The sequence below is a fragment of the Myxocyprinus asiaticus genome, chromosome 19, assembly GCF_019703515.2.
Source record: "Myxocyprinus asiaticus isolate MX2 ecotype Aquarium Trade chromosome 19, UBuf_Myxa_2, whole genome shotgun sequence".
NCBI classification, from domain to species: Eukaryota; Metazoa; Chordata; class Actinopteri; order Cypriniformes; family Catostomidae; genus Myxocyprinus; species Myxocyprinus asiaticus.
This window is the reverse complement of record NC_059362.1, coordinates 6,318,899-6,390,987: the sequence shown is the minus strand read 5'-3', so window position 1 is coordinate 6,390,987 and position 72,089 is coordinate 6,318,899. Positions and strand designations below refer to the sequence as shown.

Below are 72,089 nucleotides of genomic sequence, written 5' to 3'. Positions count from 1 at the left end.
CATGCCAATTTGCTAATTTGGTACTAGAAAATCACTTACCATTATATTAAACACAGCTGAAAGTTATTTGGTTCATTAAATGAAGCTTAACATTGTGTTTGTTTTTGAGTTGCCACAGTATGCAATAGACTGGCATGTCTTAAGGTAATATTAGGTCAAAAATGGCAAAAAAAGAAACAGCTTTCTCTAGAAACTCGTCAGTCAATTATTGTTTCGAGGAATGAAGGCTATACAATGTTTGAAATTGCCCCCCAAAAAACTGAAGATTTCATACAAAGGTGTACACTACAGTCTTCAGAGACAAAGGACAACAGGCTCTAACAAGGACAGAAAGAGGTGTGGAAGGCCAGATGTACACCTAAACAAGAGGATAAGTACATCAGAGTCTGTAGTTTGAGAAATAGACACCTCACATGTCCTCAGCTGACAGCTTCATTGAATTCTACCCACTCAACATCAGTTTCATGTACAACAATAAAGAGAAGACTCAGGGGTGCAGGCCTTATGGGAAGAATTGCAAAGAAAAAGCCACTTTTGAAACAGAAAAACAAAAAGAAAAGGTTAGAGTGGGCAAAGAAACACAGACATTGGACAACAGATAATTGTAAAAGAGTGTTATGGATATTAACTCCATTGAGCTTTTGTGGGATCAGCTAGACTGTAAGGTGCGTGAGAAGTGCCCGACAAGCCACATCTATGGCAAGTGCTACAGGAAGAGTGTTGTGAAATGTCACCTGAGTATCTGGACAAACTGACAACTAGAATGCCAAGGATCTGCAAAGCTGTCATTGCTGCATGTGGAGGATTATTTGATGAGAACTCTTTGAAGTATTTTAAGTTCTGAACATTTTTTTCAAATTCTGATAGTAAGTTTTCACATTATTAATGTCCTGACTATACATTGTGATCAGCTGAATGACACTTTGGTGAATAAAAGTACCAATTTCTTTCCATAAGAGCAAAATCTGTACAGTAAAAGCTTGAAGATCTGTTCAGTAATTCAACTCAAACTGTGAAACTCGTGTATTAAATAAATTCAATGCACACAGATTGAAGTAGTTTAAGTCTTTGGTTCTTTTAATTGTGATGATTTTGGCTCACATTTAACAAAAACCCACCAATTCACTATCTCAAAAAATTAGAATATGGTGACATGCCAATCAGCTAATCAACTCAAAACACCTGCAAAGGTTTCCTGAGCCTTCAAAATGGTCTCTCAGTTTGGTTCACTAGGCTACACAATCATGGGGAAGACTGCTGATCTGACAGTTGTCCAGAAGACAATCATTGACACCCTTCACAAGGAGGGTAAGCCACAAACATTCATTGCCAAAGAAGCTGGCTGTTCACAGAGTGCTGTATCCAAGCATGTTAACAGAAAGTTGAGTGGAAGGAAAAAGTGTGGAAGAAAAAGATGCAAAACCAACCGAGAGAACCGCAGCCTTATGATTGTCCAGCAAAATCGATTCAAGAATTTGGGTGAACTTCACAAGGAATGGACTGAGGCTGGGGTCAAGGCATCAAACACACACAGACGTGTCAAGGAATTTGGCTACAGTTGTCGTATTCCTCTTGTTAAGCCACTCCTGAATCACAGACAACGTCAGAGGCGTCTTACCTGGGCTAAGGAGAAGAAGAACTGGACTGTTGCCCAGTGGTCCAAAGTCCTCTTTTCAGATGAGAGCAAGTTTTGTATTTCATTTGGAAACCAAGGTCCTAGAGTCGGGAGGAAGGGTGGAGAAGCTCATAGCCCAAGTTGCTTGAAGTCCAGTGTTACGTTTCCACAGTCTGTGATGATTTGGGGTGCAATGTCATCTGCTGGTGTTGGTCCATTGTGTTTTTTGAAAACCAAAGTCACTGCACCCGTTTACCAAGAAATGTTGGAGCACTTCATGCTTCCTTCTGCTGACCAGCTTTTTAAAGATGCTGATTTCATTTTCCAGCAGGATTTGGCACCTGCCCACACTGCCAAAAGCACCAAAAGTTGGTTAAATGACCATGGTGTTGGTGTGCTTGACTGGCCAGCAAACTCACCAGACCTGAACCACATAGAGAATCTATGGGGTATTGTCAAGAGGAAAATGAGAAACAAGAGACCAAAAAATGCAGATGAGCTGAAAGCCACTGTCAAAGAAACCTGGGCTTCCACACCACCTCAGCAGTGCCACAAACTGATCACCTCCATGCCACGCCGAATTGAGGCAGTAATTAAAGCAAAAGGAGCCCCTACCAAGTATTAAGTACATATACAGTAAATGAACATACTTTCCAGAAGGCCAACAATTCACTAAAAATGTTTTTTTTATTGGTCTTATGATGTATTCTAATTTTTTGAGATAGTGAATTGGTGGGTTTTTGTTAAATGTGAGCCAAAATCATCACAATTAAAAGAACCAAAGACTTAAACTACTTCAGTCTGTGTGCATTGAATTTATTTAATACACGAGTTTCACAGTTTGAGTTGAATTACTGAAATAAATGAACTTTTCCACGACATTCTAATTTATTGAGATGCACCTGTATATATATATATATACACACATAGTGTTGGGAAGTAACTGAAAGCATGTAATGGGATTACGTATTTGAAATACAAACTATTAGTAACTATATTCCACTACAGTTACAATTTAAGTCATTGGTAATTAGAATACAGTTACATTCAAAAAGTATTTTGATTACTGAAGAGATTACTTTGCATTTTATTGTTATTTGTTTCATGTAGTATTTAGTGTATTCAGTTGGAGAACATTTATATAAACGATGGGATCAGAAGAGATGTCCTTGTGTACAATGTGGGGGTTTGAAGCAAGTTTGGAGCAGCAGAAATAGTTAACCTTGTGTAAATTGTCATGTGAACATTTAGCTTTATGCTGAGCTAAAATGCTGTTTCTAGCCATTTTACATGCACCTGTTGCCAGGCACGATTATATTTTTATATTAAAAAAATCCACGTAAAATGTACTGTAAAAATCTTATTCTTGATAAGAATTCTTGTATTGTTTTCCTGTAAAAATTTTTTGAAAATTCTTTAAAAATAAAAAGATACTTTTGCTTTGTCTTGTTTTAGAAGCAACACTGCATAAGATATTTAGGCTTTTTTCAGTGAATGTATTTTTAATAAGTCTTACTGTACTGGCAGATTCTTGTTATTAACTTATTTATAATCAAAACAAGTAAATACATCTGCCAGTGCTGATGAAGTAATCCAAAGTATTTAGATTACGCTACTGACCTTGAGTAATCTAACAGAATACATTACAAATTACATTTTCCAGCAATTTTACATTCTGCAATCTGTAGTGGAATACATTTTAAAAGTAACCCTCCCAACCCTGTATATACTGTAGATAGTATATTTAATGTGCACAGGTGAAGCAATGACAGAAGTTCTTATTTAAAGGTGACATATTTTTTCAATGTTAAAGGGGTCATGACATGAATCAAAATTTCCTTGATCTTTTGACATATAAGAGGTCATTTTACTATAAAAACTTACTGTAAGTTTCAGAACTGAAAACTTCCTCCTTAATATAAAAAGAGCATTTATAACGGTTATAACTCTAAAAAGGATCTCCCATTGTGTTTCATTCAGCTGCACTGTCTTGCTGATGTGCTGTTTTGAAGGCATCGTGGACTGTTTTTGCACCCATCTGTGCTATATTTAATTGTTGGTCTTTTGTAATTATGGACGTCTTTGATCGTTTTGATGCGTTCCCGGCGATGTGCGCCACGTTTTAAGAGCGGTACAAGCGCAACTTTTAAAAACGCGTCTCATTCTGCTGCTGCCACTGACTGGGAGAAACACATGCATTCCTGTGTGTAAACAAACATGGAAGATGTTTAATCTGTCTGTTAACCTACAGACAGTAACTAAAATCTGCTAAGCCTGTAGTAAGGACTGTAAAAAGATGGACCAATGAAGCAGAGCTGGAAATACAAACCTGCTTTGACTGCATTGATTGGAGTGTTTTTGAGGCTGCAGCCACCGACCTGAACGAACTCACAGATACTGTGACATCATATATCAGTTTCTGTGAGGATATATGCATTCCTACTAGGACTTATTTAATGTTCAACAATGACAAATCATGGTTTACAGCAGAACTCAGGCAGCTTCGTCAGGCCAAAGAGGATGCTTACAGAAGTGGGGATAAAGTCTTGTACAATCAAGCCAGGAACACACTGAACCAGGAAATCCGAGTGGTTAAAAAAGATACTCTGAGAAGCTGAAAAACAAGTTTTCAGCTAACGACCCTGCATCAGTGTGGAGTGGCATTAAACAACTTACGAATTACAGGACTCCTGCCCCCAACCCTGTGGTGGACCAACAATTGGCTGACGACTAGAGGTGGGGGAAAAAATCGTTTCAGTGATGCATCGCGATTCATACTCAAACAATTCTGAATCGATTCTCAAAAGAATCAGAATCGATTCTGAGTACAGTTTAAATCACGGCAGTGGCGCGTGCCAAAGACAGATGTAGAAACAAAGGTGCGAGTTAAGTGCAGACCAGCTGTATCAAACACAAGACCATTTGTGCCCGATTGAAACTACAATCCTGAAATTCTTTCACAAACCCACGCAAATAGCAACGGGAGAGTTTATTCGTGATAAGCCAACAATCAACATGAAAGACGAGCTCGCAACCATTATTGCACTGATTTGCACACAACAGGGGAAAACACAGAAGAAAGTTCGGGGATGTTGGTGATGTTTTCATTTAATTCTCCCCCATCCCCCCCCCCCCCCCCGCCGATGCCTTTCTCTTCTCTTGTGTGCTCTCCATCTCATTGGCTTTTGCTTATTGCCGGTCACTCGCTTGTCAGGACAGTGCGCACACCTGATGATAAAAGTTTGAAATCCATCGTGCGATCTTCTACTCGCAGAGCAAACAGATGGAACAGTGCATACGAGACACTTGATACATTTCTTAAGCAACAACTGCGCTATTTAAACCGCTTTACTATCACCTGTGCAGCTGAGGAGAGGAGAAGCTGACAGCTGCACTCTCACAGAAGCAGATATATCTCTCATCCTGGACCAGCAACTTCCAGTTGTGGTTAAAAATGAAAATGAATATATAAATACTAAATGAATAATTAAATACTATTAAATGATTTACAATGCTGAAACAAAAAAAAACAAACAAACAAAAAAAAAAATAATATAATCAGTTGAAGTAATGGTATTCAGTGTGTTTTGATGGAGAACCAATATTTTTTTCTTGTGCTTTTAAGAGATTTTTTATAAGGTTCTAAAGAAAGAAACTGAAAAACTGAGATACACTTTTAAACTACAGAATCATTTATTTCATCCTGTGGATTTTCCATGTTTTGTTCACAGCTCATACTGAATGTAAAAGGCCAGTTTATGTAATGTGACTCATTCTGATTTTTTAAAACAGCTGTTAAATAAAAAGCTGAAAGGGAAAAAATAGAGAGTAAAAAATTAATTTTGAAGAAACTGAAAAAATAAAGAAATTGAAGGACAAGATGCATCTTGATCGAGAATCGTTTTATAATCGAATCGTTACCCTTTGAATCGTAATTGAATCGTGAGGCCAGTGAAGATTCACACATCTACTGACGACCTGAATGTGTTCTAATGTAGATTTGAAAGGCCCAATCTCACACCCCACACCCACTCTGACCTTCACTTCACACAAACACCAACATCTCCTGCAACTCCCCTCCTGTTACTCAACCTGCACTTAAGATCTGTGAAGAGGAAGTGTCCCATGTCTTCCTAAAACAAAGGACAAGGAAAGCACAGGGCCCAGATGGCGTTTCACCTGCGTGTCTTAGATCCTGTGCTAACCAGCTGGCCCCCAACATCACACTGATTTTCAATATGCTTTTTCAGTTCTGCCCACAAATTTTCTATCAGATTAAGGTCAGGGCTTTGTGATGGCCACTCCAATACCATGACTTTGTTGTCCTTAAGCCATTTTGCCACAACTTTGGAGGTATGCTTGGGGCCATTGTCAATTTGGAAGACCCATTTGTGACCGAGCTTTAACTTCCTGGCTGATGTCATGCAATGTTGCTTCAATATATCCACATCATTTTCCTTCCTCATGATGCCATATATTTTGTGAAGTGCACCAGTCCCTCCTGCAGCAAAGCACCTCCACAACATGATGCTGCCACCCCCATGCTTCACATTTGGGATGGTGTTCTTCGGCTTGCAAGCCTCACCCTTTTTCCTCCAAACATAATGATGGTCATTATGGCCAAACAGTTCAATTTTTGTTTCATTAGACCAGAGGAAATTTCTCCAAAAAGTAAGATCTTTGTCCCCATGTGCACTTGCAAACTGTAGTCTGGCTTTTTTATGGCTGTTTTGGAGCAGTGGCTTCTTCCTTGCTGAGCAGCCTTTCAGGTTATATCGATATAAGACTCGTTTTACTGTGGATATATATACTTGTCTACCCATTTCCTCCAGCATCTTCACAAGGTCCTTTGCTGTTGTTCTGGGATTGATTTGGGATTGATGCACTTTTTGCACCAAACTACGTTCATCTCTAGGAGACAGAATGCGTCTCCTTCCTGAGTGATATGATGGCTGCGTGGTCCCATAATGTTTATACTTGCGTACTATTGTTTGTACAGATGAATGTGGTACCTTAAGGCATTTGGAAATTCCTCCCAAGGATGAACCTGTCACGCCTCCCTTGAGCTCTCCACCTCCCTCAGTGTTCCGCTCCTCTCCCAATTTCTAATTCGCCACACCTGCACACAATCAGCTTACTGATCAAGGTATGCTTATATAAGTCACTTTCACTTCAGTTCACTGTCAAGTCTCACTAAGGACTATAGTTTGACTGTGCTGCTCCCATGCAGTGTTCATTTATCTAAATTAATCTAAGCCTGAAGATTTACCTTGTCGTTTTTTTATTGTAACCAAGTTTCTCTACCTGATTCTTCCTCTTAAATTCTGTGGACAATATTACCTGGATACTCACCTTGCTGTTCCTTCATCATCCTGAGAAGTCTACTTACTGTAACTTACCTGTTTACTTACCTGTGTCATCTCATCTGTGTTTTGATCTCACCGTGCATACTGTAAATCCTGTGTATTCTCATTAAACACTCTCGCGCCTGTTTTCAAAAACTAAGCTTGTGTAGATTGAGTCCGTAACAGAACCTGTGCAGGTCCACAATTTTTTTTCTGAAGTCTTGGCTGATTTCTTTAGATTTTCCCCTGATGCCAAGCAAAGCAGCACTGAGTTTGAAGGTAGGCCTTAAAATACATCCACAGGTACACCTCCAATTCAGTACACCTCCTATCAGAAGCTAATTGGCTAATTGTCTAAAGGCTGACATCATTTTCTGGAATTTTCCAAGCTGCTTAAAGGCACAGATAACTTAGTGTATGTAAACTTCCGACTCGAATTGCGATGTAGTCAGTTAAAAGTGAAACAGTCTGTCTGTAAACAATTGTTAAAAATTACTCGTGTCATGAACAAAGTATATGTCCTAAACGACTTGCCAAAACTTTAGTTTGCTAATATTAAATCTGTGGAGTGATTAAAAAAAGAATTTTAATGACTTCAACCTAAGTGTATGTAAACTTCTGACTTCAACTGTATTTGACAAAATTATGACTTTTTGGTGCAAAAACAATAATAATAATAATTTACTAAAATTATAAGTGGAGCTCAGGGAAGATAATAAAATTATATATATATAAAAAAGTATGTCATTACCCCCTTTAAAATGATTTCTCCTTTCCTAGTTTAAAGGAATATTCTGGGTTCAATACAAGTTAAGCTCAATCAACAGCATTTGTGGCATAATGTTGATTACCACAAAAATGTATTTTGAGTTTTTTTCTTAAAAAAAAAAAGTGAGGCACTTACAATGGATGTGAATGGGGCCAATTTTTGGAGGGTTTAAAGACAGAAATGTGAAGCTTTTAATTTTATAAAAGCATTTACATGAATTCTGTTAAAACTCATGGATTATTTGAGCTGTAAAGTTGTTTAAAGGGGTCATGACATACTCATATATATATACTTTTAATATTTTCCCTAAAGTCCACTTATAGTTTTTTTTGTTTTTTTTTTTGGCAGCAAAATGTCATAATTTAGTCATATATAATAATTTTCCACCTTGTCTCTGGCCCACTGTCTGAAACGCTCAATTTTAAACTTTCTGGCCCTTTGTAAACTTCAGTGTAAACACCCGCTGTTGTGATTGGCTTACATTGTGCAGCCCTTCCAATACAGCCATATGTGAAACTCAATCCGAAGAAAATGAACAAACTCCACAGAATTTATACAACTACATCTCAGGTTTAACACATAACATACACCCAGCACATTTCATCTGAATGTATCAAACTGTTCACTCAAGCATAAAATATCAAACAGTCATGACATTTGAAAGATTAATTTAACATTAATTAATTTACAGTTTAATTGCATCAGACTCTATTGTTTTTTTTTTTTTTAATTATTTATTTAATTGACAAAGATTACTAACATGTCATAGATGTTGAAGTAAATGTCAAAGCTTTAGGCTAAACATTTTCTGCCATGTGCTTTTTGTCTGTTGTTGGCATTGCGGTTACCAGCTCCCTTCCTGGACATGTACCACTGTGCACGCTCGAGGAGGGCAGCTCTCAGCATTTAACTGCAGCGGCAACAAGTGACCATTAACTTCAGACACGCCTTTTTTTTTTTTTTTGACCGGCCGTCTTACATCTACTTCGAGTGGGGGGGGTCTTAAAACTGAGTTGAAAATTCATTGGTTGCTCCCACATGTCAACTGTCCAATGGCGTTTTTAAACTCGATTGTCAAATGGATAAAGGAAAGCAACAGAGCGCAACAGTCTGGTTCCTGAAGTAAAAATCCCATTAATTTATCCTATAGACTAATTGATTTTCAACTATATCTTATAAACCTTTAAAGACAGACCTACCATGAGCTCCGGGGTAGTTCATCGATGGTATATGCTTCTGTTGAAGCCATCCGTCTGCGTTATCTCAACTTCATTGTTCAAAAATCGTGTTTGATAGTGGAATTCGTGGTAAACAACTATATTACCCATGGTACAGCAGAGAAAGATTGACCAAATCAGAGAACCACATCCAACAAAACCCGTGAAATGTGGCTCAGAGCGACCGCACGCTCCCATGACGCACTGTGAATGACGTAATCGAATATGTCTCCCTTCACCCATAAACTACTTATATATTTGTACATATCGGGATATTTTGCAATAAACTTAAAATATATTGTTTCTACTTATAATCAACAACCTAAAATCAATAGTTTTATATATTCCCATTGTTTTTTAATTAAATTATATCATTCACAATGCTTCATGGGATTGTAGTCCGTGCACTCATGAAACACAACAAGTACACATCTTTGTCCCTTTGTCTTTGTCAGATTTTCAAATAATTTTTTGCCTTAAAACAAAGTTCGTGATGTTGTGATTCACCTCAGAGCAGGTTGGTTTAGTTCATGGCTCACAACACTTTAATGAAGTCTATGGAAGAAATGAATGGGGAAAATACCCAGATGGCTGAAAAGCAACTGGCAAATGAATGAAGAAAAGCAATTGCCAAATGCTTTTTTAAAACACAATTTAAAAGGTGCATTTAAAAATGACTTATTAATGTGCTATTTTATTGTTACATTTGATTGCATTTTAAACAAATTAAATACATGATTTATTAATGCACAATTTTATTGTTAAATATAATTACATTTTTCAACGTGAATTAAATAAACACATTTAAATGTTTATAAATTGGTTTATTTATCCAATTTATTGCATTGCATATAAAAAACTTTACCGGCCTAATGTGCGCAAGTGTTATGCACATGCCTGTTAACGTTTTGATGTCAAAAGCAGAGACTTATCATGTAAATGTGTTTTCTTGGATTTTCTTGCAAACTTAAGTGAATACAACACCTCACAAATGCAATTTCAAACATCACAGTAGAAACATACAACAAAATCGTATTTCAAGCAACAAAACGACCTACTGCATGCACTTCTATAAATATTTAAATTGAACATTTTTTCTAACAGACATGTACTGAGTACCCGGATGATGCACTTCTTGTATCTTCTATAACACAATTAGTGAACATTACACTGCATACAAATCCAAACAAAGAGAACATGTAATCCAAGGCCTAATTGGATCTGTGCTCACAATTCCCAAAAACGAAAGACTCCAAAGATAGGAACTAAAAATATAAACTGATACAATGTATGAAATGGAAACGGAAACCATCCTGAATGGAAATGCACTGTTTAAACATTTCTCAATAAAATGGCTCATAGTAATGCATAACTATAGCACACGTGTAGCTACAATAAAGAATATTATGAAACAAATAAAAAAGGGGCTTGGTAAATTAGTATTAGAAAGCATGACAACAGCCATTCAAATGACTTACAACAAGATGTCCAATCTACACAAAGTAATTTGCCTGTAAACAATTACTAATTATTCTGTAGTGTTACAAAATCCAAAGCAATACATCACTTTTACATTGTGTTTTTTTGACAAAATGCACAATAGTTTTTTTTAAATGTGTGTTTTTTTTTTATTTTTTTTTTTTTTTTTTTGCACTGGCTATTTACAGTAATGGAGTAATAATATAAAAAGGACATCATTTGAAAACAGTGTGCTAAGCTGTCAAATTAAAAACAAACTATTAATTAAAACTCATTATCCCCTGAAAAAATAAACAACATTACAAAAATGATATGCAGAATCCATAATAACATTATTCATAAAACCATCCACAATAAATAAACATATCAATATAATCTCTCCTTCCATATACTGTAGATATATGGAAGTTCTGAGGATATTTCAAAAGCTACCCATGTCAAACTCTTTACAGTTTTGGTAATGGCGAATAAACAAACACTGAGTTTCTGTGCTTGGTTATGGATATAGATTTTGCCCTTTTACCATGGTAACCATAGTTTCCACCAAAATGACAGTTAATTTTGTTTCTAAAATAATACTTTAATACAACTAGATTAAATAAAATAAAAAAAGTAAAAAATACAAAGTTTCTAAAAATCTTCTTACATTGAGATATTTTCAAATTAGTCATATTAATTGATTATGGTTTTACAATGTTAACACTAACTGTAGTAAATATGGTATTTAGGTGTAAATTTCCATAGTAAATTTTAATAAGTGCATGGTGAAAGAAAGAAATGCTTAAATAAATGAGGGAACTATCTGTAATATTAAACGCGTTTACATTTTAGCGAAGAAATAACAGTCATTTATGTCCTACCTTTGATCCAATCCACAACCTGAGCCGGTGTCCACTTTGTTATGGGCTCCATTATTTTGTTTAGATTTTCATAAAGTTTCTAGCAAGATCTCGATCTCTTAAACATTTCCAACACTATACATAGGCTTGCTTTCTCATGTCTAACAGCTGATCACTAATGGTCAGATCTTAGGAACAGCACATCTACCCACAGACCGAAACTACACAACACGTTCACGTTCGGGGTGTGTGGATCATGTTACACACAGGTCAAATGTTTGTCACTGCCAGAACCGCTATATGTAATCAACATTTCTTGAAGAGAAGTAAACTGTTACCTGCCAAGTATTTCCTTTACTTTATATTACCTTTATTTTCTAATAAGTACTGCCCTCCATTGGTCAGTATTAAAAAGTGGTTAGAAAACCTGTCACTGATGCTTCATCTGACCAAAGGGGTAATCTTATTTATTTGCCTGTTTATTTGTTCGTTTATGTTGTGTTTTCCTCCATGTGTATGGTTGACACTTTAGTTCATTACTGCATATCTAAAATCATCCTGTACGATGAAGCAATTTAATGTTGCTGGTTCCCTCTCCTTTTGTTTGATTGGGTAAAACTATTCGCCCATTAAATTCACGCTTCTTAGCTGGTAACATTTTACTGTACTTCTAGAAATGCGTTCCAGACATGCAGTGACCCATTAGACATACCCTTGGCTTAGAATTTATTTTAAATATATTTATGAGCTAGCCCATTCTCAATGACATTCACAGTTCAACTGCAAGTATTTGGGGTATCCATTAAAAAAAATGAGAAACTGAAAACTAGTCGTGTGTGATTTATTAAAAATATATGCAGCAACCAGTGATGGGCAGTAGCTTCGCTACGAATAGCGAAGCTATTAGCTTAACTACATTTCTGAGTAACGAGGTTGTAGCTGCACTAGTTTTTAAATAAAGTAGCTTTTCAGTAGCAAAGCTATTTTTTGATTTGGTAGCGCGTAGCTACACTGCTACATCATACATCATACCGGTGTTTACTATCGCCAGTTTTGAATCAGAATTAAAGATGTAAGACTCGCAGTATATTTTAAAATACGGAAAATAAGGATAACGCTGGTTGCAGTGAATCTACAATCAATGGAAAGCATATGTGTATGGGTTTTTAGAGGTAGTAGCATAAATATATATATATATATATATAAAAAAAAAAAATAGTGATTTTTCATAATGAACACATGGATTTGTAGAGGTAGTAGTATTGTGGCGAGGAGGAGGGCGGGGCTGGGCCGTGATGATGCACGCCCAGCCCCTAATCAGGCTAATCAAGCCGACGAGAGGGATAAAGGTGCAGCTACCCTGCATGTGTAGCTGCACCTTTTGTCTTTATCATTAATTTATCATGTGTAGCTGCACCTTTTGTCTTTATCATTAAATAATTATTTGTCAAGCCGTTTCTCGCCGCCTCCTTTCCCAACGTTTATCCTTTGTTACACTGGTGCCGAAACCCGGGAAGGAGGAGGGATGCGCTGTAGTTGAGTCCTCACCACTACCGCCCACCAAAATTGGAGCAGCCGCGGCCATCTGCCGGGGGACGGAGGAGCCCGGCCGCCAACCGCGAGGGTAGGAGGGGCTCCTGGAGTGGTCAGGGCCGCTGCCAGGGGTGGAGGAGACTCCTACCGGCCGCTAAAACACGGTGTGGTCAAGAGAGGACCGCCAACTGCGAGCGGGGAGGGGCTCCTGGCCAACCGCTTGGAGCAGGAGAACCGCTGCCATGGGCATGGGCACGTATCTCTTTCCAATGAGAGACGAGGGACTGCTGCATTATCTGCCTAACGGAAACTTGGATGTCTGCTGAGATTCCAGATTCAGCCATCGAAGCCGCTGGGTTCTCCGTGGTAAGAGCAAAAGACCTCTCAGGTAAAAGCAGAGGTGTTGGTGTATGTTTTATGATCAACAAATCCTGGTGTGATCAGAAGAACGTACATTCTATCAAGTCTTCCTGCTCTCCTGATCTGGAATTTCTCATGCTTCTGTGTCGACCATTCTGGCTACCGAGGGAATTCACAGCGGTCATTATCACAGCTGTGTACATCCTGCCACAAGCCGACACAGACCAGGCACTCAAGGAACTGTATGGGAGTATAAGTGAGCAGGAAACCACGCACCCTGAGGCCACGTTCATTGTGACATGGGACTTTAACAGAGCCAATTTCAAATCAGTCGCACCAAAATACCACCAACACATTAGTTTCAACACACGAGGGGACCTGGTTTTGGACCACTGCTACTCTCCGTGATGGCTACAAATCACTCCCCCGCCAACCATTTGGCAAATCGGACCACTCTTCCATTCTGCTTCTGCCCGTTTACAGGCAGAAACTGAAACAGGAAGCACCCACCCTCAGAACGATCCAGTGCTGGTCAGACCATTCAGATTCTACGCTACAAGACTGTTTGGATCACACAGACTGGGAGATGTTCCAGTTCGCCCTTTGATGACGACATCGAGGTTTACGTTGATAGCGTAACGTGTTTCATCAGAAAGTGTGTAGAGGATGTTGTTCCGACCAAAACAATACGGATCTACCCCAACCAGAAGCCATGGATAAATAGCGATGTTCACGCGGCACTTGATGCGCGGACCTCCGCTTTTAATTCTGGGAACGCGGAGGAGCATAAACAAGCCAGTTATGCACTCCGCAATCTATCAGAGCAGCCAAACGCCAGTACAGGGACAAGATTGAAGGACAGTTTAACACCACCAACTCTAGAAGCATGTGGCAGGGAATTAATATCATCACGGATTACAAAGGGAATAAAAACTCCGCCGTGAACATCGCTGCCTCTCTCCCGGATGAGCTAAATACTTTTTATACACATTTCGAGGGAAATAACACCGCCCTTGCGGAGAGAGCTCTCACAGCCGAAGCTACAGAGGTTAGTTCACTCTCTGTCTCTGTAGCGGATGTAACCCAATCCTTCCGACGGGTGAATATCCATAAAGCCGCAGGTCCAGACGGCATTCCTGGCCACATCATCAGAGCGTGCGTGAACCAATTGGCTGTGTTTTTATGGACATTTTCAACCTTTCCCTCTCTTTGTCTGTGGTCCCCACATGCTTTAAAACATCCACCATTGTGCCTGTACCAAAGCAATCCAAAATCACTTGCTTAAATGACTGGCGTCCTGTTGCCCTGACCCCATCATCAGCAAATGCTTTGATAGACTAATCAGAGATTACATCTGCTTTGTGCTGCCTCCCTCACTGGACCCATTGCAGTTTGCTTACCGCAGCAACTGCTCCACTGATGATGCTATTGCATCTACACTACACACTGCTCTCTCCAACCTGGAAAAAAGGAACACATATGTGAGAATGCTGTTTGTAGACTACAGCTCAGCATTCAACACCATAGTGCCCTGCAAGCTTGATGTGAAACTCCGGGCTCTGGGCTTAAACAGCTCACTGTACAGCTGGATCCTGGACTTCCTGTCAAGCAGATGCCAGGTGGTTAGAATGGGCAGCAACATGTCCTCATCACTGACCCTGAACACTAGAGCCCCACAGGGCTGTGTTCTCAGCCCACTCCTTTATTCCCTGTACACACATGACCGTGTGGCAACACATAGCTCCAATGCCATCATTAAGTTTGCTGATGATAAGATGGTGGTAGGTCTGATCACTGACAATGATGAAACAGCCTATAGAGAGGAGGTGCACACTCTGACACGCTGATGTCAGGAGCACAACCTCTCCCTCAGCGTCAGCAAGACAAAGGAGCTTGTGGTGGACATCAGGAGAAAAGACAGCGAACACAGTCCCATCACCATCAATGGAGCACCGGTGGAGAGAGTCAGCAGCTTCAGGTTCCTCGGTGTCCACATCACTGAGGAACTCACATGGTCCATCCACACTGAGGCCGTTGTGAAGAAGGCTCATCAGCGCCTCTTCTTCCTGAGACGGCTGAGGAAGTTTGGAATGAGCCGCCACATCCTCACAAGGTTCTACACCAGCACTGTAGAGAGCATCCTGACTGGCTGCATCACTGCCTGGTACGGCAATAGCACCTCCCACAACCACAAAGCCCTGCAAAGGGTGGTGCGAACTGCCAGACACATCATCGGAGGTGAGCTTCCCTCCCTCCAGGACATATATACCAGGCGGTGTGTGAAAAAAGCCACCCGAGCCATGGGCTGCTCTCACTGCTACCATCAGTCAGGCGGTATCGCAGCATCAGGACCCGCACCAGTCGACTTCATGACAGCTTCTTCCCCCAAGCAATCAGACTTTTGAACTCTTGATCTCTCACGATCAATATACATCAGCACTACAATTTATTAATCTTATTATCTCACACTGGACTGTCATAAATTATATTTTCTCTAACACCACACTTTGTTTTTATACATCATTTTGGTATAGGGTTGCCACCTTGGCCCTGTAAAATTCCTTGACACCTGATAAATGACTGAAAATGTATTCCTGACCATCATACAAGAAATAAAACATTTTTTTATTTAGTTAAAGATTACTCAATTTGATTGAATTTTATTCAATTGAAATGTGAAAAAAAAAAAAAATCGTTTTGTGTGTGTGTACAGAAGGTTTAACATATTTACTTATTCTGGCCCTAAGCAGTTTTTTTTTAGTTATGGTTCACACTGAACTTTTAAAATGTATAAATATGTATGTATAAAGTTTAAAAAACATTTGTCCATTTAAACTAAAGGAAATCAAATAAATGTACGTAAACATTTACTCAATTTTTTTTTCAAGATTTACAGTAAGCATTTAAAGATTAAACAACAAATTTCCATAAAATGAATTGAGTAAACTTTAACAAAATTAAATAAAAATCCTTATTGTTCCCTTTCAAGCTGGTCATTTTAATGCTTCATCTTCTTTTAGCAGATGTAGAGGAATGTATGCCATCATGCCGTGCAACTGATTTGCACGTGCAATGATGCCTACTAGCCAATAGGGTAGTTAAAGACACCTACAGAATCTCCACAGCAAAATGATGAACAGATGGATATACATGGCGATGACACTAGACGATTTGTTTAAATTGTTTTTGGCACCATTTGGAGTAAACTCTAGAGACTGTTGTGCATGAAAATTCCAGTAGATCAGCAGTTACAGAAATACTGAAACCAGCATGTCTAGCACCAACAATCATGCCACGGTCGAAATCCCTAAGATCGCATTTTTTCCCCATTCTGATGGTTGATGTGAACATTAACTGAAGCTCCTGACCGTATCTGCATGATTTTTTGCATTGCACTTCTGCCACACAGTTGGCTGATTAGATAATCGCATGAATAAGTTGAGTACAGGTGTTCTTAATAAAGTGTTCAGTGAATGTATGTGAAGGCACTAATAGAATGGGTAGTGAAAATGGCTGCTGGCTGAAGTTTCACACAATTCGGGTTGTGGATGTCAAATCGTGCCTCCCTCCTGTGTGAGCAGATCCCTGCTCAGTGGAATCCTCCATGGAGGGGCTTTCAAGAACTCTATTAACTCTGGAAACCATGGGCAGTTGGGCCATTCCGGCACAACTAGCAGTACAGTTTCCTCATCCTCCCGAATTTTGCACAATACTTGAAGTGGACAGGAGGGAATGTATACTTGTGTCCTGCTGGGTATTCGTGGGCTAGAGTGTCCAAGCCCAGCAGAGCATCAGTCAGGTAAAACCACAGACTTTTCTCCAGGAATGCAAATAAATCTATTTCTGCATTCCAGAACCGATCCCATATCCTCAAAACTGTTTGAGGACGAAGTCTTCATTCTCCTTGTATAACGTCCAGTCGCGAGTGCAAGTCTGCGCCGTGGTTCAGGTGACCCGGAACGTCTCGCGAATCAATAGGAGTTGTTTCTCGCACCATATGAGAAGCTGATGCACCAAGTCCATCATTAAGTGTGATCGAACTCCCCCTTGCCGATTTATGTAGAGGTGCACTGATCGATCTAAATCTAAAGTGTGGCCTCTGGAGGGGGAATTATTGGCAATTCTAAGTATTCATGAATTTAAACTTTCAGACATGCTGTTATTCAGATGAATCTGCAGGTTTGTTTTTAAAAATATGTGTAAGAATTAGACGTGTGTGAATATTAAGTTGCCCATTTTCTAAAGTCATTACGGTAGTAATTCTGACTCGCTTTGTTTACATGGACACTTTTTGTTTTAATCGGAATTAAATCATTCAGATTGATGATTCTGAACATACTGTTTACATGAACGCTACATAAAGTAATCGTATTGATGTGAGCGTTTATATGTATCAAGCATCAGATCAGAACTGCTATTGTGTCGCGTGTACACTGCATGATTATACAGTATTCCCTCACCGTTTGAAGGGGTGTACACACTTGAATTTGAGGACACAAATTATTTCTGACTTCTCTACAAATGAGTATGTGATGTTATGCACGACAGCTTGTAGTTTTAATAATCACTACATCATAAATAACAAAAATATTAAATTCAAAAAATACCATCTACTCATTTTCCAGAAACAATAAAAACATCCAGCTTTGAAATATACAGCCTTTGAATTGAGCCAAGAGGTCAGTTCTATTTACCTGTTTCATGTGATATCATATGACCTCGCTGCCATATATCGTACAGTATATGACCAAAACTCCACATACCTTCTGTGTGCTGCACTGTGGGATGTGACAAAAATCAGCAAAACTTTTGTTTCCATTTATAAAGCTTAATAAAGTGATACTGCTGTTTACCAGAGCCAAAATCACAAAGTCAACCAGTAATGAAGGGGGAGAACACTTAAATTTATTATATCATGGCCATGTAAGATGTGTGACGATTGTAACATATTGTATAAAAGGCACTATAACGTCACTATACAGTATATATTTAATTGTAGGCTATACAGTATACTAACGTTAGTCATTAAACATAAGATTTTGAAGCACAGAATTTATTCACGCCACCAGATATAGAAAATACTGGATATTTTTTAATTAACTACATTAACTATGCTACAAAAGAGACATGTGCATGACAACATAAAACACAAAAGTAATCATTCATAATTTGCATAGGTTTGTTTGCCTCGGTTGCTTTCTGTGTTCTCTTTGAGCTAAAAGCAGATCTTACTTTCATATAGGCGGGATCATCACAGACGTTTAGTAATATAGTAACCGAATCAGACCGGAAAATAACAAACATTTGTTACTCCATGAAGTTCGCTGAACGACCTCAGGGTTTCAGGTTGACAAATTCAAACCAATCCAGTCAGGCTTAATTGGTACCATGATGCAGCTCATTAACTTTCTAGGCTGTCTCTGGTTTGGAAGGTTGCATGCTGGCGCACTTCATGTGGACTTGCGGTCTTGTGGCCTTCAGTTGCACGTGCTTGTGAAGTCCACGAGTCCGTAGTGTGTTCCATTTGTGACTTTAGCGCTTGCGAGTGTTCTCGCGAACGCCCCCTTTGCACCCTCGACGCGGTCTTCGTTGAAGCCCGCACTGCTCTGGGCTCATGGCAGTCTGCTACGCAACAGTCCTTGCGACAGACCAATCAGACCTATTTTAATAATCGCTTTTTCCTGATTGTTAACAGCGGATCACTTGCTTATCATGGGTATATAGAATCACTTTTAAGTCTGATGTGTAGAACTTGTTCAAAACTTTGTTTTATTTAATTTTCCAGAGATATGGAATCACTCCTATTTAATTTATTGTTATTGTTGTTTCAAAGAGGATTTCAGAATTATTGTGAGTCTCTAAAATATCAAGACAGGAAAGAATAATTTAATGCACATGGCTATAGCTTGTAAGGTTGCTTATTTATTGATATAGCAACATTCGGTCTAACAGTTCAGAGTGCTCAAGAGTTCAGCATGAAATCAGGAAGACTTAAAACACATGATTTACACCTTACAAGGGATAACTTTAAAATGATGAAGCAATTAAAGACATTGACATTTAAGAAGAAACAGCGGCTGCTACGAGAGCTCAAGAGGACCTCTGCAAACAAATTCTTAATGTGATAAAAAAAAAAAAAACAGCTGGTATATCCTAAATGAATTCATATAGGCCCACAACAAGAAGACACAGGCTTATTAATTTTAAAAGCTTACATTTATTTAAAATATAAAAGCTTGTATATTTATTTAATTTATATATCTTTCAAAACTATACAAATAAATATAGGCTACTACTGATTACCAAACAAATAGAGACTATAAAGATGAATATTCTCCCTAAGTTTATTTTCCATTTTCAAAAAAAGGTGTTTTTAGCTACTTTGTAAATATATATATGGGATAATAGGAAACCTAGAATTAGTCTTAAAATTCTTAAGTTGTCAAAAAGGCTTGGAGGACTAGATTTCCCAAATATAATAAATTATTATAAAGCTGCCCAAATTCAACCTATATTGATTAGGATGAACGAAGAATCTAAAGTGAAATGGAGGAAGATGGAAATGTATCAAATGGGGGAACCTATTAGTATATCCCTGTTAAAGCAAAAAAAATTTAATTAATAGATAATATTTGTATTAATAGTACTTAAAGAGTTTGATTAGAAAAAAATTAAAATAGTACAATTAAGAAATATATAGTTAATTTACAAGAAATTGCTAAAGATCCTGATTTCCTGCCAAATAGATTAGATAATACATTTAAGTTTTGGGCAGATAGAGCTCTGAAAATATATCACCAACTGTTCACTGATAAAGGAATGGATACCTTTTCAAACCTAGCAAAAAAGTGAGCTTCCAAATTCATTTTTTTTATTTTTTATTTACAGGTAAGATATTTATTAACAGAAGTTAAAGTAAAATAAATAAAGGAAATGCATCCATTAATAAATTATATAATTGATACAACTAATCCAGTAATTGTTTTTTTTAGGAATTTTAAAGAGTGCTCTTGAGAGAGATATACAGGACCTTCTGAATATAATTATATGTAGGTGGGAGTATGAATTAAAAATAAAAATTAGTCAGCAAGACTTAAGAAATATCATATAATACATTCCATACAAAATCCAGTGTTTGGAGGGAATATGCTTGGAAGATACAAATGAGATTTTTTTTTATAACACCTGTTATTCAAAGTAAATACAATAGAATTATAAAAGGGGATTGTTGGAGAAATTGTGGCTCATTACAGTCAAATTCTATAGGAGTACTCTAAATTGACAAATTATTGGAATGAAGTGATTTGACTAATATTTAATAGTTAATTTAATATTTAAGTGCATAATAGAAATACATCCAGAAAACCTTATTTTTGGTAAAATGCCATTATCCTTAAGAAATAAAACTGAACAAAATATATTTAGGGTAATCAAAATAGCAGCTTTGAAACAGTTTACAAAAAATTGGCTTAAACCAGAACCTCCACAATTTCAAAGATGGAGAAAAACGATTTAGGAAATATGCCAAATGGAGAAAGTAACATTTATAATTAATAATAAAAGTGAATGTGAACATAAATGGGATTTGCTTTAAAAGCTTTGAGGGGTAGCTTAAGTTCAGGGAGTAAATTAACCCTCTGGGGTCTGAGGGTGTTTTGGGCCCTGGAGAAGTTTTGACATGCCTTGACATTTGTTCTTTTTTCAGTTGTTTAAAAACATATTAAAGTCTAATAACACTGTATTCAGCACAAACTGGGCTACAATAATATGTGAGCAACATGTATGTACATGTTTGTATTTTTGAGAAAAAAAAAAAACTTTATGCATGGTTTTTGAAAAAACACAAAAGTCACTGAAATAAGGCCATATAACACACTAAACATTTGTTCACAAGACTTTTGATAACTGAATCTTGTAGCCTAGAGTTTTTGCTACAAAATGATGTGAAAACCATCCCGATCACTCATTCATACAAAACAATACAGGTGCATCTCAATAAATTAGAATGTCGTGGAAAAGTTCATTTATTTCAGTAATTCAACTCAAATTGTGAAACTCATGTATTAAATAAATTCAGTGCACACAGACTGAAGTAGTTTAAGTCTTTGGTTCTTTTAATTGTGATGATTTTGGCTCACATTTAACAAAAACCCACCAATTCACTATCTCAAAAAATTAGAATATTTTGACATGCCAATCAGCTAATCAACTCAAAACACCTGCAAAGGTTTCCTGAGCCTTCAAAATGGTCTCTCAGTTTGGTTCACTAGGCTACACAATCATGGGGAAGACTGCTGATCTGACAGTTGTCCAGAAGACAATCATTGACACCCTTCACATGGAGGGTAAGCCACAAACATTCATTGCCAAAGAAGCTGGCTGTTCACAGAGTGCTGTATCCAAGCATGTTAACAGAAAGTTGAGTGGAAGGAAAAAGTGTGGAAGAAAAAGATGCACAACCAACCGAGAGAACCGCAGCCTTATGATTGTCCAGCAAAATCGATTCAAGAATTTGGGTGAACTTCACAAGGAATGGACTGAGGCTGGGGTCAAGGCATCAAGAGCCACCACACACAGACATGTCAAGGAATTTGGCTACAGTTGTCGTATCCCTCTTGTTGAGCCACTCCTGAACCACAGACAACGTCAGAGGCGTCTTACCTGGGCTAAGGAGAAGAAGAACTGGACTGTTGCCCAGTGTTCCAAAGTCCTCTTTTCAGATGAGAGCAAGTTTTGTATTTCATTTGGAAACCAAGGTCCTAGAGTCTGGAGGAAGGGTGGAGAAGTTCATAGCCCAAGTTGCTTGAAGTCCAGTGTTAAGTTTCCATAGTCTGTGATGATTTGGGGTGCAATGTCATCTGCTGGTGTTGGTCCATTGTGTTTTTTGAAAACCAAAGTCACTGCACCCATTTACCAAGAAATTTTGGAGCACTTCATGCTTCCTTCTGCTGACCAGCTTTTTAAAGATGCTGATTTCATTTTCCAGCAGGATTTGGCACCTGCCCACACTGCCAAAAGCACCAAAAGTTGGTTAAATGACCATGGTGTTGGTGTGCTTGACTGGCCAGCAAACTCACCAGACCTGAACCCCATAGAGAATCTATGGGGTATTGTCAAGAGGAAAATGAGAAACAAGAGACCAAAAAATGCAGATGAGCTGAAGGCCACTGTCAAAGAAACCTGGGCTTCCATACCACCTCAGCAGTGCCACAAACCGATCACCTCCATGCCATGCCGAATTGAGGCAGTAATTAAAGCAAAAGGAGCCCCTACCAAGTATTGAGTACATATACAGTAAATGAACATACTTTCCAGAAGGCCAACAATTCACTAAAAATGTTTTTTTTATTGGTCTTATGATGTATTCTAATTTTTTGAGATAGTGAATTGGTGGGCTTTTGTTAAATGTGAGCCAAAATCATCACAATTAAAAGAACCAAAGACTTAAACTACTTCAGTCTGTGTGCATTGAATTTATTTAATACACGAGTTTCACAATTTGAGTTGAATTACTGAAATAAATGAACTTTTCCACGACATTCTAATTTATTGAGATGCACCTGTATAGTCATTTAACTTTTGTAATACACTTTTAGTGTTAGAAAGGCCATATGTGAGGAGGCGTGAATGATCATGAATATTGATGTGATTCACACCTGAGGAGACAAAGACCCCTCCCCTGGGAACAGAATAAAATTTAATATCTGATATAGGGCATATACACAATATGTAAATAAAATTCAGGATTCTTTGATGAATAGGAAATTCAAAATAACAGCATTTATCTGAAATAGAAAGCTTTTGTAACATTATAAATGTCTTTACTGTCACTTTTGATCAATATAATGCATACTTGCTGAATAATAGTATTAATTTCTTTCCAAAAAAAAAAAACAAATAAATTCTTACTGACCCCAAACTTTTGAGCGGTAGTGTATAATGTTACAGAAGCTTTCTATTTCAGATAAATGCTGTTATTTTAAACTTCTATTCATCAAAGATTCCTGAAAAAAATTGTACACAACTGTTTTCAACACTGATTATAATAATAAATGTTTCTTGAGCAGCAAACCAGCATATTAGAATGATTTCTGAAGGATCATGTGACACTGAAGACTGGAGTAATGATGCTGAAAATTCAGCTTTACATCACAGGAATAAATTGCATTTTACAATATATATATATAAAAACTTGCCTCGGGGCGTTAACCATTTGCATTGATCGCCTCAGCACATTACCGTATGAATAGCGCGCTCTGCTGGTGGGTGGGATCACATTAGCGATAATTAGCTGAGCCAGGAGAAACTGTACATCACTTTGTTTCATACATATTACATTGCAGGAGAATATTTGTTTTAAATTTGAATTGTTTTATTTAAAAGTAGACATTTTAAGTTTTCGCGGAGTTTCAGTTCATTTTTGTGATGTGTTTCAGAAAGATGCTCACAGAGACAGAGACGGATGAAAGCGCACCCTGATTATTTTCTTTATTTTACAAAAGCACAAGGTTTTGTTGTTATTGTGAGTGTACACAAATAAAAGTAGACCCTTTATAGTTTCTAATGATGTCTTACACTTATCTGTATGCCCAAAAATGGAGTATTTTAAGTTGTTTGCGCTGTTATGAGGGAAAAATCCAGCAGGCGCGTCCGTCGACCCCTGAGGGTTAAACCCATGAGTAGAAGACACGCGTCTGTGAGATATTTACATCCAGCCAGCTCCTCATTTCCCTCAATGACAATGATCACATCGGCTGGAGTGGAGCCTTCCTCTGCTGCAGTGCTGCCAAGTACAATGATCTTCATCACATGTTCAGTGAAGCTATCTTTGATTATGTCTTTGCTGACATCCTGTCAAATACACATCAGTGTGAAGTGGTCAATATACTGTCCAATATATTGCAAGTGATTCAGTGGGTGAAATTTAACAGTCCCCACAGACAGCCTGTTCAGAATGTACACAACTATTTTTGAAATCATAGAAGAAATAAGAATAAATGTACAAATTTACCTGGTAGTCTTTGATGAGCTCCTCAGATGATTCTCCCAGAAGGATAATGAGGCAGCGGATAATAGAATCTCGCCTACATTTGTGTTGCTGTTAAAAACTTAAGTCAGTTAATGTCATGACTAACTGTGTGCTCCTACATGTATCTACAGAGACAGGAAGCAGCATGATGTCAGACCACTCAGATGGTCCATTAATTAAGAATGTTGATGAATAATCGATGATTGGTTATTTGTTGTTAATGATTTGATCGATAAAGCTTATTGATCTTGCCAACATGTGTCTATACACATCCATCACTTAGTTTGTCTATAGATGAACATTACATATACAACATAATCTGTAATAGTGTGTTAAAGTACAACATGAAAAAAGCACTGTTGATCTGACGTTCTTCCTGTACCATCCACACCAACAATCATGTTAGTTCTCGCAGAGTGTGCATGAGGTTAATTCCCCATCACCAGTGTAGAGGTATGTTATTTACTTTATTCACACAGTGTGTTATTTGAATTATTTTCAATAATAAAAAAAAAATATCCCAAGATCTACATGAACTCAAATCTTTTTATGAACTCCAATCAGTTCATAAAAAGGAAAAATAGGGGGAAATAAAAAATATAGAGACTGTGTCTTGTTTGTCTATCTATCTAAATCTGTACAGTACTGTTAAATTAATCAGTATTGTATATGTAGTAGAGTGAGTGTGTGTGGTCATCTTACCTTGAATAAGCCGCTTCAACCAAATGGTGAATCCTCAATCTGTGGAATGGATATAAATTGTTGTGCAGCTATTCCTGCCAAATAAATGCACACACAATATGAATACAAAAAATGCATACAAAACTAAAATGCAATTAAAAAAAAAGTTTTTGAAATTGATGATTTGGACCGAATAATTAAGAAAAGCAGCCACTAAATGCCCAACATATAGATGGGAACTCCTTCAATACTGTTTAAAAAGCATCCCAGGGTGATACCTCAAGAAGTTGGTTGAGAAAATGCCAAGAGTACATTTCTGCATAATCTAGGCAAAGTGTGGCCACTTTGAAGATGCTAAAATATAACACAGTTTTGATTTATTTTAGATTTTTTTAGTCACAACATAATTCCCATAGTTGTGATGACTTTACTATTATTCTAAAATGTGAAAAAATAAATTAAAATAAAAAATAAAGAATGAGTAAGTGACCTTAAACTTTTGAACGGTAGGGTGTGTAAACAAAAGTCTCCCTTTTGAAAATAAAATAAATAGAAAAAATAAGAAAGCTAACAGAATTATAATAATAAACCGAATTATAAACATGATAAAAAAAAATAGCATGTAACTATAACATAATTATATAATTAAAGCATGTTAGTTTACATGTTAGCATAGCATGTTAAATTAACTACTAAATGAAAAATAACATCAGCTGTGTGAGCTTTTAATGTAATGTCCTATGATTATTAACACTTAACATATACTGTAGGTGCAGAACAGCACAGCCAGACTGCTCCTGTCTGTACCTTTAACTCAGTGGTTCTCAACTGGTTTTGCTTCAGGACCCAGATTTTACATTGGAAATCAAGTGGCGACCCACCATAGTAAAAACGTAACCTGTATTTAATGTATCCTGGGTCGCATTTTCTTTTATGTTGCATAGTTTTGTTCATGGTTTTCAAGTACAAGGACATGCATCAAGTGACAAAAAAATTGTTGTTGACGTCAACAACAAAAGCGAAAGGAATTTTTCTCTCCCCTCTTTTAAAAATTGAAGAGCATATTTATTTATATGAGCCCATTATTATTTCCATAATTCAAACAGAACATAAATATTACACAGGAGGAAAGGCTCCTCATTACCATGGTTAGGTCAGCGTAGCTAGTCTTAAATAATAGTAATAATAATAACAATTTATAATATTTATGAAAAAATAAGTACTAGCTGAAACACCTGAAACTTTAATTAAAACTGCCACTGTTGATATAAAATGAGGTCTAATAGATTCTACCTTTAGATTATTTCATATGAAACTATACAATTTTGTCAAAATATAAGTTACTTTTACTCATGTAAAATCGTGAAACAATTTTATGAAGGTGATGATGCATAATGAAAAAAATAATAATAATTTGCGCATAGCACAGTGTTGCTCTTTTCCTCCTCAGTGCTGTTTGGCATGTCAGGGCTGCCTACTGTTTGAGAGGTTTGACTTGACTTCCTCCGTAATGCTTTAACCTAGAAAAGTCTCACTAGAATTGAAATGTTTGAGGTCTGCTCTCCGCAATATCGAGGGAAGCCCGGTTGTTGCACACACGCTAGAGAGAAGAGTAGATCATGATCGCGAGCTGGTTCCGTTACAATCAGCTAAAGGTTTCTCATCTTTTCAAACGGATTAGAAAATAGTTACACCACCCCTTACAATCCAAATGAAATTTAAATCAGATGTGGCCAATTTAATCCGACTGACATGGTTACATGAGACTTATTCGGCTTGAGATTCTAGTCCGATCACAAACAGATTACCAGGGTCAATGTAAACGCAGCTAGATTATGAGCAAGGAGAGGATAAAGAGATAAACAAATTAAACAACAAATAAAAATGCGTATACAAATCTGAGTGTACGTGATGTAACGTGAGTCGTGACAATCAGATGTTGTGTTGAGTGATAGAGTCTGAGCGATCATGAGCACTTTCAGTTTGACACCCCCCCCCCCCCAATATGCTCACTCGCAGTGTCAATCAAACATGCGCGCTCTCCAGGTGCTCTCAATATCTCATCAGCACTCATCTCAGTTGGTCACATTACCACTAATCACAGCAATTACATTTTAACCATAACGGCACCGCGTCTTCACGCATTTGCTTAATAATTAGTGATTTGTGTTACAGCAAAATGCCAAAGACAGTAAACAAATCATGGATATTAATGAATTCTCACTGGAGAAGTTTTAGAGCTTTTAATGGATATATTTTATGTATTTTTGAACGTATCTCTGCTGTGTGTGATGCTCTCATGATTTTTACTGCTTAACAGTATGTCACAATGACCTTTTGATATTGACATCAGAACTATTCATAAATGTTTCAACACAAATAAATGTTAGCAATTCACAATTAATGTAATTTTAATGCAATTTTGGTAACTTTATAAAAAGGTTCCTGTGGCAGCGGGGGCATGGTCGAGCACCCGTCCGGAGAGAGAGAAAGCAGTAAGGGTGCTTACACCTGAGCTAAATTATGTCTAACACCTGTCTCTAATTCCAGTGAGCGTGGGGAGAGTGGCATATAAACAGCCACGCCACCGCCAGAAGGGAGAGAGAGAGCGAGTCAGAACACAAGCTTGGTGTGTCTGTTGTCAAAGAGGACTGACTCACTGTGTGGCCGTGAGGCCTGATCATTTTAGTTTGATTTACGGTGTGGCCGTGGAGCCCGTGTTTTGTTTAAATAAAGTAACGTATTGGAGAGAACCTGTGTTCCAGGCCCTCCTTCCTTGAACGTTTCACACTTGTGCTGAAACCCAGGAAAAACTGAAGTACGCGCCATGGAGTCCTCCCAGGTGACCGAGATCCTCCAGTCCCTCGCCAGTCTGCATCAGTCCAACCAGCAATCCCTGCTTGAGCTACGTCAAGACCAGGGACTTCGATTCTTCGAGATCCTGCAAGCTCAAGCACGTGATCTGGAGCCTCCTCGGCCAGGAGAGAGAGAGAGCCGCAACCCCGGACCACTACAGCCAACTGCCTCCCCCCACACTCCTGAAGATGGGGGTGGAAGACGATGCCGAGGCCTTCCTGGACTTATTTGAGAGAACTGCAGAGATCTGGGGCTGGCAGCGTGACCAGTGGGTGGCCAGGCTCCTCCCACTACTGTCCGGGGAAGCCCAGCTTGCTGCCGAACAGTTGCTGGCAGCTAATCTCCTGGCCTATGACGACCTGAAAAAGTCTATCCTGCATTGGGTGGGTAGTAGCCCAGAACAGTATCACCAGCTGTTCCGGTCCTTGAAGCTGGGGAAGACCGACCGCCCGTTTGCTTTCTCCCAACGGCTCCAAGACGCGTGCCAGAAATGGCTGCTGGTGGGGAATCGTGATGTCGGGGGAGTGATCGACCAGGTGGTACTGGAGCAGCTGATTCATCGACTACCACAGGGGACAGCAGAATGGGTCCAGTGCCAACCCCCTGGCGTTGCTGTAGGAAGCTGTCCAGCTTGCGGAGGACCATTTGGTGGCGTACCCGAGAGCGGAAGAGCCCTCCTCTCTCTCTCTTCCCCCTCCCCCTGTGTGTTCCCCCATCCCTCTCACTCTGCTCTCTCCTAAGAGCCCATTCCTACTCCGCCACCAAAGCCAGTTCCCCACGTGAGGACCTCTACAGTGCCCCGCCGCTCTTCCCCCTCAGGTGGAAGTGCCCACCGATGCAGGTGCGGGCGTGGCGTCTGGGCAGGTCTGCTGGGGTTGCGGGGATCCGGGGCTCTTCCGGGATCAATGCCCTGTGATGGAGCTGGGGACGGTGATCTGGATCCCGACACCCCACAGGCTGCCCCCAACCGGGCCGGAGTGTACCGGATACCGGTAAGAACCAAGAGGGGTACTCGCCAAGCATTGGTGGACACAGGCTGTAATCAAACCACGGTCCATCAATGCTTGGTTCAACGTGAGGCATTGGGCACCGCTAAAACGGTGAGGGTGAGGTGTGTGCATGGGGATATTCACAAATACCCTATGGTGACCCTGGTGATTACATTTCGGGGAACAAAACATAGAGTGGAGGCCATGGTTAGTTCCCGCCTCACCCATCCGCTGATTTTGGGGACTAATTGGCCTGAATTCGGAAACATATTAAAGAGAATATGCGCGGATGGGTCCTGCACGAAAGTGTGGAGATGTGAAGTGTGCGAGGCGGAGCCGGGGCCATCTTCATCAGCTCCACGTCAAGATGACATGGGGGGGGAGAGGCTGCGGCCCCTCCCATCCTCAGGGGATTTCCCGAAGGGGATTTCCCTTTGGAGCAATCGCAAGACGAAACCCTCAAGCACGCCTTCTACCTAGTGAGATTGATTGATGGTCAACCACTCCGGCCGAGTGTCGCATTTTCATATCCCTATTTTACGATTATAAACGAGCGGTTGTATAAAGTGACGCAGGACACTCAAACAAAAGAAGATACAACCCAGATCGTAATACCGCGGAGCCACCGGGAAATGGTGTTCCAGGCAGCTCACTGTAATCCGATGGCGGGAAACCTAGGGGAAAGGAAGACACTGAACCGCTTAATAGTTTTTATGGGCCAGGCATTGACGCGATGTCTGCAGGTGGTGTGCGGCATGCCATGAATGTCAGCTGGTGAATCCACTGGCCACCCCAAAAGCGCCATTGCGCCCCCTTCCACTAATCGAGGTCCCCTTCGAGAGAATTGGAATGGACCTCGTCAGGCCATTAGAGCAGTCAGCGCGCGGACATCACTTTATACTAGTCCTAGTGTATTATGCAACGCGATATCCGGAGGCAGTGCCTCTGTGCAGCATCTCAGCACGTAGTGTTGTGGAGGCACTCTTCAAGACAATCTCCCGGGTGGGGATTCCGAAAGAAATCCTCACTGGTCAGGGCACAACTTTTATGTCACGGACACTAAGCAAGCTTTACGAATTATTGGGCATTAAGGCGATATGCACCAGTGTCTACCACCCACAGACAGATGGCCTGGTGGAGTGATTTAATAAAACCCTTAAGAACATGATTCGTAAGTTTGTGCACGAGGATGCTAGGAATTGGGATAAATGGCTAGACCCCGTTATTTGCAGTACGAGAGGTCCCGTAAGCCTCCACTGGATTTTCTCAGTTCGAGCTGCTGTATGGGCGGCGCCCGTGCGGGGTGCTTGACGTCATCCGCGAAGCTTGGGAGGAGGGACCTTCAGATAGCAAGAATGAAATTCAGTACGTCTTGATATTAGAGCAAAACTCCACACCTTGGGGCAACTAACACAGGAGAATTTGTTCCAAGCTCAAGAACAACAGAGCCGACTGTATAACAGGGGAGCTTGGCTGCGGGAATTTGCACCGGGAGATAAGGTACTTGTATTACTACCCACATTGAGCTCCAGATTACTTGACAAGTGGCAATGAACCTTTGAGGTCAAACGACGAGTGGGGGATCTCGATTATGAGTGGTGGAGGGGGAGGAGCGCCCGGTGCTGTACATCAGACGCAAGCTCTCCTTGAGGGAGACCAAGTACAGCACTGTAGAAAAGGAGTGTCTGGCCATCAAGTGGGCGGTCCTCACCCTCCGGTACTACCTGCTGGGGCGGGCCTTCACCCTCTGCTCGGACCACACCCCACTCCAATGGCTCCACCGCATGAAGGATACCAACACGCAGATCACCCGGTGGTATCTGGCTCTCCAGCCCTTTAAATTCAAGGTGGTACATAGACCGGGCCCTCCTTCCTTGAACGTTTCACAGTTCCATTCGTTAACGCATTAGGTATCATGAACAAACAATTAACAATATATTTTTACAGCCTTTATTAATTGTAATGTTAGTTAATAAAATTACAATTGTTCATTGTTAGTTCATAGTGTACTAACTAATGTTAACTATTACAACTTTTGGTTTTAAAAATGTAATAGTATATGTTGAAACTAACATTAAGTTCATTAGTTCATGTTAACTACAGTAATGTTGTTAAATAATGTTAACAAATGGAGCCTTTTTGTAAAGTGTTACAGTAATTTAACTGTGTGGGGCATAAACATATAATTGCACAATATAACTTGCAAGAGTGTGGCAAAGGGCCCTTTTTTAAAAAATCCGTATCGGTATCGGCTGATCTTAGTGTTAAAAATAAAAAAATCAGAGATTGGTCAAATTTGTTATCAAATTTTGCCACAACTGCTGTCTTGTCAGTTCGGATCAGGACATGAAAACCCTGCCAGAAATACAGCATGTAGTTCCAGACAACTTATGTGCCAGGTCATTCGCGCAAATTTCCAAGTGCCAAATACCGGACATCCATCGCGCAGGGCTCCCCAGCCCATGTTTGATGCGTCTGTCATGACCACTTTGTGTTTCGAGAGCCACGCTCGTCTGGTAGATCATGGGCGTTTTGCAAATGTTAACACGGCTAGACAGCGGTTCGATACCACAAGACTTAAACTACCATGTTGCCATGAATGATGAGGCACCTTAGATCTGAGCCAGCACTGAAGGGGTCTCAGTCGCAGTAGTCCCAGTGGAGTGACCACTGCCGAGGAGGCCAAGAGGCCCTCCGTTTTTAACAGGCTCACCGACTAGGAGGGCAAGTTCAGCAACAACAGTCACTAAGTGTGTCACCCCCCATCCAAATCGAGTTGTTCTGAGTCTGCTAGTGTGACACCAGCTTTAGAGTGTCATTACCAATTCAGTCAGTATTTGATGTGCGATTTTTAATTCAGAAACAATTTCCTTTTATTTTGCATGGTTAAATAAAAGATTAATTCAAATTTAAATGGCTGTTAGCTTACTTGTTTTAGCAAGGCTCACACAACTGTGGCATTCTACAGATAGCCTCTAGAGGGAGCTCTAAAGAGAAGTAGATGTCATGCAAGTGTGGAAGTAAAAGAGAGTGAATCGTTCTAAGCTGTAATTTTTGCCTGTTTTCTTTATTAAATTAACCACACCACATATTGGCGACGAGGATGTCTCTGAACTTAAGCCAACCTGCTCCGTTCCTGCAATCGGCTGGAGAATCACCGATTGAGTTTAAAGCTTGGATTAAAAGTTGACAACATCTTGATAGCCCAGGGAGAGGAGTTATCTACTGCCAGGAAGCGCGCTCTTCTTATACATTGTTTAGGATTGGAGGGACAAAGACTGTTCTATACTCTTAACGTGAATGCTCAGATCAAGGATACTTATGCTGCTACTCTGAATGCAATACAGTACTTTTTTGTGCCTAAAGTCAATGTGGTGGCTTAATGTTATTGCTTTTGCCAACGGAGCCAACGTGTGGGCGAAACTGCAGATCAGTATGTGGCCGCACTACGAGAGTTAGCTACTACCTGTGAATTCGCCGCAATGGAGGATGAGTTGATCTGCGATCAGCTTGTCGAAAAGACGAATTCAACTCGCATCAGAGAATGGCTGCTGCTTGAAGTACCACTCGACCTTAAAAAGTTATGGCTGTTGCTCACCAGATCGAAACGGCAATGGCGGAAGCCAAAGCAACGATAGTGCCTGTTGACACCACTGTACAAGCAGTTCAGCTACATAGTCGGCCTCAAAAGGGAAAAGGTAAAGGCTGTCCGATACCGCAGCAACACCAACCTTCCAAAACCACACGTGGACTTACCTGCTACTGATGTGGATCTGAGCAACACACAGCTAACTTTCCTGGATGTCCTGCTAAGGATGCGATGTGCAGGAGCTGTAACAAAAAAGGACATTATGCAAAGGTGTTTTGGGGAAGCAAACAGGTGAGTGAGATTACGGTGCCAGAAGTGACCGTGTTGAACATTGAACATACAGCACGTGACTGTGGAAAAATAATGTGTTCGGTACAGATAAGTGTCAACACAGGAAAAAAGCGTGATGTTGAGCTAATGTTAGATACGGGCTCAGCAGTGTCCATATTTCCCATGTCCATTTACACCGAGTCGTTCAATCAAACTCCACTCTCACCACTGAAGCTCAGTTTAGTTAGTTTTGGGGGAGATGCAATTCAAGTTATGAGATGTCTCATTCGGTGACCATTGTACTGTTATGGATCTATACATTGTGTAATGAGGATCAGCTGTGTTAGGCAGAGACTTGTTTAATGGACTATGTTTACAACTATGTGATGGCTGTGTCAGCTCAACCCCATGTGCACACACGGTCTCAACTGCAACTTTGGGACAAGGCAACACGCTTGGGTGTGCAATAGGGTTTGTACACTGTGTGGAAATCCGTCCTGGGGTCCACTCAGTTCAGTAGAAACTGAGGCAGTTACCGTTCGTAGTACGTGACGAGGTGTCCGAGGAACTACAGAATCTAGTACAACAACCTGCATATGCATCCGAGTGGGTCTCTCCAATAGTGGTTACCAGAAGAAAACTGAAAAATTAGGTTGTGTGTGGACTTACGTGAACCAAATATAGCAGTGGACGGTTTTCCTCTTCCACACATGGAGGAGATTTTTGCAAAACTGTGTGGAGTAACATTGTTCTCTACATTAGACCTTCAAAGTGCTTACCATCAGGTCATGCTGCATTCTGAGTGTGATGTCTAAAATCCTTAAGGATCAGCAGTGAGTCCAGTGCTACCTGGATGACATCATGGTGGCAGGAGCCTCAGAAGGGGAACATGACAGGAACCTGAAATCACTCTTGCAGTGTATAGACAAGGCTGGGCTCAAACTCAACATGTCAAAGTGCCACATTAGACAATCTGAACTGTCATTCCTGGGAAACTGTCTGCAAAAGGACTAATAGCATTCACATATGACATTCAGTATAAGCCAGGATGCAAACATGTGACCGCAGACAGTTTGTCTTGCCTACCATTGCCCGGTACTGAGTCTAGTCTGGAAAATGATGTTGAGGTGGTTGCACTCACCTCCACCCTCACTGTAGTAGCAGGTGCAGAGTACAAAGCTGCATGCATGTCGTGTCCAGTTCAAACTAATCTGCTTGAACTACTCACTTCCAGATGGCCCAAATCTGCAAAAACACTGAAATATGCCTTACAACCATACTTTCAAATACAACATGAACTGTTTCTTAAAGATGGCTGGGTGGTAAGAGGTACCAACCACCTCATAGTACCAGAAAGCCTTCACCCTAAATTCATATTGCTCACTCATGACAAACATCAGGGCATAGTGAAAACAAAAAGGAGACTTGAGAGAAATTTACAGGTGGCCTGGCATGGATAGTCCGGTAGAAACATCTGTCAAATCATGCGTCACATGCCAATTACATGGCAAGTCAGCTATCACACATACAACACCACTACAGCCGGTGCCATATTCTACAAGTGCTTGGGGAAAAGTGGGCTTGGATATAATGGGCCCTTTTGATGCAACACCTGTGGATTGCCATTTTGTGATCATACTTGTAGACTATTACAGCAAATGTCCTGAGATTGCATTTGTTTCACATGCTACCACTCATACTGTGATACAGTTCCTGTCTACTGTGTTTAGTAAGAAAGAAAATCCTAAAGAACTGATTTCTGACAACGGAATACAGTTCACTTCACACAACTTCAAACAGTTCCTACAGGATAGGGGAATTGTGCACAGGACAGCATCTATGTATTACCCAAGAGCAAATGGGGAAGTTGAAAGGTTCAATGACAACTTAAAGGATAGCTTAAAATCTGCTTCGCTAGAAGGAAAAGCAAGCATACCATGCAACTCCGCACTCCACAACACAGTGCACTCCAGCTGAACTTGTCCATGGTACACCCATGATCACCACAATGAATATCGCTGGTCTTCACTTGTCGTTTGCCTACGTACCACCTTAATCCTCAGGAGCTTGCTTCAAGAGTGAGAGAAAAACAGATGAAAAGTAAACAGTACACTGACAGGAAGCACGGAGACAAGCATGTTTCCTTTCAGTGTGGGTCCTATGTTCGAGTAAAGAGACCAGGTATTTTGTCAAAGACTCTAAGTTTGGAAAACCTCTAAAGGTTGTGGGTAGGAAAGGACTGTACACATATAAACTGTCAGATGGACGGTGCTGGAACACGTCTCATCTGGCACCTGCACTCATATCAGGTGAGAGGGATGAGTCCGACCAACTGCCGCTGTTGGATTCGGAAAATACGGAACCATCAGTTGACATACCACCTGCATTATTTACACGCCCCAGCCGTAGTAGGTGTGCACCTGCTTGGACTCAGGACTATGAAATGTGTATGCACTCTTACTGGCTGCTTAGTTGATTTCATGCACCTTACAGTGCAGTGTGTAGAAAGCATTGACTTGTTCTGTTGGTATTGTTCTGTGATTAAATTGTATACTCAGAAATTATGTAATCTTATAATATAATAAGATTATGGACATCTAGTCATGCTGCTGGTAAGAGTCAAAAAATGCTGTCGATAAGATGGTATGAGTAAATATTGATTCATGCTTTACAGTACAATTATAAGTTGCTGTTATGAATGTTAACAATTAATTTGGGTTAATAACTTAGCCTATTATTATTATTTACGAGGTACATGTTACTACAGGTAGATTTGCCCTTAAAGGTGCACTCAGCGAATCCAGAGCAACACTGTAAGATATATAAACTCAACTGCCAAAACAAACACACCCCTCCCTTCAGTGCTCCTTTGGAAGCTCCGCCCCCCCAAATTAATGTACGCGAGACGGTTTTACGCACACCAGCTCCAGACGCTCACATCTCTCCTGCAACTAAATCTAACATCACAACAACAGCATATATGGGTTCTGTGAAACATAGCAAAATATTTGTAACCCACATATCAAGAAGAAAAGAGCAACTTCAGCATCTGTCTTCAAGCCTTTTACCTCTCTGAGGTCACTCCACCGCTGAAAAGCCTCGTTGATGTTGACACGTCTCCTAGCCATCGACTTATCATAATCCTTTTGTTAGTTTATATTCGTCTGACCTTTTTCTCTTGGTCTGTTTCTCATCCATTTGTCCTCCTTGGAGTTTAGAAAGTTCACATCAGCCAGATTTGCCATCGCTCTTCTAATGAATTTCCCTCTCGCTCTGCCCCCACCCCCCATCCTGTGCACTCACAAGAACCACCCCTGTTGCTGATTGGCTGGAGTAGTGTTGTGTGGATCGGTCTGTTCGACTTTGTTTTTGTCCCATTTAGAGAGCCAGGGCTGTGTACAAATACTAGATTTTTTTCAGCCCACCCACAGAATGGACAGCTAGCAGACTGTGAGGAGATATCTGCAGAATTTGACAAAAAAGTGTACTTGATTAGAATTACTGAGTGCACCTTTAAGAGAGAGGGAAATGTGGTGTTCTACAGATAGCCTCTAGAGGGAACTCTCAGCTAGAGAGACCGGCAGAAAACACGGGAGGGTAAAGAGAAGATGTCATGCATGTGTGGAAGTAAAAGAGAGTGTCTGTGTCTCGTTTGGAAGGCTGCGTCCTCCGGAGGTCGCATTTGTTGACCGCATACGTCATCGAGGCTGTTTCCTTTCAGAAAAGCGAGTAGGACACTTCAAATGCAGCCTTCGAATGCGACCTTCTTTCATGGGAATTCGGAGGATGCATGAGGTGTATCCTTCGTGGGCACTCACAACCCACAATTCTTTGCTTCAACGGAAATGTCTAAAAAAAAAAAAAAAAAAGAGCCAATTTGCCCAGAAATATGATGTTCAAACACAAGGAATGTTAATTCCCAAGTTGAAGTACCTCAGTAGATGGGTGCAGAGTATATAATATGTATAATTATATTAATATATAATTAAAATAAAGTATTAGACTAAAAGTACACCTGTAAAATCTATTTTCTTTTCTCTTTACATCATTATAACTCTCCTAAAATGTACCTCATACATTCCCTTCCAGAGGGACTTTGTTATCTTCTCACTCAAAGCGCTCGTGTTTGTTAAAGAGTGGCGTGCTGTCATAGCAACCATGTTACGTTCCGTTTCCGTTTATCCTAGGAAGGCCGTCTCGTTTAAAGGACACTCGGTATACTGCAGCCTTCAAAGGACGCGTCCTTCCTAGCATGCAGCCTTCCAAACGAGACACAGCCAGTGAATCCTTCTAAGCTGTAGTTGTTGGCTGTTTTCTTTATTAAATTATACAAGGCTGGTGGGTAGAATTTAAGAAATAGGGTAAAATGACATGATGTTACACACTCTTGTACAGTAGGTGGCGGTATGCACCTTTAAGTTGTTTGCGATCCGCCAGTTAACCTAGAGAAGTAGATGTCATGCACATGTGGAAAAGGAGTGAGTCGTTCTAAGTAGTAGTTGTTGCCTGTTTTATTTATTAAACGAACCACACCACAACAACTTTTTTTCTATAAAGTGAAAACTGTCATTAATATCACATATTTTACGAAAAAAATACTTGAATATTTATTAAGCTCAAACGGATATCTTTATTCCAGGACAATCACAGTTTGAAGAAGTTACTGTCAAAACTAAGAGCATCTTTACAAGCAGGCGTTGCGTAGCAACAAAAACATGGGGAGTAACGAATCCAACAACCTCTGGCATTTCATTAATTATATAATGCGGGAAAAACTGGTTTCTTTGCAGTAACGTTAAGCTTTCCCACGGCTTACGAAGGTGTGATAAAGTTAAGGCTGATAAACTGATCAATGTAAGTTTCTTGCGAGCCTGACAGAAAGTCTCCTGTCCCTGAAATGAAACCACATACGTTTCCAGCGCTTTGTGTATTGTGTTTTCTTAAATAACCATCATTTTTTTTTCTTTTTTTTTTTTTTTACACGCCTTTCTTTCTTCTGGATGGTTTTCATCAGTTGTACCTTTAGAGGTCGCCAATTCTACAACCGTTCCTCTCAGACGCTCTTCTTCACGCGCATGCGAAATACAGAATAAAAGTCTTATGTTCTTGATGTAATGCAGTTGTGATAGATGGATGGAAATAAATGACAAACTTACCTAATAAATTGCCTATATAAAATGAAATAAATAATTTAACTACTTATGCTAAGTTAATGAAATACATACTTAAAAGTTCGTTTCATTAATTACTTCACTCATTTACTTATATGTGAATATACATACATACAAGACACATTAAAATGCTTTAATAAAAATAAATACTATACATATTATTATTATTATTACCTATTTTATTGCTAAAATTAAAACTGATAAAAATGATGTTTCAGCCAATATACCATTATGAAAAGAAAACTTATAAACTTATATTAGCATTAATTACATTAATGCTAATATACGTTTATACGTTTTCTTTTAAATATATATATATATATATATATATATATATATATATATATATATATATATATATATATATATATATATATATATATGCGCAATGGCAATAATACTGTTGTAAAATAATTGTAAAATAAAATAATTATTCGCATGCATGCGCAAGACAGAATAAAAGTATATTGTTGTTGAGGTAGATACGGTGTTAAAAAAAAAAAAAAAACAGCCTAATGAATATATAAAAATCGGCTAAACTATTTATATACCTCTTGCATTCATTATACGTCCATCATGTGAATATACATAAAATATATGCATTAAAATTCTATACTATAAATAAAATATACTAAAATACATTTACAACATGTATTATTATTATTGCTTGAAAGTTTAACCCAATATACAGTAGCATTTGTTGTTCCAGCTGTTAGAAAATGGCTGCCGCAGCGATGGCAGGGGTTGTTGCGGATCCTCCGCACATTACGGAGGCCAAAAAGCTGGAGTATTTTTCCAATATTAACTCCATGGCCCGTAAGATCATGCAGGAGAGGGAGAAGATAAAGGAGGGCTACGGTTCGGCGTGGGATCAGATGAGCCCGGCCGAACAGGATAGCGCGATTGATAACGGCATGATGGACCCGCGGATCCGGGCTCGGTACGCTATGCACCGGGTGGAAAGAGAGGAGGTGATCTGCTACCCGAAACTGCTTATCCAGACAGGACAGAAGACCGTACACTTCGGAGAAGAGGTGTGTGTATGTTCCATACTTATGCTTGAGTTGTAATGTGTTTTTATTGTTGGTTCAGTAAAGACTTTCTGTTTGATTTTGTTCTGCTTGTCAATTCCAATCAAATAGCCTACATTGTGAATAATTAAGAGTAAACCATTTTAACAGACTGACAGATATTCATTTGTTTTTGCTTACATATATTAATGACTTAATTGTTGTTTTAACTCAAACCTCAGATGCCAGCTCACAAGACGGACTATCTCTAAAGGCCTACATGAAACAGTTAGACAAATTTATTAGACAAATATTATATCAAAGAGCCTTTTTAAGCTGTTTACTTAATTGTCAAATTTCTGTTTCTAAAAATTAAGCTGTTCACTAAACAAATCTATCAAATATCTGTAAATTAAACCATTTACTTAACAAATCAGTGAAATTAAGTTTATCAGTTTACTTAATATATATACTAACTGGCTGCATCCGAATCCAAAACTGGCTGCCTTGTTGTCTCGCTGACCTATCATTCAATGACTTTACAGCGTTTGCGTACAAAGGTACCTCCAGAAACAGGTTTCAGACAGGCTTTTGAGGCAGCAGTATGTCACATTGTTACTTGGATACCAGCATTTATTCAGTCCAACCGGACCACAAAGATCATTAATCTAGAAAAAAATCAAGAGAGTTTTGGTGATAAAGTATATATTTACTGCTTTGTCGCTAGAAATGGAATCAAAAGAAAGAGAGGGAAAAAAACATTTATGAGCAAACTGACCATCAACTGGCCTTTCGGCCACCATTTTCTTTCTTCAGCTCAACCGCTATGGATTCGCTAGTACAGTGTGGGATATCATAGGCAGCAAAGGATACATCTATGCTGCCTTTAAAAATCGATTGGATGAGGGATTCTCAGTTTACAGGATGTGATGCGAACAATAGATTTGGATGTGCCTTCATCCCTTCCTAACTCCGTTTACTGCCTGCAAAGGCAGCATTTTACTGTTTTCGGACACAGACACTGCCTTTTAATATTTTCTTGCATATGTTTTAGGTTCTGTTATGCACTTTTTGAATTGAGTGCTCCTATATTTTAGGACCTCATTTAGAACAAAAGGCAGAATTGACAGATTTCAGAAATGTCCCATTTAATGACGATAGTTAACATCTCTCTTTTCTCTGTTTCAAGGACTTAACTTGGCAAGATGAGCACTCAGCTCCGTTCTCTTGGGAGACCAAGGTAAGTATGCCTCCTCTTCTAAAAATACATAATCAGTTTGTTGGCAAAAACAACAAATGTGACTTTCTAAATGTGTCCTTGCTTTCTTAACAGAGTCAGATGGACTTCAGTCTGATCTCTGGTGTTATAGAACCAGTTGTTCCCTCTTCAGGGAACGAATCCAAACCCAAGACCTCTCAGAGTAGCAAGCTGCTCAGCAGTGAGGAGTCCTCCTTCTGGAAGATCAGCGCTGAAAGATCCAAACTAGAGGGCGAAAAGGCTGAATTTCAGTCTCTGACACCCAGCCAGATCAAGTCTCTGGAGAAAGGGGAGAATCCCTTGCCCTCATATCTGAGGCTGGAATACGGGCAGAGGGAGACGGAGGAAGCCCCCGTTTCGCGGCCGGTTAAACAGAGAGCCCCCAAACTTCCAGCAACTCTTACCCCCATTCCCATCAGCTTGACCCCTGCAGCAATCAGTGTGACTCCAATGCCTCCTGCTCCTGTAAGCTTGTCCTCCACAGATGGAGAGTGGGAGAGGGCTCAGAGTACTCTTCCTGCTGTAAGCACTCTGGATGATGTGTTCAGTCCTGGTCTGGTCACCAGGTCTTCCTCTCAGTCCAACAGCACAGCCAAAGATGGCAACAAGGCAGATAGCTCACCCACCTCCAGCCCTACATTCTCACAGGTGAGATGGAAACTCAAATTACCTTCATCTCAGTTAGTTTTGTAAAGACACTAAAAGTCATCAAGGGCCTTGACGAGCGCTGTTTGATTTGCTGTTTTGACATATTTCCTACTGAAACAGGAAGTGGGGGCGGGACATGTCGAACGACTCGTCAATAGGCTTTAGTTTACAGCCACATACACACCCCTTTCCACCGTGCTGCACATGCTAGAGCAACTTACCGGAGAAACTTAAGAAGCAATCTCAATACCGGCCATCTTTTCTAACGTTTTGAGAACCGAATTATGATCTAACTGTCAACATTAATCCATAACTAGCCCACAAACGCACACAGCACATTGCGGTCTTTGCTTACAATGAGACGTGAGCCGTTGTGCCAGTACAGATGAATGAGAAACAAGCAAGTAAAAAATAATATATCCATGTTTTGAATCACAATACAAGAACGCTTACTCAAACTGTACATCACAAAAAATCTCCAGCTGCACAAAAAATATAAATAAACTCCAGCCACTCGTCCTTGCAACACAAATGCAAATTCTTCGATATTCCTTCTTCGAAGTGTAAAGAAATTATACCTACACCTCCTGCTTCCATCACGGAGTGCTGTTTCAGTGACAGCTAGCTGGAAGAGGAGACGTAAAATATGGCTATGCCGAGGAGAGATCAACAACAAGGAACAAGGAACTATGGAAAAAAACGTATCAGCCCCCATTGCCATTCTAAAGGTAGAAGCTGAGATAAAGACTTGAATTTACTTTGGAACAATTTACATTACAATCAATTTGTAAAAGGCAGAAAGTTATCGCATTCGATAAATACGTTTAGGGCTTTACAGTTAATCAAAATAAGATTGAAATTGCAATATGGCCCAGTGCGATTTATTAAATCCCCCAAAAGGCTGCAATTTCATTAAATAAATGTACTTGTAGTCTGGAGTAACATGGTCCAAGCACACCCACTGTGTTTTCAGCTGTCTCAGCGGGTCGCAAACAGTGAGCGGTTCACACAAATTCCATTCATCTTGGGAGTGTTTTTGAGTTTGGTTTGCTATTAATGCGTGGTGCGTTTTTCTAATAACCTGCATTGAGAATGCAAAGTGCTTCGACGAGATCACTTTTTTTCACGTACTTCAAAACATTCTTGTAATAGCGTGACACTGGGGCGCAGAAGAGTAGGAACTGGCATTTCACCAAAAAATACAAATGTCTTCAGTTTACCGTAAACAAAGGCTTGAGGGTTCAAAAGGACCAATGCGTGTGAATGTAAAGAAATTACGGTAGCACTTTATAATAAGGTTACATTTGTTAACATTAGTTTTGTTTTTTAATTACAGCAGAAATACTACTGTTTTACTACAATAAAATTAACATAATAATAACTTTATATAAAACCTTTTAGTAATTTAGCACAAAGTGCTCCACAAAACATAAAATTAAAACACACTCAGTAAAACATAAGGCAAAAACAAAAAATTACAAAGTAGTAAAAGCAAGTTTATACAAATGAGTTTTTAAACAATATTTAAAAACAGACACAGATTCAGCAGATCTAATGTCCTAGGGCAGGCTGTACCATAATTGTGGGGCCTTCACCACAAATGCTCTATCACCTTTTGTTTTGTATCTGGATCTTGGATCAGCCAACAGTTCTTGACAAGAAGATCTAAGAGGTCTAACTGTTTCATAAGGTCCTAAAATTTCTGCTAAATAATCTGGCGCCAACCCATGTAATGCTTTATATGTAATTAATAAAATCTTTAAATCAACCCTAAAAAAAAAAACTTGTCTGTATCCCTAAAACTCAAAACCTGTCTCACCTTGGAAATGTTCTTTAACTGATTAAAACAAGATGGAACTTACTTCCTGACATGATGTTCAAAACGTCAATTTGTGTCAAAATAGACGCCCAAATTTCTCACCACCTGCTGAATATTCGAGACCATTTGACTCAATCCAATTGATTTTAAAACCATGACCGGTTATGACAACCTCTGTTTTATCAGAATTTAACTGCAGAAAATGACATGCCATCCAATTTTTAATATCTGCTATACACTCTAGAAGAACATTTATACTAAAAAGATCATTGGGATTCAACGACAAGTATAACTGTAAGTCATCATATTCAGTAATAATCATTTAATATTATATTACAGTAATTAAATATTAGAGTTTATGAAATCTGTTAAAAGTTGTCATGGACATCCCTGCATGACGTTTTACATGAACGTATTTACAATAATTTGTAGATAGACTAAAATATTGTTGTTTATTCCTAGGCTATGTATTGATATATTGGCACATTTACCACCAATTTTAATATGATTAACAATACATTTATATTTATGATTAATATTATTCTTCCCTGAACTCATTAAGGGGAAAACATGACTTGATTTTTGTTTTACTGGCCAAAAACCTGTTATGCTGTTAAACAAATTGAATGTCACACTGAATTTATTTCTGCTGCAGATGTGCATGTTTAGAGGTAAAATTCCACATGCAGCTCATATCTAGATAATAGATAATCGGTGTTGCCTACTGTATCTACAGTATGTGTTAATGCAAGACTTTGGTTGTAATAATCATATTAAGGATACCAGTCTTTGCTGTCTTATGGTTTAAAGCAATTCATTAAACTTACATTTTTTATAGATTGGGCAATGTTTGAAAACACAGAAGATGCGTTTTACCTTAGCATTTTTGTCAAGTAACATTTAGAATTGGGTGATATTTAAAGCTTTGAGTTGCTTGAAAAATATGATTTATGTAGCTTGAAAGTGCTTGAAAAGTGCTTGAATTTCACTTTTAAAAACTGTACAAACCCTGGATGTTGTTTGCTAATTGCTGCGATAGTTTCATGTGAATGACAGGTGGCTGGAGGTGAGAGGTTGAAACTCATCTGGCTATTGGTCAACCTTATTGCCCAGCCCACATGCCAGTACATAGGTCAGCAGAAAAGTCATTGCCAAAGGGGGAAGGGGTGTTATAGTTTTTGATTAAAGATTTCGAGGGCAAACCTTTTTTTTTTCATCTTTTTTTATAATGTGCATGGATAAATTGTTTATAATAAAAACAGCAACATCCAATGAGAAAATAAGAATTGCCAATTTTGACTTCAGCATTTTTAAAACACCAATTATTCTAGGGATGCACCAAGGTAGAAATTTTGGCCGATATGACAACTATTGTTTTTACTGCTTTGCTATCACCAAATCATGAGCGCTCAAACTTTAGCTGGCGGTGGAGTTTTTTCTATTCTTAATCCATTAGAAATACTATGTTAATAAAAATAAAAGTATTATTGTTTTTTGTTTTATTACTTCACATGAAATACATTCTGTGGTGGTGGGGCAAATACCCAGTCAATTAAATTATGAGGGTGTTGCGGCAGCATCATTTATCTTGTGATGAATATTTATAGTAATAAAAATACATCATGTCAGACTAAAAATATGATATTGTATCAAAATTGTAGTAGAAGTAAATTTTTGTAAATTAAATAATAATAAATAAAATAAAACCATGCTTTTCTGTGTGCTAATAAATTTAAATATGTGCTAAAGAATGTTTATTTCACTTGTACCAGTATTAAAAAAGTAAGCGTACAGGCCTGTTGTAACAAAAATATAATCATGTACATTAGTAAAAATTTATCATATTTGATAAAGTACTATTAAATGTACCATAGAAATATTGTGAGTTTTTGTTGTTTCTAGTATAGGCATAATCAGACCTGAAAAGAAAAAAAAAGAAAAAGAAACTAATTTTGGCCAATATCATTGTCACCGATGTATTATGCTTCCCTAAATTTGATGTCCTTCGTTTTTCAGTTCAACACCAGCAGCAATATCCTGAAGACTGGATTTGACTTTTTGGACAACTGGTAGCACTTGAATATCCTGAAGGACCCATTCCAAGTTACAAGACCTTCAAGCACCACAAACCCAGCACTATAGAACATCTTCTTTTTAAATCCTAATTCTTTAGTAGTTTATTTAGTGTGCATCAATATCTCTTAGACTCCGTTAAAATCTTCATCTGTCTAATCCAAATTTGCTGGTTTGAAATGACTGAATGCATGAGCTATGAACAAATGTTTAGATGGGTAAGATAACTGAGTATCTGTCTTTCCTTGTTTAGTTCGCTTTCATGCTTGGTATGTGCAATTTTGTAAGTTTGGAAGACAGCTTTCACACTAATCAAACAAGCCAGGCTTTATGGTCAATCGAACTCGGGACCACACCAAAACCTTTAGACTTTAGACATTAAAGCCTAGCACTTTTGACTGTAATTGCGCACATATATATATATATTTACACTACCGGTCAAAAGTTTTGAAACACTTATTTTTTATTATAATTTTTTTTCTCACATTTTAGAATAACAGTAAAGTCATCAAAACTATGGAATAACATAAATGGAACTATGGGAATTATGTTGTGACTAAACAAAATCCAAAATAAATTAAAACTGTGTTATATTTAGCGTCTTCAAAGTAGGCACCCTTTGCCAAGAATTTGCAGACATGTACTCTTGACATTTTCTCAACCAACTTCTTGAGGTATCACCCTGGGATGCTTTTTAAATAGTATTGAAGGAGTTCCCATATATGTTGGGCACTTATTGGCTGCTTTCCTTTATTATTTGGTCCAAGTCTTCAATTTCAAAAACTTTTTTTTTTAAATAAAATTTTAGTTTTATAATTAAATAAATTAATATGGTGGCACAATAATATTTTTGTCTACAAAACTAATTCCAAACATTTAAGCATACGCCTTCAGATCAAAAGATTTTTAAGATCATGAGAAACATTTCAGTCAAGTGTTTCAAAACTTTTGACCGGTAGTGTATATACATACACACATAATTATGTTGACCGTGAATGGAAAACAATCATAGACTGAGTTTGAAATGGCATGCTGCTCTTACGCTTTCTGCCATAGATGGATTTAGCAGAAGCAGTAAAAGTAGTATGGGAAGTATGCTATTGCAAACACAGCCGTTTTAGCTGAAACACGGCACAACGCAAACATACAGAAACATATGGTTCATCCGTAATTCGCCTCTCATAATCGCGTTTCCTTTTGGTGTCCAAAGGCCTTGAGTCTGGTGGAAGTTCCAGAATGGATCAAATCACTTGCAGCACCTTTAAGTGTGAAAGCCACATCACTCTCACTGCCCTACACCAAATATTATTATAATCTAGACATCACTGTACATTTACTGATAGGGACCTAAACGACTTATATATATACACTACTGTCATTGTATGAGTTTACGTGAATCATTTATTTTTCTTTGTCCTCATTCTCTAAAATGCTTCCTTTCCTTGACTTATAACTGAAGTAATATTTTGGCCAGAAACATACTCTACACAAATGCAGATGTGAATGCTTGGCAAACACATTGCGAGTGTTTGTTCCAGTAATACATGCATAATTTAGTTATTTTGTTAAGGTATGGTTGCACTAGATTTGCGATGCATTCACTTCCATTTATACACGTGCGAATGAAGGAGACCGGAAATGCAAGCTCAGAAATTTTGTATCTCAGCCTCAGATGGGAACGCCCATGGACTGCAAACAGTCCATGCTCTAACCGTCTGATGCACATGGCATACAAAATTGGAAAACACTTTCTCGAACCACTCAGCACAAGTATTATTGACTGGTTTTATGGAGTTTCTGCAAGTAGAAGCACACAGGACTTTTTATCAGTCCCCCTGGAAACAGAGTCATTGACACAAGGGCTTTTGAGGACAAAATAATTACCAGATTTGTCCAAGTTTGTCAGGTGAGTGACCCCAAATTTTTTAAAGATATTCAGAGTTTAGTTTGAGACACGTAGCAGAAAATAAACCGAATATCAACGAGCATTACTGTATCTTCTGCTTTGTTCACTTAGTTGTGTTTGTGAAATACTCTGTAATGAGGTTTCGTGTCCTGTTCTTGCATTTTACACATTTTCCGCTATTTTCATGTGTTTTCTGTGCTATCCCTCGCGGAGACTGCCGTGCCATTATATAAATTGTTTATTTCCCCATGTCTTTCTTTTATTATGGTATATCTTGAATAACCACGCCCCTAAACAGCATGGAATGACAAAACCGATTGTGATTGATCACTTTAGATGTCATTTAGAGCCTAGATGACTTTTCCTGTCTAAGTGGGCAGTTCTTGGCCAATTTAAGCTCAGATGGTCCATACCTTTGCTGTTTAAGTCAAAGGTGTAACTACGCCAGACGTGCGAATTTGTATAGCCAAAAGACATTAAAAAAAAAAAAAAAAAGAAGGATCTAAACATCACAGTTTTTGGCTTAGAGTAACAAACTTCAAAGCTGCATGGTTTGCGAAGTAATTTTGCATGCTCAAAGCATACCTTCACATGTTTTTACTATTAAACCAGATGTTTTACTCAGGTATAGTAGCTAAATATAAACATGTCAACAGTTTAACTAACTATAACTTGCTCAGCAAAATTCCCTTTAAACTTTTGATCAGCCAAACTGTTGTTGTGACCTGAAAAATAATCATACGTTGCTAGAAGCTTTTGCGTTCACATGTTTCTGTAGAGTATGTTTCAAGGGTGGGAATCATTTTGGAGCTTTAGTGCGAGATGTTTTACATGAACATTATATACATGGCCTGGAGCATTTATACATTCAAAAATCTGTTATGCAAGAGGAATAAAATAAAAGGACACTAACTTATATTTGTTTGTCTCTTTTTTTTAATTATTGGCTGGTAGGGAGCACCAAAGCACTCATTAAAAACAACTTAAGCAAAGAGGGAGCTCAACTCATAAATATCACGACAGTTTTACCCTGCTTGACAAATATTTCAAGAGGTCACTGCCTGTTATGTTTAGTTACATAAAATATTACCATTGGATCTTCGCATAAATAACTGCTCACATGTGGCATTTTCAAAATGCTACCAATATGATCTATTTAAAGAGGACTGATTCCCTGGGCTAATTTTTGGAAGGATTTTTGGGATTGTTGTTATTGCTCCACATGTTTTGAAAAAGACATTGTTAGTTTCAGTTGGACAGCTGCCCCATAGTTTTCCAAGAAGTCACATGAACATTCAAAGTTTGATTTTTTTTTTTTTTTTGAAAGTGCAACATTTTCCTCAGGACGTTTCTTCAGACATAGCGTTATGGTTCCTGACCAGCTGTTTGTAGATCTGAATTATTTTGAAGGAGTTTTCAGCCAGTCAATGGGAGGAGACTTGCATACATACAGCAGATATCTATGGACTTAGTTTATTAACAAGCTATTACTTATAGGATCTGTAGCTGGATCTGCGTTTATTAACAAGCTATTACTTATAGGATCTGTAGCTGGATCTGCTTTCCGGATAGTATAATGTTCTATCCAGACAAAGCCATGTGGGAGGCATCTACTGTCTATTGAACAATATGTTTCCAAGTCACAACAGCATTACAACCTGACAATTATAAGACATTTATTTAAATATTCACTTTAAATGAAGTGAATGCTGTGTCAGTAAAACTCGTGATAGCATGAATAATGTAAGCGGGAGGTAGGAGAAAAATGTCCTGTTCTAGAAAAAAAAGAAAAAGCTTGCCGACTACTGTTGTAAGGAAAGGGGAAGGCAAAAAAAAAAAGGGGGTGAAAGAGGAGTGAAAGAGTGCCTGAGATGAGGTTTAAAGAAATGTGAAAGGAGGAGAGAAGGTTGCTGTTGAAAGAGTGAACATCAGGGGACAAGGATAACTGTGTATATATATACAGTAAGGTTAAGAGGGAAGAGGCTAACAGAGGATACTCAGGGATTTATTGCCGACAGACTGGAGATGAGTCAAACAGTGACTCTGGTGTCTGTTGTGGGCCTCAGCGCGCTGTCCTTCTGTGACTCTGCCAACAACGACACAACACTGACCATCACAACAGCTGATCTGTCACAGGTTAAGATTTTAAAGATTCATTGAGGGATATGATCCATTTATTATGTTAAATAATCCAGTTTCTGTGTGTTACTTCATATGCACCTATACTATAATTTATTTCAATTAATAGAAACTTTCTGTCAGGTTTGCTATGCTGCCCTAGATGACATCTATACATAAATGTAGATGTGTTTCTGGGATCAATTTTATTCAGTGGATATTGATTTTTGGGCGCCAGTAGCCCTATTCGGACAGGCCTAGTTTTCCCTGAGAAGGTTAGGGAAATTCGTGTTTCACAGACGTACTTTGTGATTTTAATCCCGTCCGAATCTGACAAGTGTGTGTTTTTCTCACACAACCTCTGTAAATTACCTACTGTTTTTCAAGGGTCCTCTGAAATCTAATCCCGTCCGAATGCGAATGTCTGTGATTGCTGGTACTGAAATTTCTCAACGGTTCTCCTCATGTATTTTGAACTATCGTTAAGATCGTACTTATGCGCGCCAATCTTCTGCCTGCTGCGTGCCTTTCAATTTGGATGTAGATTTTTTGCCATCCAACGAAAAAATAATAAGCAAAAATAACAAGGAGAGCTAAATCGCGGAAACTGCACTCGCAGTTGGGATACTCACCTAATTTCTCCGTTCAGTTACGTAATGTTATAATTATATTTCACAAATAAGTATTGTTTATTTCAGTGGATTTATTATAAGCAGCCACTTCTATAAACTCAAGCAAATTTTATTTTAATAGGCTTTTTAAAATAGGTAATTTATAATGCATAATTATAAATTACAATAAAATCAATAAATTAAATAATTATTTAAAATAATGTTAAATTTAAACTGATAAAGTTTTAAAGATACATTATCACCTCAATTATGTGTCCAACCTTCTGTAACGCCCAAGTCTAGAAAACAGACACTCCCACCTCTGAAATAAACAGGGAGATATTTAGTCCAGTCCGAATCAGTTCATTAAATCTCAGATGTCGGGTGATACTACTAATTGTAACTCAAACATTGTTTAACTAATCCCGTCCGACTAGGGCTAAAGACAATTTTTAAAAACAAAGAAATTTGATCAGCAATCACTAGTAATTGGCCTAGAAGTGATTTGTTTGTTACACTTTGTTCAAACTAGGTTGCGACAAAGCAACAAGCGATAAAAGTAGCGCTGTCAATTTATTATTTTCTTTAAATTGAATTAATTACATGATGTGCCGACTGATCGAATTAGTCACAATTAATCGCATACATCATTATTATGGAATAGCCCCCCACAAATTTAGGATATAATAATTAAAATAATTATAACCATAATATAATGTAAATATGGCTTACTGTAGACCGCAATTGATTTTGCAATTGTGTTGGTCAATCTCTCACAGCGCACATTTCATTTGCAACAGACAGTCGCTTTTGGAGCGTCTTTCTTTGGTTGAATCACATCTCTGGTTTTCAGCATCTTGAGCCTTAAATGCCACCTTTTTAGGATGCTGCATCAAGTTAAATGTAATTTGTTAAATTGAAAGCCCTAAATAAAAGATATTTCTTCCATGTTCTGGAGTCTGGATTAGCCATGAAAGCTACAAGAGACCAGTGACAGGACATTTTGTCGTTTGCTTGGTTTCAATTTCGGTGGCATCACATTAGGTAGCCTGCACCGTGAAATCTAATTGGCAGGGCTCAACGCTAAGAATTTGTTCTACTGGCCCGGTTGGGCCAGTGCTTCAGATTTTTACTGGCCCTGCCAAAATTTTCACTGGCCCCAACACAAAAATGACAAATAGCTGTTTTTACCATCATGGCTTTAAAAAATATGTCAGAAGATAAATATTTTTTACATATCTTATGTTTTTAATACAATGTCCCCTGGGGGACTGGGTAGCTCAGCGAGTAAAGACGCTGACTCCCACCCTTGGAGTCACAATCCAGGGCTGCTGAGTGACACCAGCCAGGTCTCCTAAGCAACCAAATTGGCCCGGTTGCTAGGGAGGGGAGAGTCACATGGGGTAACCTCCTTGTGGTCGCTATAATGTGTGATTCTCGCTCTCGGTGGGGCGTGTGGTGAGTTGTGCCTGGATGCCATGGAGAATAGCGTGGGCCTCCACATGCGCTACATCTCCGCAGTAACGCCCTCAACAAGCCAGGTGATAAGATGCTGGATTGATGGTCTCAGACGCGGAGGCAACTGAGATTTGTCCACCACCACCTAGATTGAGGTGACTCACTACGCCACCACGAGGACTTAGAGCGCATTGGGAATTGGACATTCCAAATTGGGGTGAAAAAAATACAATGTCCCCAAAAATTGAATCACATTTATAATTTGCAAGATATGATTTATGCGTTATCCCATATGCGTTTTACAGATATAAATTAATAAATACATCATATTAACCTCAGCTGTCCTGCCATTTACACGTGTTTTTGAGCCAAGAGTTCTGTGGAGGTGATGAGGAACTTTTGCCCATGTGTAGTGTTTTCACAAGAAGGATTAAAGATTATTCACTTAGTTAAAGATTTGATTATTGGCTGAGAGAACAGACTTGCTACTAAATCGGTTGTGATGTGTAATATACAGTAGGTAGATATTAGGCCTAATCTGTGAATTAACAATGTGTATATAACATGAAATCAGACAACCCAAACAAGACCAACACTGACTGATATACAAAGAACAAAAACAAAAATACCTGTATAGTCCAGAAATTAGACATGTAACAGGTGTTTTATGAGGATGATATGAAGTAGACTGTTTCAAATATTCATCTTCACCCTGCAGCTGAACAGCTCTGATAATAATAGCCTAATAACCATAGTGATCTTGCTTCTTTTCAAATCAAATGGCATTATCATGTCGAATTAATATTTACATTTTGAAACATTACCTAATTAAATGTATACTTACATTTTGGATATTGAGCAGCTCGTGATTCCCAGGCACGTGTATAACTGGGGTTTAACAAAGTTTTTTACATCTCATTCGGCGCTTCATCTCTAAAGGCTAATTAATGAGAGAAAATGTGTTTTTTATTCTTCTTCTTCTTATTATTATTATTATTACAGTGTGAATAAAACTAGCGCTCCGTCCCTTTACGAGAGCACATGCATGTTAAACAGTCTACGCTGCACAGAGAGAGATGATGATGAGACATATGCATGGAGAGACATGGATTTTCAGTCCTATAGAAAGAAACTGTTGATTTATTGTGTTCCAATGTGTGGATTACTAATTTTCACCAACATGAAAAAACGAAAAATGTGGGGATTTCGCGCACTGTGAACACGGAATGTGCGGGGATACTTAAAATGTTGCACAAGATGTTAAATCCCACTACGAAATTCATTAAATGGGTTTTTTTCCTGCTATTTTCTACACATTGGTAATAGCTGCTGCTAAGACACTTGGAAAAGAGCAAGGACAGTGCTAGGAGAGTGCGCTCGGTGTCTGCACGATCTTGTGCATGCACACGACTGTGTCTTGGTGCGTCCAGTATATTATGCATTTGCACGTCTTTACGAGATAAATATACTCGCGCTCGCTCCTCGATTAGAAGACTTCCTTCGCTCTGTGTAATTTTTGGGCTCTCTCGCTTGTTGTTTGCCAGTGGCGATTTTAGCGGGTGGCCTGCGGTGGCCTGGGCCACCCCTGAAATCTCATTGGCCACCCTGTGGCCACCCCAGAACTGATTGGTAGTTCATCATGTTCATCAACACAAGAACGAAGAACCAATAGAAACACCCGTCAATCAAAGATGACATCGCAGGTCATTTGTTGATTTAGAGCCACACTGACGCAGGGTCAGTTTTATATTTCAGACCATTATAGTAGTGGTGGGACTGAAGCTGTGTGAGCTGATCTTTGATCAGTGGGGGGAGGGGCAGGCCGCGGGTGGCCAGGCAGGTGCCGCAGGTTGCGGGCAGCAGGCGACAGATCTGGAGTATAATGGTCGGTCAGAAGCACGAAGCTGACACGAGCTAGCGTCTACCTCCAACTTCCAATGAGTTGACGACGTCGATTTGTGGTCAAAAAGAAAGCTGTTATTTGAGAGGTATGTTCATCTAATCTAACGTTTAATTTATCCCGAATTTCCATGTGAATGTGAAAACATTTTTTCATTGTTACAGTAGCTAGGTTAAAGAGTAAGCTAGACCCTACACCACATTCAGCATGTTATCTTTATATTGACATGAAATATGAAATGCCATGTTTTCTGATTTAATGACGGAGGTGTGTAAAGCATTTTACAGATGTATATGTTCAATAGCTAAAGTTTTATATATGGCTAACCTGTGTGTGAAATGGAAGGGTTTGTGCTGTGACTATACTTTAAATCTTTACATGTGTTATTTATGAGCTCTTTATGTGTATTATTGGTCAGTTAGACCAATAAAATCTTCAAAGTTTTTATACCTTATTTGACATTTTAAATATGCAGAGGCAGGGCAAATTGCACTTAAATGCCGCAAAGGATTTGACTAGCTATTTTATTTGGTAATATTCAAAGTAATTGAAGCTATCAGAACATGTGGAAAATAAACCTGAGTAGACACTGTAAATAGAGTTTTGTTTTTTACTGTATTCAGAGCTCAATCTGCAATTTTGGGGTTTCCAGACAGACACCTATAAGCCCTCGTAGCCAATTTCACACACTGATTTGTACCCAATTTAACAATATTTCTGCTGGACAGTGCAGTTATAGCTAATAAATGAATGAATAATTGATTGAATGATTGATTGAATTGCACCTCAATCAGTTATCACCTGTACTTGTATCTTTTTATGATTATACACTTGATGTTATACGCAGATTAATTCTCTACAATGAGAATAGCTCTTAAAAATGTGGAACTGACTTTTCCTAAACAATTACTGATTTAAAAATGGATGTTATGTTAAAATAACCAGAGATTCCCAGAAACTGTAATAGGTTGAAATAGAACAGGAATAGAAAACTGTCAAATGTCAAAACAACAGTCTGATATTGAATACAAACAATTCAGTGAATGCTAACATGAGTTTAAGAATTCATTTATTCTACATGTGTAGATGTTGAAGCAAAGCAATGCGATATTTACACATTTTGATCATGTGCCATTCATAAAGTTTCTCCTGGTATCGCCACCTCACACTAGGTCTGTGCCCCATCTTGGCCACCCCAGTAAAAATGTCCTGGATACGCCACTGTTGTTTGCTTGCACTAATGTTATAAATGCAGCACTGGCCTGAACGGGCAAGTGACAGTTCTAGCAAATGGCACAAATCTTTCTCACACTGGCCCTGGGCCATCGGGCAGTCATTATTGTCGAGCCCTGATTGGTCAAAAATCCTGTTTCACATAGCTATAATAAACATCAAATGTTGTTCTGATTACCTGTGAATCTTAGCGTAGCATTGTGACTTTCAGTATGGACAAAGTCACTGAAAACTTAATTTTGCCCGTTTAGAACACAGTGGGACGTTCACACTGAGAGCGATCAGCATCAATCATTCACTGTCAATGAAAATGTGTGATGTGATGCAACAAAAGCCTGGTGCACAATGCATGACCTGTGACTTGCTCCGACTAGTTGCAAATGCTACAATGGATTTCAAACCTGTTTGAAATCTTGCTGACGAGTCATCGGGTGTGCGCACTGTCCCCGACAACCGACAGACCAGCAATGAGCAACAGCTAATGATATAAAGAGAGAGCAAGAGGAGAGGGGCCATTCACACAGAATGCATTCTTGCATTAAAAAAAGACAACAAATGGAACATTAGTGCAGGTGTCTCTATATTTTTAAAAGTTGAAGTTCTTTTTATTTGACACATCATCTTAAAACCGTTGTGCTCATTGCACTAGATGCTGAAAAAGCAGCAAGATGCAATGCAATGGTCAAAGATGTCCACAAAAATGCATCCTGTGTGAACAGCCCAAGGACAATCCACCTGTAATATGTGTACTATTACAACCTTCCAGGTCCTCCAAGTCCTAAGCTTGAACCACTACACCACACCACCCCTATTAGGTTGTATTCGATAAAATGTCTATTTTAATGAAGAGTGTTTGCTTGTTTAATTCCCCAGGCGAAAGAGTTCAATGAAGAGACAGTTAAGAGGTCGAGGGGACACTCCTGACATCATAGAACCTGAACCAACCACTGCCGTCTCGGACATCGAGAGCACTTACAACTACATCTGTGTGTTACTACATCAGTAATTTTACTTACACAGTGCCAATAAAGCAAGCCGAAACCATTGCAACAAACGTATATGCAAATATAACAACCTGAAATAACACTCGTCTCTCAACTTGCACAAATTATACACCAATCAACTGTGTTGATTTAACTCTTTGAAGCATTAATTGTCTGTATGTTAGACCTGACAAGCAGACTGGTGAGTGGTAATATTTAAATTGTCCTGGTATGTGAATTGCAGAATGTAACTTGAGCATGTTATTTCTTTGTAGTAATTTTATGAAACTGGTATAATTATATCCCAAAAACTTGTTCTTAAAGGCACTCCAAGAATCCCGACACCTTGTCAACACCTTTCCCCTTCAAAACACAGTTTAAGATTTCTCCAAGACGTGACACTCTGTCCAGAAGTTGTGTAACTTTAATGTCCAATGTGAAATGTCCCACATTAAGCCTGTGGATGGCCTGATCCATCGCTGCCAGTCGGTACACTGAAGAAATGTATAAATAGACATAGTAAATCAAGTATTTTATTAGTCAACTTTGCTGCTGCATACCAGTGAATGAATAGACTCTAGTGTCATGTCTTGACAGTAGACTAGGCGACACTGAGGATGCTATACTTCAGGTTTCATCCTACTGCAAAGACAATCGCAAAGAGGTTGGACGACTAGACGGTTAGCGGGCTTAGCGTTGTCTTTATCACATTTTAATACAGGACATATCGCACTAAACTCTAAGGACTGTCAACAGTTCCTTCATTAACCACATATTATGGGAAAGGCTTTGAGGCAATTTAAATATATCTTGAAGTTCCTTGAGGGCATAAATAGGGTATTTAAGGCTCCTTAAAAGGGTGCCTGGAGGATCTCTATAGGGTTCTGCCAGTGTAGCATGTAAGGAACCCCAGATGGTGCCTTAAGTATCTTTTCATTTTTACATTATGAGGATAAACTACTACCCCTAGTCCCAGCATTTCATTTCTAAATCCTGCCTCTGACCCCCCCCCCCCATAAATTTCTACTGACCCTGATTCTAGTCCCCAACCCCAAATCCTACTGCTAATCCCAACCCTTAACTTCCAACCTGAAATTCTCACTTGAATCCCTATTTTTAACCCTGACCATTAATCTCTAACCCAGTGGTTGCCCAACTGGTCCTGGAGGCTCCCGAGCACTGAACATTTTGCATGTCACCCTTTTCTGACACACCTAATTTAAGTCTTGAAGTCTCCATTTATGAGCTGATGAGTTGAATCAGGTGTGTTTGATTGAGGAGACATCCAGAATGTGTGGTGCTGAGGGGCCTCCAGGACAGGTTTGAGAACCACTGCTCTAACCCTTAACCCTGCCATTGACCGTCAACCACTTCACCTAACTCTGATCCAACCTGCAGGATTCAGGCCAAGGAAGGAATTTTCTACTCTAAACTCAATCCCAACTCTAAACCTAACTTTAAAATCCTTCAAAATAAAAATCACAATCCCTATTCCCACACCTTTATCTAAAAAAATAAATAAAATAAATCCCCAATGGTACTGACAGATAATGACCAAGAACATTGGGAAATTACAAACCATGGAGCTGGGAAGTTGCCAAATATTTTAAAGGCCCCGTTTCCACCTAGTGTTATGATGCAATGTCAGGTGAAACACGTCACTGTTTACACCTGGTTGTTTTAATGCATCTCCTTTGACCACTTGTGTTCGGATTTGGAAGGGAGGGTCACTGATTCATGATTCATGAATCAAAAGGAAATGAGGTGTTTAAGATTAATTTTTCCTAAAAACCTTGAAACTACATTTGGATTCACTTGATTAAAAACCTTTTCAAAAGAATCAACTGAATAATACAGGTTCCTCAGATGTGTAGAGGTATGATAGTCCAGTAAAATATGTTTAATGGATAGTGGGTTCTGACAAGATGAGCACTTTGGTGAATTTTCTCCTGATAGTAAAAATCTGTGTGTGAGTCTTGTATGTCCTATCCGGCATCGTGTATAAATGACTTGATCCCAGCGATTATTAAAAGGGAACAAATATCTTGTTCCAACAACAAGATTTATTTCTCGTAATTTGTTGTTTAATCATTGATCCCACTCCGACTTCACAATCAAGTATTCCAGAGAGCCGTGAAATAATATTTACATACTTTGTATATAACATCTCTCTACTCACTGAAAAAACTGTTCCCATAATCTCTCAGCTTCCTTTTTGTTCTTCACACCCAGGCTGAAAAAAAAACATTACAAAACTTTATAAAAATTATTAGATTTCACATCATTATGGGATGGAGTTTACCTTTTTTATAGTACTTATATACTAAATACTTAAAACATAGACCATGGAAAGTTTGAAGAATGCACCCACCTGTTGAAGAACTTTGCCCCTGCTGTCATCAGACCAAATAAAGGATGAATTTTCTGATTGGCAAATTCAAGCAAAGAACCACCTAAAGAACAATAATCAATATATATACAGTATATACACCTACACTCACTGACCACTTTATTAGGTACACCTGTACACCTACTTATTCATGCAATTATCTAATCAGCCTATCATGTGGCAGCAGTGCAAACATAAAATCATGCAGATATGGGTCAGGACCTTCAGTTAATGTTCACATCAACTGAGAGTACGGTGACGCCATGCGAAGGGCAGACATGTGAGAGACAGCTCTGCGCACTTTGCTAATTTTTAAAAATTATTTTCATGATATAATCCGGTGAAATTCGATACACCCAGTTACACATTTACTGTTTGAGGTAAACATGGCAAAGAAGTCAAAATCCTCAGGCTCTAGAGACATTAAAAGATACTTACAGGTTCAAGATGAAAGCCCAGACAGGCCTGTGGACAGGGGACTCGATTTGGATGGCGCGGCGGGAGAAGGAATCCAGCATCAACTGTCCAACTGTGATGTTGACGAAGGTACTTGCGGACTTGGAGGATCTCGCTGTAATATGTCGATCGATTACGGCGATGGAAAAAAAATTCTCTGAGCTAGTCACAAGAGTGACAGATGTTGAAAAATGAATTGATTTTTTGGAGTCATCAGAGAGGGAATTAGCCACTAATCCGTCCGCGACCAAAGTTGATTTGGAACGTGTTCTTGAAAAGCTTGAAGATCTTGAGAATAGAAGGCGCAGGAATAACATTCTAATTGTTGGAATTCCTGAGCATGAGGAGGGCAGAGATATGGTGAAATTCCTAGAGGAGCTTTTCCCGAGTCTGCTCGACATAACAGGCCACAAGCTGGAAATCGAGCGAGCTCACAGAGTCCCAGCTCACAGATCTGCTGAGGGAGGAAGGCCCCGATTGATTCTGGCCAAATTTTTGAGATCATCCGATAAAGATCTCGTCAGGTGAGGAGCAAAGGAAAGCTTTCTTGGAAGAATTACAATATTTTCATGTTCCCGGACTTTGCGAACTAGACAAGAGAGAAACGCGATCGGTTTAGGGAATGCAAGAAACTCTTACATCAGCGGAAGATCACTTTTGCTCTGATGTTTCCAGCCAGACTGAGAATAAACATCAAGGACGACAGCAAAGTATTTACATCAGGCAATGTCTTTTACTGAAACAATGGGTGAGTAACCATTGGGTGTTTTTCTTGTGAGTGGATTGAGTCACTGCACATGCTCTGGCTTTCGGAGGAAGCTGGGCGGCATTTTTGTTTCCTTTTGCGTTGGCTCCGCCGAGTGGTTGGAGTTTGTTTTGTTTTGTGGATTAACACTTTTCCTTAAAGAAACTTTTGCATTGACGGAAGATCACTTTTACAATGAACGGATGACCGCAAAATATCTACATGCCCACACAAAGGATGTCTTTTATAAAGTTGGCAGACTGTGTAAATCATGGGATATACATTTATGCAGCCTCCGAGTGATGTGTGTTTCGTTTCCTTTTGTGCTGGTTCTGCCTAACGGTTGGAGCTTGTTTTGTTAAATAACATTACTTCGGCTGAAATTTGTTTTGTGAAGGAACACACCTTTGAGACAGTTCTGTGAATGAGTCTACACGTTCTTTGCGTTTATTCTGCCTATTGGCTGGGGTTTGTTTTACAAAATATTTGATGTTATGTAATTTTGCCTTACAAATTTGTGAGGCAAAATTGAGCAATCCGATGGCAAAGTTGTTGCGGGGGCTCTCGCAGGCGTACATGGACTCTTTGAGTTTAAAGGGATTGACGCCGGTTGGCGCTGTCGTGCGCTGGGTTAATGTGCACCTTTTTCTTTATTCTGTTTGTTTTGTTCGGGGGGAAGTTCAGGGTTTTACTGTTGCATTAATGTTGAAATCTGGTCTTCATAATTTTGTTTTTGGCACACAATTTATTTTTTCCATTATATCAAAATGTCAAATGTTAATATGAGTGTACTATCTCTCTCCACGTGGAATGTGAATGGGTTGGGGCACCCCATAAAAAGAAGGAAGGTTATTTCTTAAACGTAAGAAATATGATATAGTCTTTCTTCAAGAAACGCATCTTTCCCTGCAGGAAGCTGAAAAATTTGGGAAGATATGGGGTGGACATGTTTTCTTTAGTGTTGGCTCAAGTAAGAGCAAGGGAGTCATTATATTGGTAAATAAACATTTACAATTCAAATTTCTCAAACAGTTTAATGATAAATTAGGAAGAGTCATTTTTTTTTTTTTTTGCAGAAATTCAGGGGCAAAGTCTGATTTTGGCTAATATTCACGCACCTAACGCTGATGATCAGGGCTTTTTTTATATATCTTGAAAGGATGTTGCAAGCCGCTGGCATCCCTCATGATATAATTTTGGGAGGAGACTTTAATCTTTTGATGGACTCAGTCCTTGATCATAGTGAAGCAAAAGTGTGCAAGCCCCCTAGAGCAACACTGACGCTTCACATGATGTGTAAACATCTTGGTCTTACAGATATTTGGAGACTTTTGAACCCATCTGATAGAGACTATAAATTTTTTTCATCAGTCCATAAGATTTATTCTAGAATAGATTTTTTTTTTTTTATATCCAAATCCCTCAGTTCATCTGTTGTTGATTGCTCAATTGCAGTGGCATATCCAGGACATTTTTACTGGGGTGGCCAAGATGGGGCACAGACCTAGTGTGGGGAGGCGATACCGGGAGAAACTTTATGAATGGCACATGATCAAAATGTGTAAATATCACATTGCTTTGCTTCAACATCTACACATGTAGAATAAATGAATTCTTAAACTCATGTTAGCATTCACTGAATTGTTTGTATTCAATATCAGACTGTTGTTTTGACATTTGACAGTTTTCTATTCCTGTTCTATTTCAACCTATTACAGCTCTGGTTATTTTAACATAACATCCATTTTTAAATCAGTAATTGTTTAGGAAAAGTCAGTTCCACATTTTTAAGAGCTATTCTCATTGTAGAGAATTAATCTGCGTATAACATCAAGTGTATAATCATAAAAAGATACAAGTACAGGTGATAACTGATTGAGGCGCAATTCAATCAATCATTCAATCAATTATTCATTCATTTATTAGCTATAACTGCACTGTCCAGCAGAAATATTGTTAAATTGGGTACAAATCAGTGTGTGAAATTGGCTACGAGGGCTTATAGGTGTCTGTCTGGAAACCCCAAAATTGCAGATTGAGCTCTGAATACAGTAAAAAACAAAACTCTATTTACAGTGTCTACTCAGGTTTATTTTCCACATGTTCTGATAGCTTCAATTACTTTGAATATTACTAAATAAAATAGCTAGTCAAATCCTTTGCGGCATTTAAGTGCAATTTGCCCTGCCTCTGCATATTTAAAATGTCAAATAAGGTATAAAAACTTTGAAGATTTAATTGGTCTAACTGACCAATAATACACATAAAGAGCTCATAAATAACTCATGTAAAGATTTAAAGTATAGTCACAGCACAATCCCTTCCATTTCACACACAGGTTAGCCATATATAAAACTTTAGCTATTGAACATATACATCTGTAAAATGCTTTACACACCTCCTTCATTAAATCAGAAAACATGGCATTTCATATTTCATGTCAATATAAAGATAACATGCTGAATGTGGTGTAGGGTCTAGCTTACTCTTTAACCTAGCTACTGTAACAATGAAAAAATGTTTTCACATTCACATGGAAATTCGGGATAAATTAAATGTTAGATTAGATGAACATACCTCTCAAATAACAGCTTTCTTTTTGACCACAAATCGACGTCGTCAACTCATTGGAAGTTGGAGGTAGACGCTAGCTCGTGTCAGCTTCGTGCTTCTGACCGACCATTATACTCCAGATCTGGCGCCCGCTGCCCGCAACCTGCGGCACCTGCCTGGCCACCCGCGGCCTGCCCCTCCCCCCACTGATCAAAGATCAGCTCACACAGCTTCAGTCCCACCACTACTATAATGGTCAGAAATATAAAACTGACCCTGGTTCAGTGTGGCTCTAAATCAACAAATGACCTGAGATGTCATCTTTGATTGACGGGTGTTTCTATTGGTTCTTCGTTCTTGTGTTGATGAACATGATGAACTACCAATCAGTTCTGGGGTGGCCACAGGGTGGCCAATGAGATTTCAGGGGTGGCCCAGGCCACCACAGGCCACCCCCTAAAATCGCCACTGCTCAATTGGAAACACCTTGTGAGTCAAGAGGTGTTGCCACATATAGAGAAAAATAAATCATATAGTTGGCGCCTTAATGTGTCCCTTTTGCAAAATCCTGATTTCCAACAAATGTTAAAGACTGAAATCAGTGTGTATATGGCGACCATAAACCTCTGTGGGCGTGAGTTGCACTTAAGGCAGTTCTTAGGGGTCGGATCATACAGTATGTCTCATTCATCAAAAAATCCAAAGCACGAGAACTCGTGGAGTTGGAAGGAAATATTAAAAGTGCAGAGGCAGAGCCGAAGCACCGTATGTCATCTGATGGCCTCAGAGAATTGACCCGATTGAAATATAGATATAATACTATTTTGTCGCAGAAAGTGGAGTTTTGGTTATTCAGGGCAAGACGGTCATACTTTAAGTCAGGGGACAAAGCAGCGAAGCTTTTGGCTAGATATATAAAGCAGAGAGAGTCTTTTTCTACCATTCCCTCAGTGAAATCTTCTGGTGGTTAAATTTTTACCTCAGCCATTGATATTAATAATGCCTTTAAAGAATTCTATCTTGATCTTTATAGTTCCACATCTTCGTCTACTGATGAAGATATTAGAAACTTTGTGGACCCACTAGTTCTTCCTAAACTGAAGACTGAGCAAAAAAACGCTCTTGATTCTGAGATAACCTTGGAGGAGTTTGACGAGGTAATTAAGTCCCTACCTACTGGCAAGGCTCCGGGGCCAGATGGTTTTGCCGCTGAATTTTTTAGATCCCATGTTACAGAACTGGCTCCACTTTTGTTAGAAGTTTATACTGAATCATTAAAGAATGGAAAGCATCCTCCAACCATGACACAAGCCTGGATCAGTCTGATTCTTAAAAAGGACAAAGATCCAAGTGAGTGTAAAAGTTACCGTCCAATCTCCCTGATCCAACTAGATGTAAAAATGTTGGCAAATCTTTTGGCTAACCGATTAAGTAAGGTTATGACATCTCTTATACATATATATCAGGTGGGGTTTATTCGGGGCCGCAGCTCTTGTGGATTAATGGATTAATTTCAGATTATTTTACTCTGAATAGGGGCACTCGGCAGGGTTGCCCTCTTTCCCCATTGTTGTTCTGTCTTGCCCTGGAACCATTAGCAGCCGCAATAAGAAAGGGGGATGATTTTCCAGGGGTGATTGCGGGAGGTGTGGAGCATAAGCTTCTGCTTTACGCAGATTATATTTTATTATTCGTCTCCGACCCCACTAGATCTATGCCTTGCCTCCACAGAATTATTAATTCCTTTTCCAAGTTCTCAGGATACAAAGTCAATTGGTCTAAATCCGAAGCTTTGGCTTTGACAGCGTACTGTCCAGTAATGGCCTTCCAGCCGGGCGCCTTCCAGTGGCCCAAACAGGGCATTAAATATTTGGGAATTTTATTCCCAGCAAATTTGTCTGATTTAGTCAGAGTTAATTTTGTTCCCTTAATAAAAAGGTTTTCAAATGATGTGGACTGGTGGGCTTCATTACACTTATCGATGATTGGGAAGGTTAATGTAAATAAAATGAACTGTATTCCAAAATTTGCCTACCTGTTACAATCTCTCCCTATAGATGTCCCCCTCTCTTATTTCAAGCAATTTGATAGCATAGCGAAGTCCTTCATTTGGAATGGTAAGCGTGCCAGGTTAAATTTCAATAAGTTACATAGACCGATTGACAAAGGTGGGTTAGGCCTACCCAAGATTTTGTTTTATTATTATGCATTCGGTCTCAGACATTTGGCTCATTGGTCGCTTCCACCTTAGAGAGCCCCTCCCTGGTTTCTTATTGAACAAGAAGTTCTTGCCCCTATTTCGCCATGGCAAAGCCTTTCGATCAAACTAACCAGAGAAGTTAAGTCACACCCCATTATATCGCATTTGCATGTGGTTTGGACTAAAGTGTCCAGAGTGTTTAATTCGGACATTTATTTAAATGTTGCCTCAAGCATATGACTAAACCCTAAATTACATATTAATAAGTCCCCTTTCTGTTGGTCAGAGTGGATTGGGACGGGGGTTACTACACTCGGTGACCTATATGAGAGTGGAGTACTGAGATCTTTTGAAAATTTGGTTCAACATTTTAAGGTTCCTAGATCCTAGTTCTTTAGGTTTTTACAGCTGCGCTGCTCTGTACTGTTTTTGGGAGTGGTGTACACCCCCCTAAAGCAGCAGATACTTTGGAAATGGTGATTACGGCTTATGGGAAAGGTCATGAAGCTTCTGTGTATTACTCCCTGTTAATTCAGAGTCTGGGGGATGGAGCTTCTTCTTCTCTCAAGAAATTATGGGAGAAAGATTTAAACTTGGTATTGGAGGAGGGAGAGTGGGCTAGGATCCTAAAAAGCATCAGGTCTGCATCTAGAGATGCAAGGATCCGTCTGATGCAATTTAAGATTTTGCATCGGTTCTACTGGACCCCCTCTAGAATGTATAGGATTGGTCTTAAAGACTCACCCACCTGCTGGCAATACCAGTCAGAAGACGGGGACACAAACCATGTTTTTTGGGGTTGTATTAAGATTCAGGAATTTTGGTTGAGGATCCAGCATTTTGTGTGTGACGTACTAGACACTCAGTTTTCATTTTGCCCCAGACTTTGTATTTTGGGTGATGGAGGGGTCCTGAATATAGGAGATAAATATATGAAAAGCTGGGTCCTAACCAGCGTGATGATTGGCAGACAGCTAATCCTTAGGGGTTGGAAGTCAACTGATGCACCGAGTTGGGTAAAGTGGCAGCTTTCGAGGAGATGACTTCCAGATGGCTGGGGAACCTGTCAAGTTATGGCAGAAAATGGGGCAGTTATTTGTCTCATCTGGAGAGGTCCTAGTGTAGGGCAGTGGAGGGAGACAATTTTTTTTTCTTTCTTTTTTTTCCCCCTATATGTTGAACTTTGTCTTTTTTTTTTATGTACTTATGTATTTCTATTTGTGTGTCTGTTTATATGTGGGTATTTAGTTATTTTATATTTTTGTGTGTGTGTGTGTGGGGGGGGGGTGTTTATAAAGGGTTATAAGTTGATTCCCAATGCATAATTTTGTGGTTACATTTAATTTTGTCTGTCTTGGAATCAATAAAAAATGTTAATAAAAAAAAAAAAAAGTTTACATCAACCATCAGAAGGGGGAAAAAAATGTGATCTAAGTGATTTTGACCGTGGCATAATTTTTGGTGCCAGACGGACTGGTTTGAGTATTTCTGTAACTGCTGATCTCCTGGGATTTTCACGCACAACAGTCTCTAGAGTTTACTCAGAATGGTGCCAAAAACAAAAAACATCCAGTGAGTAGCAGTTCTGTGGACAAACTGTGCTGCCCGCCTCATTGGACTCACTGCAGTTTGCATACCGCAACAACCACTTCACTGATGATGCCATTGCATCTACACTACACACTGCTCTCTCCCACCTGGAAAAAAGGAACACATATGTGAGAATGCTGTTTGTTGACTACAGCTCAGTATTCAACACCATAGTGTTGCGAGGCGACAGTCCTCTCCTTCTTAAGAAAGCAAATCTTGATTCATCTGATATGAGCAGCTTTTGACCTAAATCAAAATTATCCTTTATGTCAAAAATATTAGAGAAGACGGTGCTTGCACAATTAAATTATTTTTTAGCTAGCAATAATTTGTTCGATAAATTTCAGTCAGGTTTCAGAGCCGGTAATAGTACAGAGTCAGCTCTGTTGAGAGTCTTAAATGATATTTTATTAGGTGTGGATTCTGGTAGTCCTGTTGCTCTTCTGCTGCTGGATCTTAGTGCCACTTTCGATACGGTCGATCGTGACATTCTTATCAATCGCCTATGAGACCAGGTTGGTATTCAGGGGTTAGCCTTGGATTGGGTCTCTTCATATCTCAAGGGTAGAACAATTTCAGTCTGTTTAGAGAACTGTTCTTCATCAGTTGTTCCTTTAACGTGTGGGGTTCCTCGGGGCTCCATCTTGGGACCTGTTTTATTCTTTGATAAGCATGGCATACACTGCCATCTGTATGCTGATGACTTTCAACTTTACTTTCCTATTAAACATGGGAAGCAACCCACTTTTGAGTCTCTGTATAAATGCATGGCCGATGTGAAGTGTTGGTTGGCAAACAACTTTCTTCAATTAAACAAGGATAAGTCAGAATTTATTCTTTTTGGTCAAAGGGGATGTGGGGTAAATTTAAATGGCAACTTGTCAAGAGAAAACTTTCCTATGTGAAAAACCTGGGTGTTATTTTTGACACTGAGCTCAAGTTTGATCGGCAAGTAAATGCTGTTTTTAAAAATAACTTTTTCCATCGTAGATCTATAGCAAAGTTGAAGTCCATCCTCTCTTTTGATGATTTGGAAAAGGTTGTGCATGCCTTTGTGTCTTCTCATCTGCTTTGTATCTGGGTGTGAGTCAGGCCTCTCTCTCTCGCCTGCAGCTAGTCCACATTTCAGCTGCTAGACTTTTAACTGGAACCAGGAAAAGAGACCATATTACCCCAGTATTGATTTCGCTACATTTCGATCCAATACAGAATCCAGTACAAAGTGTTGCTATATGTATTTAAGGCTCTCCATGGTCTAATAAGTTTGCATCAACCTTCAAGGTCTCTCCGCTCTGGTGATCAGCTGTGTCTGTCTGTTCCTTGATCTCGCCTTAAAACTCAAGGTGATAGAGCTTTTGCGGTGGCAGCCCCTAGACTTTGGAACGAGCTTCCGTTGGCCATGAAATCATCTCCGTCACTAGTGTCTTTCCAGGGGGCCTTAAAAACATATTTATTTTACTTAGCTTTTAATTAATTGCATTATAAATTGTACTATGTCAATTTCTCTTATCTTGTCTTTGTCGGTTTTAAATGCTTGTTGTATTCTCAAGCTGTATGTATGTGATTTTATTTTTTGTAACGCCATGTACAGCACTTTGGTACCCAGTGTGGTTTTTGAAAGTGCTCTATAAATAAAATTGAGTTGAGTTGACTTTAGTGCCCTCCAAGCTTGATGAGAAATTCTGGGCTCTGGGCTTAAACAGCTTGCTGTGCAGCTGGATCCTGGACTTCCTGTCAAGCAGACACCAGGTGGTTAGAATGGGCAGTAACATCTCCTCATCACTGACCCTCAACACTGGAGCCCCACAGGGCTATGTTCTCAGCCCACTCAGTATTCCCTGTACACACATAACTGTGTGGCAACACATAGCTCCAATGCCTTTTCTTCCTGAGACGGCTGAGGAAGTTTGGAATGAACCACCACATCCTCACACGGTTCTACACCAGCACTGTAGAGAGCATCCTGACTGGCTGCATCACTGCCTGGTACGGCAACAGCACTGCCCTCAACCGCAAAGCCCTGCAAAGGGTGGTGCGAACTGCCAGACACATCATCGGAGGTGAGCTTCCCTCCCTCCAGGACATATATACCAGGCGGTGTGTGAAAAAAGCTCGGAGGATCATCAGAGACTCCAGCCACCCGAGCCATGGGCTGCTCTCACTGCTACCATCAGGCAGGTGGTAACGCAGCATCAGGACCCGCACCAGCCGTCTCCATGACAGCTTCTTCCCCCAAGCAATCAGACTTCTGAACTCTTGATCTCTCACGAACAAAATACATCAGCACTGCACTTTATTAGTCTTACACTGGACTCTCTTAACAGCACAATGGCATCTGACTATCAAACGACAGCCTGAATGTTAATACAGCACAATACAACCTACTGTATATTTTATATATAATATTTTTATGTATACTGTGTACGTATTCTATATTGTGTGTATGTGTATTCTATATTGTGTGTATTGTATAATGTACATTGTATATTATTATTTGTATATTGTGTTGTGTGTAATTATGTGTATATTAGATATATAAATTGTGTTGTGTAAATCTGATGTTTATTGTAAACTGGTATATGTCTCATCACTGTCATGACTGCTATGTTGCTCGGAACTGCACCCAAGACTTTCACCCACTGTTGCACTTGCGAATATGGCTGAGTGACAATACAGGGATTTTATTTTATTTGAACTCGTCGAACCTTGAGGCGGATGGGCTACAACAGCAGAAGACCAATTTCTGCTGAGTTACACAGAGGGTAGGCCTACTGCAGCCTCAGCTTTCTGTTCTTGGTCTTCTACTGTTGTAGCCCATTCGCCTCAAGGTTTCACATGTTGTGCATTTTAAGATGCTATTATGCTCACAACAATTGTACAGAGTGGTTATTTGAGTTACCGTAGCCTTTCAACAGCTCGAACCAGTCTGGCCATTCTCCACTGACCTCTCTCATCAACAAGGCGTTTCCATCTGCAGAACTGCCATTCACTAAATGTTTTTTGTTTTTGGGACCCTTCTGAGTAACGCTAGAGACTGTTAGGCATGAAAACCCCAGGAGATCAGCAATTACAGAGATACTCAAACCAGCCCGTCTGCCACCAAATATCATGCCATGGTTGAAATCACTGAGATCACATTTTTTCCCATTCTGATGTGAACATAAACTGAAGTTCCTGACCCATATCTGCCTGATTTTTTTTATGCATTGCACTGCAGCCATAGGATTGGCTGATTAGATAATCTCATGAATATGTAGGTGTACAAGTGTACCTAATAAAGTGGTTGGTAAGTGTGTGTGTGTGTGTGTGTGTGTGTATACATTAGGGATGATCAGGAGTACTGGAGTACTCAGGCACTCGGACGTGGCAGCAATGATCGATCATGAAAACAATGATCGATGGTGATCATGCATGATGTGACTCTTCACTTAATTCCTTGACAATTACCTGACAACTAAACACAAACATGTCAAAGAGGGAGCTTATTTTTAATTTTAAGATTGATTATGTTGTTATTTTGAGGGGTACACAGATTATCAGAGATGTCTCATAGCAACCAAACTGATATACGACGCTGGAATTCTATCATTACCATAATCAAAAGAGAGTGTAATGAACCGTTTTTTGAACACTTATCTCTGCAAAACATTTGCTAAGCGTTTTATTATCATTTAATTGAAGAAATTATAAACCTCCCTGCCCAGGGTGCCGAAATGTTTGCATGACGTAACACACACCTGCATCTCTACGAAATGGGAGTTAAAGATTTCCGCACGAGTTTCTGTTAGAAATTTTCAGGATTGGCCCCTAAGTATCAAGTCAGGTCTGCAGTCGCTGTCTCGATCCGGATCCTCGCGAGGGGAGAAATTAATGACACAGACACTAAAGTATGCATCAGAGATTTCTCGTACTTTATTGTTCAGCACAGCATTATATATCTTTGTAAGAACAGGAAAAGCAGTACACTATCTACATTATCCAATGAGATCAGTCATTACCTTATTTGAAAAAGACATACATACAGGTTCTGCATTAATTACGTAATTCAAACAAAAATATTCTAGAACTGAGTGGTATTCAACTTTTGACCTCAGACACTCGGAGGAGTAAAACAGGGAACCCTTTCCACATGATTTCCATTACTGACACACACACTATGAAAATAGGAACTGAGTACTAGCCGTTAAATGTCAGCTTGCTTAAATATATTTACTGAAAGGTTAACTTGAGAGGTCAACTTTTCTCACAGTTTCTAAGTTAGAAGTCCGACATAATGTGTCTTTCCCCACAGGAGCGAACACTTGGACACACACACACACACACAGCATGTGGCAGTGGACTCAACGCATATACAGGGATGGGCGGATCGATCCTAAAGTATTGATACTTCCGATACTGATGTTGTATCAAAAATATCGATCCTCACACAAAATATCGATTCTAATATTTTTTTTAAACAAGGGTCATTATTATTTGACCATGAACATGAACAATACACATAAGCGTCAAAGTGAAATAAAAAGGATTAGGCTATATTAGCAAATACTTGTGACAGATGGGAACTATTTCTTCTTCCGCTCATATTAACATACATGCTGAAAGAAACAACACTCGTTCAAACAAGAGGGAGCAGTGCTTTGCAGAGGTAAAGATAGAAAATCAGAAAAACAGCTTCAATTATTATGAATTTGTGTGATGTTTGATAAAAGTTTATTTAAATTATTTAATTAAGTTGTTAGAACATTGATAAGAACATGTTGTTAATAATAATAAAAAAAACTAAAATTAACTATGGTTTTACTAAAGACATATTGTAGTAACCATGGCTGTTTTCTTTTTTCTTTTTGCAAAAAATCTATTTAATAGAGGTATTGGTTTTGGTATCGGTATCGACGATATTGGACATTAAATTATTGGTATCGGATCAAAAAGAAAATAAGTGGTATTGCCCATCCCTAATATACAGCAGTTGAGTGTTGGAAAGAATAGCCACGGGACACTGTGCGTTTTGATTATTTGATTTCACTAATATATGGATTGAATATTTGATTCGCACATATGGGCGGACCGGAAATGCCCCTTTCTTCTGATTGGTCAACATGCACCGCCGTTTTCCTCAATGCTGTGAGACAGAATAAAAGTTCTCTGCTGTTTAATTGTTCAGATGAATATTAAATTATTTACCGTTTATTCTCCAAAACTCACCACGTTTATTGCAGATGAGCTATCTCTCTCATCAAATAGTCAGACACAGTGCCTACACATAACCGTAAAATGTTCACTGAATGCAGACAGGGTTTCGTCTTCATGCGATTCAGCATTAAGACAATCATTGCCACATGAAGCAGTTGATAAGAGCTATAGTTTGATTGCTTTAAATAAGCATTTTAAATTGACATCAGTGTTTCATGCATTTTTGAAATGAGAAATCAAAGAGTAAAGAAAGAATTGGTTTATTTTCATTTTTACATATTGCAGTGCAATGAACAAAGCAAGATGAGTTTCAGGGAATGTACAGACTTAACGTAGGGTGCAACCAAGACAGATGAGCATTCATGCCAGTGAATTATAACAGCTACAATAGTAAATAACAAATGATAAATAATAATAATAACAAATACATTGGAAGATATTTAATATTTAATATAAGACAATAAATATTTACATGGCAGCGAAGAGTACTAATTTCAAGCTCAGATCATTCCGACATCCATGTTTTTGAATGGGAATATGAGTGGCCTTTACCTACTGGGTCGTAGGCTATAGACTGCTGGTTTGTTTTATTTTTTAAATAACAATGTTTTTTTTTTTTATGACAGAACATGCAAAAGTCAAAATATAGCTGCAAGCAGCAATGATGGGCCCAAGCTCCATGGGTCAATTTCCACTCTGTGGCTTTCGGAAAACAATGCATGATGGACACAGCAACAACTCAACATTAATGTAAACTTGGACCCTAATCATACAGTGAGTAATAGATATATGCCACCATTCCAGTTTGACTGCAACTTTACAAAATTTTCCATCAGCAGTGTCTAAACAATTTAAGCCATTTGGGTAAATGTAAGAGAACTTTTTCAAATTCTGTTGTAAGTGCTACACTTCCTGCTGCCAGTTGGTGGCACTATGACCCACACCGTGACCCACAATAGCCACATCCATGTGATTAGCCCCCAAGAAATAACATACAACTCAATTTTAATCTAAATCACACAATGCACACAGAAGATATGAGACACTTCCTGTTTGCCTATTTTTGCCATTCATTTTGTGAATCACCATGGCAACACCATTCGATATTTAAAAATATGTTCACAATTTAGCATCTTCGATGTCTTGGCATAATGTTGTCTAAATGTGGTGACAGTCTCATGAATCACCATTCAGAGTATCGCTCGATCTATCAATCAATTTTTAATTGAAATTTTAAATTTTTTGCTAACTGATTAATTTAACATTTTTTCTATAATATAATATAATTATTTATTGAAAAAAATATGTAGATCTAAAGATTATATTGCAATGAAGTTATTTACCATTTTTATTTATCCATAAACCGGCATTAAATTAAATTAACAAATGTAATTCATGGCATTAGGTGTTAAGATAGTCTAAGTATATTTTAATATGAGCACATAGGTCATTTAGGCTTGTAATTTTGTTGCAATTCTGTTGTTGCATTTTTTTTCTCTATGCACCGTCAAATAAATGAAGTACATTAACTTTGATTCTGCATTCATTATTCATATTAACTGTTTAAATAGCCTCTAAATTAATGTAGGGCAAATGAGGACATAAATTAGTTTAGAATACTGCATGTTCGCCCATAGAATAATTATTCAAAGCATAAATTACCAACTGGTTACCAACAAACAACTATTTGTCATGGTTCCGGCATTTGTGCCGGCTCATACCATTGTTTGTTTTTCTCTCTCCCTCGTGTCTCACAGGTGGAGCTGGCACGCAATCAGCGTTTCCATGGGAACGGTGATCGATCTCGGGGAGATGCTGATCACAGCAATGATTTACTCGCCCATTACCATCTGCTTCACTCAGATTGCACTCCCTACTTATTCCTTGTATGTCACCTTGTTATTTGCTGTTTATTGTTCACTGTCATGTTAACTGTGCTCACTTGTGTAGTTGGAGCATGCTTGTGTGTCTGTTGGTTGCCTGTCTGTAGAGGTGTGGTTACCTTCCTGTTTGCCGTCACCCTCGCCAGTTCTGTGCCCAGTTCATGTGGAGGAGGATTCCTCAGTCTCTGCCCGCATCTCGGAGACTATATCATCTGGGCTTTGCTTCCCAACACACCAGATTCAACTGACTCTCTTCAGATTGTTCCTGACTTCCTCAAAGCACACACTTATCATATGAACACACCCTTCACTAGCCCATTG

At 39.0% G+C, this 72,089-nt stretch overlaps 1 protein-coding gene and 2 long non-coding RNA genes across 3 annotated transcripts; 2 read left to right on the top strand and 1 right to left on the bottom strand.

Moving 5' to 3' along the window:
- Positions 1-23,770: 23,770 nt before the first annotated feature.
- LOC127409937 (uncharacterized) lies at positions 23,771-25,001 on the bottom strand. The gene is made up of 3 exons (XR_007892063.1): positions 24,889-25,001; positions 24,169-24,255; positions 23,771-24,008 (listed from the first exon to the last, which is right to left on the bottom strand). It is a non-coding gene; the product is annotated as an uncharacterized LOC127409937 (long non-coding RNA).
- A 13,453-nt stretch (positions 25,002-38,454) lies between these two features.
- LOC127409916 (uncharacterized protein C1orf198 homolog) lies at positions 38,455-47,374 on the top strand. The gene is made up of 4 exons (XM_051644891.1): positions 38,455-38,776; positions 39,942-39,992; positions 40,086-40,658; positions 44,494-47,374. The coding sequence occupies exons 1-4, from the start codon at positions 38,462-38,464 to the stop codon at positions 44,548-44,550; spliced, it is 996 nt and encodes a 331-aa protein (XP_051500851.1). The 5' UTR covers positions 38,455-38,461; the 3' UTR covers positions 44,551-47,374.
- A 1,113-nt stretch (positions 47,375-48,487) lies between these two features.
- Positions 48,488-71,780, top strand: LOC127409938 (uncharacterized). Its single transcript, XR_007892064.1, has 3 exons — positions 48,488-48,592; positions 70,512-70,659; positions 71,643-71,780. It is a non-coding gene; the product is annotated as an uncharacterized LOC127409938 (long non-coding RNA).
- Positions 71,781-72,089: the final 309 nt, after the last annotated feature.

Bases quoted from the DNA above. Each gene is read 5' to 3' on its own strand.
- LOC127409916 (XM_051644891.1), top strand. From the start codon at position 38,462: ATGGCTGCCGCAGCGATGGCAGGGGTTGTTGCGGATCCTCCGCACATT. The intron at 39,993-40,085 runs GTAAGTATGCCT...CTTTCTTAACAG, and splicing joins CGTTCTCTTGGGAGACCAAG to AGTCAGATGGACTTCAGTCT. The intron at 40,659-44,493 runs GTGAGATGGAAA...TTCGTTTTTCAG, and splicing joins CCAGCCCTACATTCTCACAG to TTCAACACCAGCAGCAATAT.